This window comes from Cornus florida, unplaced genomic scaffold (assembly GCF_030987335.1).
Source record: "Cornus florida cultivar Cherokee Brave unplaced genomic scaffold, ASM3098733v1 CherokeeBrave_3.0.0_Hap2_Chr02, whole genome shotgun sequence".
Classification (NCBI taxonomy): domain Eukaryota; kingdom Viridiplantae; phylum Streptophyta; class Magnoliopsida; order Cornales; family Cornaceae; genus Cornus; species Cornus florida.
In genome coordinates, this window is record NW_026775572.1 from 60,430,288 (window position 1) to 60,502,376 (window position 72,089).

General features: G+C 37.1%; 1 protein-coding gene and 1 pseudogene across 1 annotated transcript; both read left to right on the forward strand.

Annotated features, from left to right (window-relative positions):
• Positions 1-17,271: 17,271 nt before the first annotated feature.
• On the forward strand, positions 17,272-17,819 carry LOC132296299 (uncharacterized). Its single transcript, XM_059794509.1, has 2 exons — positions 17,272-17,587; positions 17,803-17,819. Exons 1-2 carry the CDS (start codon positions 17,272-17,274, stop codon positions 17,817-17,819), a joined length of 333 nt encoding a protein of 110 aa, XP_059650492.1.
• Positions 17,820-39,883: 22,064 nt separating this feature from the next.
• Positions 39,884-39,980, forward strand: LOC132297866 (small nucleolar RNA R71; annotated as a pseudogene).
• Positions 39,981-72,089: the final 32,109 nt, after the last annotated feature.

The window sequence follows — 72,089 nt, forward strand, 5'->3', positions numbered from 1 at the left end:
ATCCGATAACATAATTAATATAATTATTTTGTTACCTTTGATTATTTCCGGCTTGATCACAATAAAGTATTTGTTTGACAAAAATATTAATTTACTAAATAAATATACAAAAAACATTTTGTCTAAAACATACAAAGGCCTTCGAATTTAATTTGTGATCAACCATAATCAATACAAAATAAATACAAGTAACACTGATACAAATATTGAGAATATAACCCTCTAACTATCAATTACATAACTACTCAAAGTGCCGATCTATGGATCCCGAAGTATCCGCCGAACAAATCAAAGTAATTATTAATTAATAGAAGAGTCTATACTTCTCTTATGTTTGAGAGTCAAATACCGTGACGGTGATAGAGAGCAATTGCATATGACGGCTCTCGCAATATATCTCAACCTATTATAGACTCAATTCAAGTTTTAGTTAATTAAAGGCCGAATTGCAAAAAAACCCCTCTCGACTTTCATTCGTTTGCAAAACACCTCCCTTATGAATATCTTTAGCAATTAATCCCCCTCAACTGTCATGAAGAGGTCATTTTAACTAACCTCTGTTAGAGTGATTGTGCAAGAAAAAATTTTGAACAAAAATACCCTTAACATGAAACATCCGTTTGAGTAATTGTGTGATAAAATTTTCGAATGAAATTGCCCTTAAAATCAAAATAATACATTAGTATTACTAAAGTACCCACCATTCAGTTTTTCTTTTTCTTTTTTTAATTGTATAAAAAAAAAAAAAAAAAAATCGGACGAAATTGCCTTTAAAATCAAAACAATACATTAGTATTACTAAAGTACCCACCACTCACTTTTTCTTTTTCTTTTTTAATTGTATAAAAAAAAATTCGGACAACATTGCCCTTAAAATCAAAACAATATATTAGTATTGCTAAAGTACTCACTACTTACTTTTTCTTTTTCTTTTTTTTAATTGCATAAAACACTAAAACGAGGTCTCCGATTTTGAAATGTGGCCTTTGATTTTTTCTTTCGAAATGTTCTTGCATTTGGAATATATATAGTAATATGGTATTTATTTATCAAATGTCAACTTAAATTGATTTTGGTTAAAAAAAAAAAAACCTTCAATTGATTTTTTATAAAATAAGATAAAGAAAGAGATATGAATGAGACATCCAAAAATATCAGTACCAAGATTTTTTATAAAATTTAAAAAGTAGAAATTTATCAAATTATGTGGCAAAATCATCTCATAATTAGGAGAAAGTACCTTTTTTAATTTTTTGTGTGTGAGTAGCATATCACAATTTAATTAAAAAGTATTGGAATTAAGATTTATGATCTTGAAATAAATCAAATTTTATGTCTTAATAAACACTTTTTCTGCAGAATAAATAAATAATTAAAGATAGTCCAAACAAATATTTGTTATTTAAGTGAAATATCTTATGACTATAAAAAAATAAAAATAAATAAAAACAAGTGTGAAATATGTTTTGGGGGGTGGGGGAGAGGGGTTTTGTTTTGATATTATGGTGGACGTCACTGGATTTTTTTTTTTTTTTTGTATGCTATATCCATAATTTTTTAGAATCTTATAAATTTCTACTTTTAAATTTTGTAAAAAATCATGGTACAAGTTTTTTTTTCCTTCACCAAAATCAATTTAAGTTGACATTTGATAAATAACTACCATATTACTATATATATTTCAAATGCAAGAACATTTCAAAATAAAAAGTCAAAGGCCTCATTTCATAGTAATAGGCATTGGTTTAGTGTTTTATGTAGTTAAAAAAATAATAATAAAGTGAGTGGTGGGTACCTTAGTGATACTAATGTATTGTTTTGATTTTAAAGGTAATTTCATCCGAAAATTTTATCATACAATCATTCTAACATAGGTTAGTTAAAATGACCCCCTCATGATAGTTGAGGGGGGTTAATTGTTAAAAATATTCATAAGGGGTGTTTTTTGCAAACGGGTGAAAGTTGAGGGGGGATTTTTGCAATTTGCCCTTAATTAAATGTCCATCCATAATTACCGACTATGAACAATTTATGATTACTATTTAAATTCATGTATCGATCGCCATCACATACATTTATAAATATCTCTTGTAATAAAATGGACACTATCAATTTTATAATGAATCGAAACATAATACATTAAATTCACCAATTATATAAATCATAAATATTTCAGACATGTAAGGAATATATATCACTATAATCCAAATAAAAATTTGTTATGTCACGATATATAAATCCTAACAGTGTGTGTGAGAGAGAGAATCAATAATAGCTCGCTAAATAAAAAAGGAGGTATATCAAGGTGCATTTAGTCATATACATACATATATATATATATATATATATATATATATATATATATATATATATATTATCTTCAAAATAGAAAGGCTGACGACTAGTCACATGATGTTAGGTCAATTGTGACTCGTAGTATTGAGAAAGACAAACAATTTGGCTCTTTGCCATGAAGGGTAGCTTCTTGACTTAAACGGCTTTATTGGTCCAAACAATGCTTAGTGGGGGTGTTTTCAAGGGGTGACTCCTTTTTGTATCTTTGTGGGTATATTTTTCTTTTCCGAGATTTTCAATGTTAATTAGTCGGTATAAGTATATAAAAGTCATTTGAGATTGGGCTAAGTTTAGCATATTGCAATGGTTGTTGTGGTTAGTAGGAACCACAAGTAACGGTTTGCGGTGTATAATGAGAATTTGGGTGAGTTCTCTAAGGTTGTTACTTAAGAGGTCTCTCTCACTTTAATTTGAAGGTGACTAGGAAATAGGTGTTAAGAGACAAGAGGACAGAGGACTCATGAAGGGGACATGCACTAATGGCCAAAATGGTCCAAGTCTCAAATGGGAATTAGTCAGGAATTGGAATTGGAATTGTCAAAACAAGAGAGACAATCCAATGCTATCTTTTAAATTCTAGTGGTATATAATGTGGGTTTGAAATTGTCGCAGGGTTATGATATTTTGTTTGAATTTGAACAATTCTAACATCATGTGATGAAGTTTACAACCCCACTCATTAAAAATTCTTTTTGCATTGCGAAAATCGATTATAAATCATTATTCTTGATCAAATCGTAAAATTGTAGTACAAAATTTATAGTTTTAAATGGTATATGGAGATTATTGGTGGATGTGTGAGTACATGCGGCAAATTAGGTATTTGTTTGGTGCCATAACTTGCTTACAACAAGTCGTCTTTGTTTTTTTGGGGCTCAATATGCTCGCTTCAAGCGTTCTATGGACAATCCGAGCACAATAAAAGGGCTTTAATGTGTTGCCAAAACTCAACCAAATTCGAAAGGTTTCAAGCCTTTTGGACCCTTTATAACTGGGCCAAATAGTATTTGGTCTTTCCGGTAATTACAGATTCGGCTTGAACATTGGCCCATTACTCATCCAATACCAAAAAGAGGTCCAGGCTGGGCATTCAACTTTCTTATTTCATTTTTTTAATTTTTTACCATTGATGGGATTGATAACAAGAAACTCGACTTTTTGTCCGTTACTTTATCATCGACTTTTTATTTTTCCACTCAGTCCAACTAATCAGTGAAAAAACTAAGAACACTTTGTTGTTTAACAATAAGTTTCCAAACACTTTAACCAACAACAAAAAAAAAAAAAAAAACATATAAGTTTCCAAACACAAACAATGGCTATTATGATTATATTTAAAATGAATAGTGATTTAGCATCATATTCGGCACTTATTGAATTCAAATAATGTGAGAGGAGTAGTGAATCCCATTACATTATATAGTAAGGTACATCACTAAATTCATATAAATTAAATTTAATAATTATTGAATTTGGTCCTCAATTCATTATTCATTACAAATATAGGGGAAGTCACCGGACGGAGGGATTTCATGCCTAGGGCATAAGCCCCCCCTTGGGTATTTTTTTCTTCCTTATATTCTATATATGTTTTTATAAATATGTACAAAATGCTCCCCCGCCAATTTACAAAATTATTAGTTATCCCACCCTAAAAATATCAAACTCTCTCCCTATAGAGTCCGTTTGGCATAACTTTTGCTTCTACTTATACATAGAAGAAAAAGAGAAGCAGAAGCTATCACTTTCATCTGGCTTTTGTGTTAGTGTTTGAAAATTGTATTTTAAAATAACTTTTAATGTCGGAAGAGTTTTTCTGTCTGTTTAGCAAAACATTTGGTGAAATATCTTATACTACTTGAAGACACCAGAAATGATCCGGGCTTGGTAAGATTCATATTGCTAAGAATGGGTTGGGTGTGGATAGCCAGGATGGAGCAAGTCCACGCTGAATGGGCCCAGATCCAAAAAAGTCATTACGGAAGCCCATATTATGAAGAAAGAAGTCGAGCCCAGACGAAAAAGAATAAGTTAGGACCAGCCCAGGGGTGGTTATAACCGTCTATAAATAGAGGGAATTGAGAGGGAAAAGAGATTAAAAAATCATTGGGAGTATAAAGTTTATCTCTCTACAATTGGGGAAAATTCTTTGTACTTTCAATTGGCGCCGTCTGTGGAAAGGACAGAGAGGATTGATTGGTGTTGATCCAGATCGAGTCGAATCAAAGCACTCTGTGAAGAAGACGATTAACCTCTGAAAGCTGAATCAAAATTGACGGAAATACGATCTGTCTTGATGAATCTAGGTTCCAGTTGATTTCGAGAGGTTGGCGTTCGATCCACGCAGATTTGATCTGTGCTTGATCCGGCGAGCTGCACAGTTGTGATTCGTTGAGATTGCTGATCCGGCCAGAAGTGAATAGAGTTCAGCAAGTTTGAGTCCCGATCTGGTGTGTATGCGTTAGCAAAGCTCCAATCTGATCAGGAAATCTGCAGTTGATGACTTTGCTCCGATCAGGAATGATGATCAAAGAGGAGAGCTCAAATCCTTTGGAGAATGGCCAGCAAACGAAGCTCGATGAGTTGATGAACATGATCGACGCCTTGAGGAAAGAGAATGCAGAATTGCGCACTAGAATGGAGCGTCGTGAGGCTCCTACAATTCCGAGGCCACCTCCGAAAGGAGAGGGTGTCTTACCGTCCCATGCCGTTCGTCAAGGTGATCCAGAAGGTGTTAATCGCGTTGATCCACGTCGTGATGAAGTTATAATAGACAATCTACCTCCGAATGTCTGTCAAGTAAAGGATCGAGAAGGATCCATTCGTTTGGAGCCACATCGCGAATGGATCATTAGAGAGGAAGCGCCGGCGTTTGATCATCGGGTTGTATCACCGTGGCAAAGTGAGTTTGCAGAGGATAGATCGTTTGATCCACCCTATCGACCTTCAATGGCAACATTTGATTACCGTAGTTCAGAAAAGGAGATCCGTCGATCGGGGAGTTCCGTCACGATTTTCAAGGGAGAACGAAGCATTGCGCTCATCAACAAGGATGGTTGTATCTCCGTTCATTGATGAAATTCTGAACGCGCCGAGTCCGAGGAAGTTTTCCATATTGATCTTCATTCTGTTTGATGGAACAACCGACCCGGTCGACCACATCTACCACATTCAGTTGAAAATGGCTCAGAATACTAACAACGATCCTTTGATGTGCAAGTGCTTCCCCACAAGTTTGGCTGGACCAGTCCACAATTGGTTCAAGAATCTGGCTCAGGGCTCAATCGCTAGTTTCCAGGACTTGTGTGACAAGTTCATAAGCCAGTACTATGGGAATAAACGCCCGGCTAAGGATATATCAAGCCTTTTCACAATGAGGCAGCATGAAGATGAAAGACTCGAAGCTTTCCTCACCTGGTTCAACCTTGTTAAAAGCATGGTAATGGAATGTCATCCATCCACAGCGGTCCAAGCATTTAAACTTGCAATGAACTGGGGGACACCATTCCACACAAGCTTGGTGGCCAACACGCCAAAGACCATGGACTAGCTGAACGAGATAGCTGACGATTTTGTTCATCTTGAAGAAAAAGAGGCAGCTAATTCAAGGAAGATGTCAATTATTTTGACAAACGAGAAGTCCAAAGCCAAGATCCAGCAAAAACAAGCTAAGTCGTAACGTCAGACCTCCTGGAAGGCAGAGAAAAGGTCCAGGGAGGAGGAGTTGGTTACTCCACTCAGAGTCACTGTGGCAAGGCTATATCAAGAGAACAAAGATAAGTTTCGCCCTCCTTTACCAATCCGACAACCTCTTGAACAGAGGGATCAAACTAAACATTGTGCTTTCCATACTGATTTTGGACATCAGACTAACGAATGCAAGAACCTAAGGAGGCAAGTGGAGATGCTGATCGCAAAGGGGGAATTTACGGGTTACGTTCAAGGTCCGGCGTAAGAGCAGAACCGACTGGCTGAACAAATCAAAAGAAATCAAAGGTCGAACCACCACAGCACTAGGCCTGTTCGGATTATAAATGCAATTCATGGCTGACTTGAACAGACAATGGAGTCAGAGGAGTTTCTCAGAACGCGATTATGCCAGGCCCAGTTGAAAAGAAGGATTGGCAGCTTACATGCTTTATACCAGCAGAACGCCTCTGCACAGATAAAGTTTGACAGACTTGCTACGCATTCAGGTTCTTCATGAAGATCCACTGGTCGTCAATCTAACAGTTATAGAATGCTTGGTACAAAGAGTTCTGATTGATCCAGGAAGTAGTGCAAACGTCATGCCAAGAGTGACCTTCGACCAGCTTGAGATCGAACCCGAGAAACTTAAACCCACAGGAAATCCATTGCTACGATTTGATGGGAAACTGGTGGAGCCCATTGGAATGGTGGAATTAACAGTACAAGCTGCTGAGAGAGTTTTAACTGAGAGTTTTGTGGTCGTGGAAATTCATCCATCCTACAACCTCTTGATGGGAAGAGGGTGGATTCACAGAGTTTAAGGTGTCCCATTAACCCTGCATCAAGTGATGCGATGTTTGGGTCCAGATGGAACCAAGGTGATTGACATTCATGGGGACCAGGTTGCAGCTAAAGAATGTTATTCGGTGACTTTGAAATCTACTGCAAAAGGGAAAAATCCCATCCGTTCTGCCAGTCCAAGATAGCAATTACAGGAACCTCCACCCAGCAAAGGTGGGGAGGAGGAACTGCCAGTTCTGACCACAGAACCTCTTCTTGATGTGCAGATCGACCATAAGAGGCCAGATCGAACAACGAGGGTGGGATCCAGACTTACTGAAGAGGAAAAACTAGGGTTGATTGACTTCTTCACTCAGAATGCAGATGTATTCGCATGGAGCCATTCAGATATGCCAGGGATTAATCCTTCTGTGTCATGTCAGTCCCTTAATGTAGATCCGAATGCAAAACCTGTGAGGCAGAAGCAGAGAAGATTTGCTCCAGAACGTAATCGGATCATAGCTGAGGAGGTTGATCGCTTGCTCGAGGCAAGATTCATTAGAGAAGTTCAGTACCCGGCCTGGCTCTCCAATGTTGTTGTTGTGCAGAAAAAGAATGGGAAATGGAGAGTATGTATTGACTTCACTAATCTGAACAAAGCTTGCCCAAAGGATAGCTTCTTATTGCCAAGGATTAATCAAATGATGGATGCCACCATAAGGTACGTGAGGTTAACCTTCCTAGATGCTTATTCCGGTTATAATCAAATCCCCATGAACCCAATTGATGAAGAGAAAACTTCTTTTGTTACTAAACGAAGGACCTACTACTACAAAGTCATGTCGTTCGGATTAAAGAATGCTGGCACTACTTATCAGAGGCTGATTAGCAAGATTTTCAAAAGCCAAATAGGGAAAACTGTAGAAGCTTACATTGATGATATGGTGGTCAAGAGTAAGAGGAAGGATGATCACTTAGCGTACTTACAGGATGTGTTCGATGTGTTGAGGAAATACGGGATGAAGCTTAATCCGGCCAAATGCTCATTCGGTGTGAGCTCTGGTCAATTCTTGGGACATGTGGTCAATCATAGAGGAATTGAGGCTAGCCCAGCCCAGGTAGAAGCTCTGATCAGAAATGCAGAACCAAAGATAATTAAGAAGGTGCAAGCACTCACAGGTCGAATAGCCGCACTAAGCCGATTCATTTCTAAGCTCTCGGACCATTGTAAACCATTCTTTGTTACAATTCGAGGCCATGGAAGGCAAGCCTGAGGGGGATGAGCAATGACAAGATTACATGCACAACCCTCCAGTTCTATCTGCTCCCGAGCCAAATGAGAAGCTCTTTCTGTATCTTGGGGTATCCAGCATTGTGACTAGTGCCGTTCTGATCCGTAACAAAGACAGAAAGCAGTTCCCAGTGTTTTATGTCAACAGAACAATGGTCGAGCCAGAAAGAAGGTATTCAAAGGTCGAATAGATGATCTTGTCATTGGTTAACGCGAAAGGAAGCTCAGGCATTATTTCAAATCCCATCCGATTGTCGTCTTAACAACCTTTCCTATAAGGATGATCTTGTACAAGCTAGACCTATCAGGAAGAATGACAAAATGGGCCATTGAGTTGAGCTCGTTTGATATTACATACGAACGCAGAACGGCAATTAAAGGTCAAGCGGTAGCTGATTTCCTACTTGAATGTGACGCTGAAGACTTGGTGGAGGATTGTAGTTGTTCATTATGAAAGGTCTTTGTATATGGCTCTTCAAATCAAATGGGGGCAGGGATTAGAATCCAATTGCAAACACCAGAGGGCACCACGCTGAGCCAAGCGATCAGACTTGAGTTAATGCAACCAACAATGAGGCTGAATACGAGGCATTATTAGCTGGGCTGAAGTTGGCTAAAGAGTTGAAGATCAAGAATCTAATTGCTTATAGCGATTCACAGCTAATCATTCGACAAGTAACTGGAGAATACGGAACCAAAGACAAGACTATGGAAGCATACCAAACAGCGGTTCTGCGTGAGGCAAAAGACTTCGATCAGATCAAGTTCATTCAATTGCCGAAGGAGTATAATAAAGATGCCAATCGTTTGGCTTGTAGTGCATCCAGTTCTGGAGAAACTCTGGCTAGAGTCATCCCGGTTGACGTGTTGATCCAGCCATCCATTTTTGACGAGCAGCCCGATCTGAGTGCTCAGCAAGTTAATGTTATACCATATGAGCTGAGCTGGATTAATCCAATAATGGCTTTCATACGTGATGGTGTGCTACCCGAACAGAAAAATGAAGCAAGAAAAATCAGGTCCAACGCCGCCAAATATGCTATTATGCATGATCAGTTATACAGACGGTCCTTTTCAGGTCCATACTTGAAGTGTGTTACCCCGCAGAGGCTAGACAGATAATACAAACCATTCATGAAGGGGTATGCGGAAACCATTTAGGAGGAATATCTTTGGCACACAAAGCAATGACACAAGGGTACTTTTGGCCAAACATGGCACGGGATGCAGAAGAATTCTCTAGAAGATGCGATAAATGCCAAAGTTTCGGACCATTAATACACCAACCACCTGAAGACCTGCACGTAATGGCCACGCCATGGCCTTTGGCGCAGTGGGGGATGGATGTGGTTGGTCCTCTGCCGACCGCAAGATCGCAGAACAAGTACGTTCTGCTAATAACTAATTACTTCACCAAGTGGGTGGAGGCAGAGCCATACCCTAGTGTCACCCAAACTCAAGTAAGACGCTTCATCTGGAATAATATTATCTATCGTTTTGGTGTACCAAGGTCGATCGTCATGGATAATGGAACCAATCTCGATAACAAGCAAGTGAAGGAGCTACTAGAAGAATATGGAATTAATCAGAAGTTAGCAGCAGTCAGTCATCCCCAGGCTAATGGTCAAGCTAAGATCACAAACAGGACAATATTTTCTTGCATCAAGAAGAAACTGGAAAATGAAAAAGGAAAATGGTTAGATGAGCTTCCGAATGTCTTGTGGGCTACAAAACCACCCTAAGACGGTCGACCAGGGAGAGCCCATTCGCTATGGCATATAGAACCGAGGCAGTGATACCAGTCGAACACTTAGTTCCAACCATTAGAAGCTTGGCGTGGAATCAAGAGCAGAATGATAGGATGCTAAGGTTTAATCTTGATCTGTTGGAGGAGAAAAGGGATGCAGCTGTAATAAGGCTTGCTTCTTATCAACAGACGCTCGTAGATAGCCATAACAAGAGGATGAAGCACAGAGATTTCGCCCTTGGCGATCTAGTTCTGAAAAGGAAGGTAGGGATAGTCAAAAAGATGTTTTCCCCATGGGAAGGTCCATACAGAATTGCAGAAGTCATAGGAAAGGGGGCATACGTCCTAGAGACCATGGCAGGAAGGTTAGTTAGTAAGCCATGGAATGCTACGTCTTTGAAAAAGTACTACCAGTAGAGGTAGGTTTAATTTCAAACAATATGCTCATTTTGAATTGTATACTTGCAAGTGTACAAAATCTTCAAGTTTTATGAAAGATGTTTACTTTGCTTAAAAGTTAATTGACATCCTTCCCACTTAGCAAAGTCAGTGGCAGCTGGCACTATGAGCCGAACGCCAAACACTTGCTCAAAATAAACTAAATGCCGAGTGGCAAGTGGCGTTCTAACCGAGTGCCAAGCATTCAGCAAAGTTAATGCCAGTTGGCACTATAAGCCGAACGCCAAACACTTACTCAAAATAAACTAAATGCCGAGTGGCAAGTGGCGTTCTAGCCGAGCGCCAGGCATTCAGCAAAGTTAGGGGCAGCTGGCACTATGAGCCGAACGACAAACACTTGCTCAAAATAAACTAAATGCTGAGTGGCAAGTGGGGTTCTAGCTGAGCGCCAGGCATTCAGCAAAGTTAGTGGCAGCTGGCACTATGAGCCGAATACCAAACACTTGCTCAAAATAAACTAAATGCCGAGTGGCAAGTGACATTCTAGCCGAGCGCCAGGCATTTAGCAAAGTTAGTGGCAGCTGACACTATGAGCTGAACATCAAACACTTGCTCAAAAATGAATCAATGCTGAGTTGCAAGAGGCATTCAAGCCGAACGCCAGACACTTAACAAATGTCAGTAGCAGTAGGCACTACAAGCCGAATGCCAAACACTTATGAAAAATGTTTGAAAGGTTGAAAATTGAAAAATTGAAGAATGAAAGTTTTGCTGAAAGTAAGTCTTATTATTCCCTATTCTTTCATTACAAAATAACCTTGAAGTACATGACTTGGTGTTTTGAGGATACATGAAGGTACATCCTTAAAAAAAAAAAAAAAAAAAAAAAAAAAAAAAAAAAAAAAACCTTATGCAAACGGTTGCAGAATGCTAGTCTCATGGTCTTCTCCAGGCTGTGACTCGTTGTTCTCCCCATCATTACCCTCTGGCCCATAGTGGTCTTTTCTATTCTCAGCTGCACCATTATCCTTGGAAGGAGAGTCAAGGTGAATCACCCCCTCAGCCAGCATGAGTCTGTCAAAGGCAATTGAAGTGGAGGGCATGATAGTAATAATTGGAGGAATGTTCAGAGGATGGAAGGGTGGAACAACTCCTGAGGCTGCAACCTCTCTGCACTTGATAAAGATGTTCTCAGCAGGGTCGCAGAGTGGATTCTAGTAGTTGTTTGGTGGATGGATATCCAAAGAGGTGTCCAACTCATCCGGACCAGCACAAGAGCTAGATTCACCTTCAGGGGGAGAACGGTCAATAAAACCGTCTCTATACCCTTCAGCGTACCGAAGGGCACTGGTTCTGGTGAAGTGGGCAAGGAGAGCTCTCATACCCCCTTCAATTTTGCCAATCATATTTAGCAAAGAAAAACGTTCACTTAAGAGCTTTTCCTTTGAGTTGGCACGAGACAACCGGTCAGCAATAAGTAAATGCTGAAGGTCTCCCTTCTTAGCCTTCAATTAATCTCTTTCAGTCAGTGCAACGCTCTTCTTAATCTTCAAAACTTCAACTTCATCCTGAAGAGAGTCCTGTTCAGCCTTAAGGGTATCCCGTTCAGCTTTCAGGGCATCCCTTTCATTTTTAGATCGTCTTTCTCTATTTTTAAGGCGGTAACCCCTTTCTCTGACTCGCTCAGCTTAGACTCAAGCTCAACAACTTTGACCTCAAGGCGGCTTTCCGCTTCAACAAATCTTTTAAGGCCTGCAGAGAGAGATTTGAGCTTCTTGTTCAAAATCTCAATGGTCTTCTGAAAGGTAAACATCCCGAATAGAGTCTGCACAGAGGTATGGAGATTCTGGTCAGTCCAGCCAATAAAAAGTTAAAAGTAGAAAAGAAACATATCTCAATAAGAAGAAAAGATACCTCCATGGCAACTGCTGGGAACCACTGAAACATCTCACCAAAGGACAACTTGTTTTGAATCTCAAGATCCTTAGGAGTCCAGATACCCTTATAGAAGGAAAAGGAAGTGAGGGGGTCCTTGTACATAGAATCTGTAGGGCTAATGGTCGAGCCATCTTCACGGCTAAGTAAAGGTCCCCATGGAAGAACGGATGGTGTTGGACCAGAGGTTCTGGCAGACTCACCCTCTGGAATGAAAAACCAAGCTGGGGGAAAAGGTTCAGTAATCCTGAAAGAAGCCATCCTGGTCCTCCGGGCAGGTGGGACGTCACTCTGGTCACGACCGCCCTCAGGCATTGGCCTTTTTCCCAAACTTTTCTCTGACAGACCAACACTAACCGGCCCTCCATTGCTCTGAGAACCTCCAGCATCCTAAGTGCTCTCCAAAGAAGTGTCAGACAGAATATTTGAAGGCACAATGATGGGAGCAGCAGGATGGGCTTCAGCGGAATGATCCACAACAAGGTTCTTAGCATGGGTGAGCACAGATGGCCCAACAGCAGAATGATCTGTGACTGGAGTCACAACTGGAGCAGTCATGACTTGTTCTGGGGCAGAGACAGTAGAGGTGGATGATGTGGTGACAGGCGTAGAGGAAGATATGGTAACAGGAGCAGTAGAAGGGATGGGAGCAGAGCGATTCCTCCTGCTGAAAGATGGAATCTGAATGCTCTCCATTGTAGACCCTAGGAGAAAGATGTCAGAGAGATCGTCAGAAGTAAGTAAGTCTGTAGCTGAAGGGACGTTGTTCAGCACACTTTCTTGTAAGACATCTAGCCTGGCCCTGCAAACGCTATAAACCAGTTTGTCATGAGGAATTTGAAGGCATCTATAAAGAAAAGTACAAAAATGGGGAAGGCAATTTTCACAATGGCATTCAATGGGATGTGTTTTCAGTTTTTTATAACTAGAAACAGAGCATACTCCAAAGGAGGAAGGGATAGAGAAAGATTGACTGAACGGAGTCCGCCAATTCCCACTAACCCCAATCAAGTTTTGTTTCCAACCTTTCTCAAACGAGTTCTTATCTATGCAAATCGACCGTTTGTCAATAGGAAAGAAGTGATAGTACAGATCACTTTGTTTGATTTTGTTAATTCTGTAGCAGAGGAGAAGGTCGATGATGTCAAGGTTGAGACCCCTATCACGGTTCAAGAGTAGAAGGACTAAAATTACCCTAAAGAAGTTAGGGTTAACCTGCAGAGGGAAGAGCCCCAATTTGCTGAAAACGTAACAAAAGAATGGGTGTAAGGGGAACCTAATGACGTTTAAAATGGATGGCAGAAAATAAAACCTTCCCAGGAAGGCGACTTTCACCAGATCTCCCATCTAAGTTTGTTGGGTAGATCCTAAGAGAAACATCATTGGGAATGTTGTTCTTGAAGCGAATGGCGTTCAGACTTGGGGGAGCCATGGAGAAGAGGAGGAATCTATGGTAGTAAAGTTTTCTTTTTCAAAAAAGGTAGTAAAAAAAAAACTGACCTTGAGAGTTTGTGAAGTACACAGCAACAGCACAATAGCCAAAGACGCGAAGGAAAAATTCGTCGGAGAAATTGAAGAAAGATCGCTGGAAAGTGTAGGAATGTGACGGACGAAACTCAGGAGGATGACAACGGAGAATAAAAGTAGGATATGTTAAAAGAAGATAAAGGTTGAGAGGATTAGGGTTTTTAAAGAGAAGAAATGGAGGCAACACAGAATTCAAAAGGTTAAGGCAAAAGCGGCACAGCAGATCTCGAAGTCTGGGTCCTTATGCTAGCAATTCGATTCCTCGTGTCATCGCTCCGAGCCGTCAGACCAAGATTGTGTCTTTTCAATAATCTCACCCTAATTAATGAAGGGAGAGATTATTGGGGGCAGATGAAGACACCAGAAATGATTTGGGCTTGGTATGATTCATATTGCTAAGAACGGGTTGGGTGTGGATAGCCAGGATGGAGCAAGTCTCCGCTGAATGGGCCCAGATCCAAGAAGTCATTGCGGAAGCCCAGTTATGAAGAAAGAAGTCGAGCCCAGACGAAAGAGAATAAATTAGGACCAGCCCAGGGGTGGTTATAACCGTTTATAAATGGAGGGAATTAAGAGGGAAAAGCGGTTAAAAAATCATTGGGAGTATAAAGTTTCTCTCTCCACAATTGGAGAAAATTCTTTGTACTTTCACTACTCCCTTGTTTTTTTTTTTTCGTTTATATTTCTTTTTTTAAGCACATCCACGTAAGCATTTAATATAATCAAATTTAATCCAATATGTGATATATAAAACAGTACGTTAGGCTAAAAAAAAAAAAAAAAACTCATCAATTTCATTTCGTCACTAATACAACAAAATAAGATGTTTATCAAAAAATCAACTCCGCAACCATTCTATCTCAATGAGTCAAATAAATTGTTTTACTTAAAATTCCAAGTCACAATAGCCTCTTGAATGAAATTTGTGATGGAACAAAATCTGTCACATATTTATCTTGAATCTCATGCATGAACGGTAAACACATCATTTGTAATAACATGAATAATAAACAAATAATTTAATTTTTTTTTTTTTTTTTTTTCACATTGTTAAGGATATAAAATGAGCTAAATGACAAACTGAATTCTATTAAAAGGGTTTCGCTTTTATATGCAAGTTCACCTATTATCCTAATTTAATTTATGGAAGGAAAAAAAAATGGGGAGATTTGTTTTCTTTATTTGGATCTACTATGAACATATTTGATAATTCGCTATTAATTCAATAAAAAAAAATATTAAAACTCATCCTCTTGAAAAAATTAGAATCACAAAACGGACATTTAATTTGAAAGGAGGGTAATATTTTTTAACGTCTTGAAAAAGTTCAAGCTCCTGAATTTCTAACTTCTTGCCATCTATCCTTTTCTTGGGTTCATCATTTAACATTTATAGTAGTACTATTTTCTTAAAAGGAATACATACCAAAATGTTTGCTCTATCGACCACATTCTGCACACACATTTGGAGGTTTAGTGACAAAACTTAGTGAAATTCAACCATAATACAAAATTGGCACCAAAAGTCACTAAAATATATTATACATAAACACTGATTTATATGCATATACATCATTTTTTTTTTATAAACATATTTGTACATTTGTTCTTGAATTTAATATGTGTATTATTAACCTCGTAACATTACTTTTATATTTTCTTTTTCTTTTTTTAATTAGGAATTTTATTTAATCATTCTTTATTTTTATACAATTTTGCTTTTTGGAGTCGGATCATGTAATGTCTTATCTTCATGAGTCAGATATTGCGGGTAAAAAAAAAACACAAAACACAATTAGATTACAAGTTTATCCATTTACCTACCACTTAGATATATTTATTGTATACTACACATTTCCATATTATTATTTCTTACTTGGAAAATGATAATTTTGACGACGCTTTGATACAGATAGAAAAACCTACTTTAACGTGGTAATACACGAATGATTGTTCTAAATCTCTCTCATCGCATATTAAATGTACTACATTTTTTAGACAAAAATACCCTTTTAGTTTCTCTCGTTTTCTTCGCCATATATATATATACACCTTTTCTCCTTTGCATATTTGACATTCCTCCATTTTTATTTTTTATTTTTTTGCGGTCAATAAAAAAGTTTCAGTCAACCAAATTTGTTTCTCTCTATTCTCTTCAACTACAATTTTATATGTTTTTCATCACCAAGAAAAAAATAAATAAATAAAAGAAAATAGAACATTTTGAAGATGTGTTTTATGGATTTTAACAAAATTTATGGTAGTAGGTTTTAATTGAATTTAAGGGAGGAAATAAGGATGAAAGTACTTATTATGAAAATATGTTTCGGCAATCAATCTTTTCTGGAAAACATTAATGGCGTTGTGTGATTTGAAGATATTATGAAATTTGTTAAAGAAGGTGAAGATTGATTGAGTTGGAGAAGGTGAGGATTGCTCTAAGATGAGTTTCGATAGAAAGAGGAAAGATGGTAATTGGTTGGGGGAAAGAAAAGGGTGAGATTAGAAATAAGAGGATATGTTAGTCCTAAAAGTTTTATGTATTTAATGTGCCCTACAAAAGGAATGTCATATCATTAGTCGGTTATGAATCGAGGTAAATAAGTCGGGTGAAATAGCAATACTCTTCTTGATTACTTATTCATAGCTCGATCACCTGCTCACAACCTTCTCCGATATATAGATGCTATTGTATTGTTTATAATGCAATTTAATATACAATTCTTCTATTTCTAACATGATATCTGAGTCTTTTGATTAATAGTAAACAATCTTATCAATTTATCATAGTCACGACCAAAGTTGGTATAATCAACCCCCTCCTCGACAGCAATCAACCTTCAAACTTACACTTCCGTTATGCGCGACCAGCTTCCAATACGCTCTGCAAATCATTGCGCCGCGCTTCAACTAGCTGGATCGTCAAATCTCTATCATTGCGCCGCCAGGTGTCATCAGTGGTAATCAATGTGCCTCAGTGTGCCATAACGTGTCAACTCACTCCACTTCCATGGGCCTTAAGTGATCTTCATGCTCCACCACCGCTTTGATGATCCCGTCTCCAAACTCGACCCTAACTTCCCACTCACATAACTTTAACGCATAATTAATATGATACGCAGATTACACAAATAAATACACAGATTACAAAAATATAAAAAGGCAGTAGGGTAATAATAATATTCATAATAAAATGAAGTAATGGAACAGATAATTAACTATTGAATTCTGACATCACATACGTTTAAGAAGACTTTTCTCATGAATGAGAGCATCCACACCTGTAAAGAAAGCTACTTTAACGGATGATAAAATGCTGATCACATGCTTTTGCACTGTGGTAACTTTCAACGTAAAATATTTCACACAACTTTTCAACTGCAAGGTGCATGCATGCAAAGTGTCCATTCCATTACTGACCTAAAAAACTCTTCTATATAAACCCATGCAACTGATCAAAACAATACACTATCCAGAGAGAAAATCAATAGATTTTATATATACATATATATATATCATACATACAGTACAGAGAGCTAGAGAGAGAGATGGCAATGTTCATGAAAGTTTTGGCTATCTTTGTGATTGCTGGAACTATAGTTCTGGACAACAGCAACAGCATGGTGTTGGGACAGTGTCATGGTGACATGCAGGGACTGGTAGAGCAATGCTCCAGATTTGTGCAGAAGCCTGGGCCGACCGTTGATCCGTCCAAGGCATGTTGCGAGGTGGTGCAGACACTAGACTTCCCTTGCGTGTGCAAGAACATCACCCAGGATGTGGAGAATATTATTAGCATGGAAAAAGCAGTGTATGTCGTGGGCTTCTGTGGCAAACCACTCCCTCATGGATCCAAATGTGGCAGTAAGAAAACACATTCTCTCTTCACTTAATTCTAAGTTTGGTTTGTTAGAATCAGTATATAAGAGTGTGTGTGTGTGGGGCAGTAAGAAAACACATTCTCTCTTCTCTTCGCTTAATTTTAAGTGTGTGTGTTGTGTGTGTGTGTGTGTGTTGTTTCACAATTTAGTACAGTATATATATAACTCTTTTGGTTGTAATTTGCTGTCTATGTGCAGGTTACACAGTTCCATGAGTTAAAAGAAGAGAGGGTATATTCCATATATGTAATGCAAAGTTGTATCTGAAACTACTATATATGATCAATAAAGTGGAATAGCTTCAGGCCTTAGGCTATATATATCTCCTAATCTAAAGTATTATGTACTGATCTACTATGGTATGGAATTCTTCTGTTTCTTCTCTCTATTTATTTCTTATTTTCCCCTCCCCTCAGGTTAAATTTACTTTAGCATATGAGATATAACTTTATCTATTACATCAACATGAATTACAAATGTCCTTGCTGGCTTTTGTAATCCAGAATATATGGTAAGCAGTCTTAAAATCCAAACAACCTATAATATATCAATGCAACATTAGCTAAGTTAGCAGAACATCATTCATGCTATAGTATGGCAATGTGAGAGGATTGTATAAAAATTGCTTGAATTTCCGAGAAAAAAAAAATGTGAGGGGATCAAGAAATTCAAGAAATCTATATGATAATTGCTAGACATAATGAATTTTTTTTTTTTTTTTTTTTTTTTTTTTTTTTTTTTTTTTTCGGATCAAGAAACCCTTTACCATGCCCATGCCAGAAATGAAATCATGGATGGATGAAATTAACAATTACATACTTTGCAACTTTATCAATTTAAGCATACATATTTTTCAACGTCGTCATCATCATCATCATGTATATGTGTATAATTTCAAGAAAACAAATCATCACATGGCATGCTCTTTAAACAACTTGCAACCAAACATACATATATACAACCAACATCATCTTTGAACATATTTTCATCACATAAACACATACTCAACATCTTCACTTCAAGATTTATCATTATAAGCATGTTTAAGCAAGAAATTAAGTAAGAAAACTCAACAAAAGTCAAAACTTAATGATTTAGACACCCCTACCTCAAAATGCACCTAAAAGCATCACGGCAGGAAAGTCAACGCCGGTCAACTCCGGTCAATGAAAAACTATTCGTTGGGGTTGTAGCTGATGCCAAGGAGATCATATTGTCCCAAAGAAGCGACTCCAAAATCCGATTCGAAATAGACCAAAACCTCCCTTGAAGTTCTAGATCTAAAACTTTCAAAAATTCCAAAAATATTCAATACTCAACTATAAATTGAACTCTTAGACTGTGTAGTAGATAGTAACGAGGGAGCATTTTTCGTCAAGGAACCGAGCCAGGAAACCAACCTAATCGGCTGGAAAATGGAAGAAAAGTTTTGAAGCTTTAAAAGAAATAAAAATATAAAGTTTTGGGAGAGAGAGATATAGAGATGCCGTCTGGGAGAGGGAGAGATAGCAGAAGAATTAGGAGAATTTTATAATTTTGGTCATATATATCCAACCCGATCGGCCGTAAAATGGAAGAAAATTTTTGAAGCTTAAAAAAAAATTAAATATATATTTTCTTAAACACCCAAGAATTGATGAAAATAATAAACTTACAAGGACAAAATATTAATAACAGAAAGTAAATCACCAAAATACAGAAAGATAAAAGACAGAATAGACAGAATATAATATTTGAAACTTGAAACTTACAACTTTGATAACTTGGTAATCTTTTATTGCAAACTTGTTCTGAGCGGAGCTCCTTGGAGAATAAAAATTAAAAATTACAATTTGATTGAATAATTGAAATGAAACTGAGAGACAGAGTTTAAACTTTGCATCTGAACTTTGTTCTAGTTTGCCCTGGAATAGCTTGAGAAGCTACTATTTATAGGACTACGGGGAGCCTTGGATTCCTTCAAAATGAGGTGAGTGCAAGTTGCTGCTGCTCACTACCATGTGCACTGGACGAAGTGATTGAAAGGTTGCTTCTCACTACCATGTGCACTGAAAGGAAAACTATTGCTTGCCATGCACATTGAAAGTAGCCTTGGATTCCTTTTTTGATAATGTGATTTGAAACTGTTGTCTGCCATGAGCACCAAAAGGAGTTAGAAGGCTGGCATTGGAGAACTGGAATCTAAATTTTTTACTGTGGAACGTACTTTTGCCTTATTTAATTATTTATTTATTTGTTGTAGCCATGTCTTCGCATAAACCGATCAAATTTCTTGTACCACTGTCTCAGGGCTTGTTTCAAACCGTACAAGCTTTTCTTCAACTTACACACAAGTTTCTCCATTCCTTTTACTGAGAAACCCTCCGGTTGCGGTTGCTACTTGTAAATCTCCTCCTCTAGGTCTACGTGGAGAAAAGCAGTTTTGACATCTAACTGCTCTAGGTGCAAACCCTCTGCTGCAACAATGATGAGAACTAACCGAATGATAGTTAGTTTCATAACCGGTGAAAAAATGTCGGTGTAGTCAATCCCTTCCTTCTGCTGAAAGCCTTTGACCACCAATCTTACCTTGTATCACTTGTTGTGAAGAAATTTCTTTTTTGTTGGTGACTTGGCAAGTTCCCATGTTTTGTTAGAGATAAGGGACTCTATATCATCTTCCATTGCAAGCTCTCACTTGTTAGCATCTTCAACCTGACATGCACGCTTCGGCATAGCATTTAGGCTCACCACTATCTGTGAGCAACATATAATCCAAATACTTTCGATTTGGAATAGGTTCTCGTGGGGACATTCAAAGGTTGGGTATTGGGGTTGGACTTCGCGATGTACTCTGATCAATGAGTTCCTACTATGAACTCTCATCTATCTGATCATCATCATCTTTTGAATCATCATCCAACTTAACATAATCAGGGCTACTCTATACAGGACTAGTTGACTGTGCGGTATCTCTATCCTTGTACATTACCTTCTCATTAAAAATCACATCTCTACTTCTGATAATTTTTTTGTTCTAGTAATCTCATAGTCGATAACCAAGTTCATCTCCACCATAACCAATGAAGATGCATTTTAGTGACTTGGGGTCGAGCTTTCCCCTAGCATGGTCACTAATATGCGCATATGCTATATAGCTAAAAACTTTCAACCACGAAAGATTTACCTCATTGCCGCTCCATACCTCATCTGGTATCCGAAGCTCTAATGGAACCAACGGTCCACGATTAATCAGGTAGGTTACTGTGTTGACTGCTTCTGCCCAGAACTAGATATAATGTTTGGTATAGGGTGGACACCATGCCTCCCAAGACAAGAAAAAATTCCTAAGTTGCAGATATAAAACTCCACAAAACCAAAGATGCTTATGCATAATCATCCTTTTCCCAAACTCCCCTTAAATTAAGCTGGTACGACAAAGTCCAACTTGAAGAAGCAGCAAATTCAATAAAACACTCTCTTATAGATACCAACCAATTTTCAGCCCTTTCAAAAATACCCCAACATGTCATTGACACATGTCTAGTTCAATATGATCCCATCCAATCTTACTTACAGTCCCAACAGCCAGTTTTTCCTCCTTTACAAAAAGATACCAACCAACAAATTTTCAGCCCTTTCAAAAATACCCCAACATGTCATTGACACATGTCCAGTTAAATATGATCCCATCCAATCTTATTTACAGTCTCAACAACCAATTTTTCCTCCTTTACAAAAAAATGTAATACCCCGATATTTTAAAGGATTTTTAATTGGGATTAATTAGTTTTATTTTATTTTTAAATGATTTGTTTGATTGAATTGAGGTTAATTGCTTTTATTGTATTTTTAAATAATTTTTTTTATTTAATTGAGTGCTTAGATTAATTGTCTTATTTTAATTAAATTATATTTAGTGATTGATATGATGATTGTTTTGTGTGTGTTTGATTATTGATTGAATTATTAGTGTGTTAATTTTATTAGTATAGTGCGACTTGGTTGTAATTTATTGTTTTGTTTATGTGCTTAGTGTAATTAGTTATTTTAATTTAAGTGTTCATTTAATTATTTGATCTATTTAAATTAATTGGTTTGGGCTTAAGAGGAGTTTAATCAAATGATATGGTCTTGGGCTTGGATGAAGCCATGTTAGGTTAATTAATAAAGGCCCATGGTTATGTGATTATTTAAATTATCATTTTTGTATAATTATAAATATATATATATACAATTATATATATATAAATATAATTAATTAATAAGTATTATGGAAGGACATATATATATATGATATAATTAACCAATGGGTTAGTTATGGAAGGTATATATATGTATATGTAATATAATATATGTTTATATATATATTATTTGAAGATTATTATTTTATTTGAGAGTCTTAGTTGGAATATGATTTGGATTTTAATGTGTATAAATATACACATAAGGCTTTAAGGTTAAAAGTTTACACGTTACAAAAATAAGAGAGAGAGAGAGAGAAAAGGAAAAGGCCGACAAAGAGGATCTCGGGATTGGAAGAGATATTCAAAACTTGAAGTGTCGGTTTCGTTTCGAAACCTTCAGGTGAGTTCTTCTCTAACTTTCCTTTTAGAACTCATAAGAATTTTACCTTGATTATCAAGGCTTTAAATTTAATTTATTAATTTAAATCATGGTTAGAACGATTTTAATCAAAGGTATTAAGTTAATTTTGTTTGATTAAATTAAGATTAAATCGTAGTACTAAAAGCATGATTTATTATTATTTTATTTTTTAGAATTGTTGGATTTTAATTATAAATATAGGTTATATATATTTAAATCAACTGTTATGCTTGATCTGTGACCCAATAAGGTTATTTAGGGTTTATACAATTTTTGAAAATTTTCTATAATTTTCTAGAATTTTCTACTATTCTTCTATAATTTTTAGGAATTTGTTAGATTTAATTTCATATATTTATTTGGTAATTATATATATATATATATAAAGTTATATATATTTGTATAACGCTTTGGTAGAAATCGACGCCTCATTAAGGGATGTGATCCTGTGTGGCCCGGCATACCAACTTTCAGTGCGCCTATATCAGGACCATATAATGTCCTGATTTATCAGAGTAGGATTCTGTGTTTGCATGTGCATAGGAGTAGGGTAAATATGCAGATCTGGCCCTTGGTTTATTTTAGTATAAATGAGTTGATCCAGTGTAGTGGAGATGCATGGAAATTAAGTGCGCATTAGATCTGGACCATGTAGTAGGTCTAGTCAACCAAATAATAATCCGGTGTGGTGCGGCACATGAAAAACATGGTATGCACTCAAATAATGGCTGATGGATTAAATGATGAGGAGCGGATGATCCAGCATATCACGGCGCATGAAGATCTGGTGTGCGCATGCATCTGGACCATTGACTTGTTTTAATCAACATAGAAATGATTCGGTGTGGTCGCGCTCACAATAGCGATTGAGCTCAATCTATTATTTTGCATGGTTGTGACATATAATTTAAACAGTCATAACTTAGTCATCTTAAATCGAAATTGGGTCATTCTTGAGCTCAAATTTAAGGATTTTTCATCCTCTTTCCAATGGTACCAATTTCATTATCAGATTTCCATCATACTAAAAGATATATACATTTTAGTAAGAATGTGTCGAAAAATTATTTAAACCGATATGGAGTATTTATAGGAAACCATTTATGTCGATATTTAATAACATTTATTTTGTGTAAATATCCTTAATTAATAGTTTGGTGATGGAAGGAGTTATATATATATATATATATGTGTGTGTGTGTGTGTGCATATAATTTAATTAATTTATGTTTAGGATGGAAGAAAATATAGGTATATATATATATATTGATTAATATGTATATATATATATGATTTAAATAATCAAGTATTATTAAGGAAGATGTTATATATAATAAAAGTGTATTTGAATATATCATTTAAGATTATTATTATTATTATTCTTATTTGGTATATAATATGGTTAATTTAATCATGATAGACTGGTTATTAAATAAAGTGATATGCTTATAATTTACATAAGATGTCTATGTATGAATTAACTATCGTTGAGTCTAAAATTGGTGCATAGTTGAATTGTAGGCATGAATGAGTTGCCATAGGCGTAAATATATTGTCTAAGTATTTGTATGAATAAAATACATACATAGAAAACATGGATGAGTTGCTAATTAAATATATAAGATTTGCCAATGTATAAATAAATATACTTATGGAGTCATGGTTGAATTGCCAACGTATAAATAAAAATACTTAAGGAGGCATGATTGAATTGCCAATATATAAATAAATATATTTATAATGGCATGGTTGATTTGTCAAAGTGTAATTAAATTGCTACGTGTTAGATCTATGGTTACTGTATGTATAGATTGGATTATGATTAAATATTCTTAAATTAGAATAATCTAGTACTTACTAGTTAGAATATTAATATTGGTGGAGATATGGATGATTTGTCAAAACTTAGGTTTTGGTTATGTGATTTAAATAATTAAAATCGTTATCGGGTTTTGAGATTAACTATAATATTCCTTTTATTATAAGCAACTGACTAGGATAGGATTAAGGTTAAATGAGTTTTTTTTTTAAAAGAAATGATAAATTGGTTTAGGTATGATTATTATTTTAATCATTATTTAATAGGTTTGAAATTTTAATAAATCTATTAATGGATGTACATACCGTAGTATATATAATTATTATATATATGTATATCATGCTATATTAAAGTTAAAACTTTATTAGGTTTAGTTTTGATGAGAGATGATCTGCTTATTGATTTTCAGAGGCCTGGTAGAGAGAGTTTGCTCGTAGGGTTTAACATGCGATTTATTTTTCAGGTTATTAGAAATTCCAAGTCTCAAAGTTGAGGATCTACAACTGGTGGACTTATCCATTCTTTCAGTTTATTCCAAAGTAGGATAATAGACTTATTTAATTTATAATTGACTGGATTATTAAATATTGTTTTAAAGGTCCTTATATTACGGGATTCCCGAGTTGTAAATTTTAGAGAATTATTAATGGAACTTTTATTTAATAGATTTCCTTTAGTGAGTTATTTATTCTTTTTATTTCTTTTTGCACACTGTGTTTATTTGAAATACTTTAATTGTTTTGATATCCCTTAATTTTGTGCGCAGATTTGATCAACCCGTGTTCCGAAATTGGGGGGTATTATAGTTGGTATCAGAGTTAGGTTCAAGTGTCCCTAGGGTGATAGGCGTATATTTATGGACTTATCATTCTCAAATTCACTCCATATCAAGATAAAATACCTACAATCATTTAACTAAAAATGTCTAATGGCAAGTAGGGTCGAACCACGCATTCAAGTGAGTTTTTGTTTTCGAACAAGAGATTTAAAAACATTGATTTTGAGATTTGTCACGAACTATGGAAATAAAATTACAACTCGAAAACAAAACATGCAAATTGAACTAAATTGCTTGAAATTAAATGAGAATGAAACTTCTGAAAATAACTTGTATTAAATTAAACAAAGCTTTAAAGAAAATTACACAAGGAAATAATGTCTCAAAAACTACAACTATCTATAACTTTCTCACTCTATCTAGCTCTATCTCTAACTATCTAACTCTGCCTCCGAAGTGTGCAATTTATAGCCAAATGAAGCAACCCACTTGTAGGCTGTGACGATTGCCTTTCCTAAACTGCTTCTTCATTTCCTCACGCCACCTTTCTGCTACTTACTTCATTGACCATTTCACATTTTCTTCTTTTCTTTTCTTCTTTCTCTCTCCTCCTTTTCTAACTCATCATCATTCTCTTTTTTCTTTTTTTTTTCGTCTTTCTCTCTCCTCCTTTCTCTTGTTTCACGTGCACACACTTTTCTTCATTCTTTTCTTCTTTCTTCTTTTTTCTTTTCTTTTCTTCTTATTCATACATTAATACCTACAAAACACAAAACAAACATATAAGAATATTTAAATAATATAAAAGTCTAATTAAAAGCTTATTTTGGTGCATAAAATAATAAATTTTGTATACTTATCAAACTACCCCCAAACAAGCTTTTGCTAATCCTTTAGCAAAGAAAGACAAAAATAAATAAGTTCACAAAAAATATTACTTTTATTAACAAAAAGATGTGTCACTTTCGCAGGCTACTTTCGATTGCATTTACCATATGCAATAAGGCCTTAAACCACTAGGTTACCCTTAGTGGACGAGTTATAGCCTCGTGAGGGTTTTCAGTGAAGGTACCCACAAACTTCCAAAGAATTTTCCTGCATATCTACAAAATGAAAAGTTTCAGAGATGAAAATATCAAGTTCTTTATATACAATGAGCTATTAAGGTGTTATAAAAACAAATATTTCAAGAAAGTTCACCCATAAACAACCTAGAAGTAGATAGTGTGTGTGTGCGAAGTCAACAATTCCCAAGTCTTTAGAAAACTATGTTTTGACTTCAAATCTCATATTAAATATCTTTCTAAAAGAACATCTCTCGAGGATTTGGCAAACTATATCTCTCAAATGTATATGAGTAGGAACTCTGTTTCCAAAGTAAAATCAAGTTTACATACTAATTATTTGAAGGACCGATACATATAATAGAAGAGTCTCATGATAGGAATGTTGATCACTTTTGAGAGAATGTCGAGTTAACCACCATAACACCTTCTCATTTACTATGCACTATCATACCTTTTCTAAAAACATTATTAAGCTCAATTCATACATAAATGTTTCTGAGAATGAGGGGTTTTCAAAATATTTGAAAGGGACACTATAAACTTCTTCTTATTTTTCTTTTTCTCTTTTTTTTCATTTATTTATTTATTTATTTATTTTTGAAGAGGATATGAATGACTTCTTGATCCCTTTTTCTTTTACAGACAGTCATCCCTAATATTTCTCAAAAAAATAACAAGATTACGAAAGGCAATGAAGGTATGATAATACATAGTAAACTAGAAGACTTATGTTTCTCTTAACTCGATGTGATTTCATTCTCAATGATCTACCAAGATGAAGAATTACGAGACTAATAATAAATTGTTATCGTGCTATCTAAGAAATTTGAGCCATCTTGTGACTCAGAGTTAATGTAAAGCTCTCTAAAAAGATGAAAGACACGAAAGTTCATATAGTTTTAAGTCTCCAGTAATAGATCTAGATTCTTGGGAGATTATTCACTTCTTTCTTTCAAGCTGAAACTTTGTGCAAAAATATTTCTACTTCTGAATTCTCATAGTGTAATGTCTATCGTTATATCACCTTAGTAACAAGCTTAATCTCAATCTAGAATAATGACATCTCTTATCTTTCACAAAGTAGAAAAGCAGGAAGGTTTTTTTTTTTTTTTTTTTTTTTTTTTTTTTTTTTTTGTGAAAAGATTTTCAAAAGAGGTACATGTTTTGATAAATCTGTCTTACGCCCAAACAAAATAAAACACTGTCCCTAGTGTTTGAAAAATAGAGCACTGAAAAGTGGTGAATGAAATATACAATGTACCACTGGAGATAAAAAGAAAAATTGGAACGAATTACCTCAATTGATTTGGTGCTTCTGAAGTACAATCCCTGCAGATAGTCATTGCAAAAGAGAGACTAAGTGTTCTGAAATTATGACAGATTGTACCCCCAAACAAAATATAAGCATAGCTAAAGAAATAGAAACAAGGAATTGGGTTGCCTCCCAGGAACGCTAAGTTTAACATCTTCAGCTAGAGGCAAGGGGGATAGTACCCCCACAGAGATCAATCCGAATGGACAGGATCGATGAGGAGAATGTCCTCAATTTCATGAGACTTGAACTCAAGGAAAGGCTTTAAGCGATGAGCATTAACTTTAAACAATTCCCTAGTCGTGGGGTCATATACCTCAATTACACCGTGACTTGCCACATGTTTGACAAAGTATGGGCCGGACCAACGTGACCATAACTTCTCGGGAAACAATTGAAGATGGGAGTTATACAAAAGAACCTTTTGTCCGGGGGAGAAATCCTTTCGAAGATTGTGCTTGTCATGTTCCAACTTTCATTTTGGAACTCTCATAGGCATCATTTCGAATTTCTTCCAACTCATCAAGCTGGAGTTTCCTATGTTTACTGGCTTTATCAGAGTCAAAATTCATGGCCTTAATGGCCCAATAAACACGGTGTTCTAGCTCTACAAGCAAGTGACAGGCTTTGCCATAAACCAAACGGTACGGGGACAATCCTATAGGGGTCTTGTAAGCAGTCCAGTATGCCCACAAAGCATCCTGAAGCCGGAGGGTCCAGTCTTTCCGTGTAGGATTAACTATTTTTTCCTATATTTGCTTAATTTCCCTATTAGATACCTCAGTCTGACCATTAGTTTGTGGGTGGTGATATGATGGGGCCACTTTATGAGTGATACCATATTTAGACAATAAACTTCCAAAGACTTGATTGCAAAAATGTGAACCATTTTCACTTATAATGGCTCGAGGTGTACCAAATCTAGGTAAAATTAAGTCTTTGAAGAAACGCACCATAACTCGATGGTCGGCTATCTTGGTGGCTAAAGCTTCTACCCATTTAGACACGTAATCAACAGCCAGAAGGATGTAAAGACATCCATATGAGGAAGGATAGGGTCCCATAAAATCAATACCCCAAACATCAAAAATTTCAACAACTAGAATGGGTTGTTGGGGCCATTCATTACGCTCGGTAATCTTACCTAACAATTGGCATCTACGACAAGCCAAACAGTAGGTGTGGGTATCCTTGAAAAGGGTGGGCCAATAAAATCCCGACTGCAAGATTTTTGTAGTGGTTCTTTTAGAGCTAAAGTGGCCACCACAAGTCTAATCATGACAGAAGGAAATGACAGATTCCTGGTCTATCTCAGGGAGACACATACGGATGATTTGATCAGGAAAATATTTGAACAAGTAGGGGTCATCCCAAAAATATTCCTTAACCTTAGCTAGGAATTTATCTCTCTCCTGTTTGGACCAAGTTGAAGGAATTTGACCTGTCACAATGTAATTGACAATATTAGCATACTATGGGGCATGAGTTATTGCAAATAATTGTTCATCTGGAAAAGCATCCAAGATTGGAATGGATTCAGTAGTAGACTCAACAACAAAACGGGACAAATGATCGGCCACCACATTATCGGAGCCTTTCTTATCATAAATCTCATGGTCAAACTCTTGAAAAAGTAGGATCCAACGGATCAACCGAGGTTTGGCATCTGCTTTGGACAAAAGATGTCTTAATGCAGCATGATCGGTATAGATAATGACTTTGGAACTGATCAAATAGGAGCGAAATTTGTTAAAAGAAAACACGACGGCTAACAACTCTTTCTCCGTGGTGGAATAGTTGGTTTGGGCATCATTCAGGGTTTTGCTAGCATAATAGATAACATGTCGTGCTTTCTCAACCTTTTAACCTAAGATAGCTCCTACTGTATAATCAGACGCATCACACATGATCTCAAAGGGTAAGTTCCAATCTGGCGAACGGATGATGGGTGCAGTGGTGAGAGCTGACTTTAATTGTTCAAAAGCAGAGTGACAGACATCGGTAAACTCAAAGGGTATATCCTTCCCTAACAGATGGGTGAGAGGTCTTGCTATCTTACTGAAATATTTAATGAAACGACGGTAAAAACCGGCATGACCTAAGAAAGCTCTAATATCCCGAACAGTTTTGGGAATAGGTAAACTCGAGATAAGGTCAACTTTAGATTGATCTACCTCAATTCCTGCAGCAGAGATATTATGATCGAGGACAATTCCTTTTTTAACCATGAAATGACACTTTTCCCAGTTAAGAACCAAGTTGGTGTCACGACAACGCTGAAGAATAAGAGTAAGATGGTGAAGGCATTGCTCAAATGATGAACCAAAAACAGAGAAGTCGTCCATGAAGATTTTAAGAAACTTTTCAACTATGTCACTGAAAATACTCATCATACATCGCTGAAATGTAGCAGATGCATTGCATAAACCAAAAGGCATACGACGAAAAGCAAATGTGCCAAATGGATAGGTGAAAGTGATCTTATCTTGGTTATCAACGTGAATAGGGATTTGATTATACCCAGAGTAACCATCTAAGAAGCAATAGAATGATTGACAAGCTAATCTTTCTAACATTTGATCAATAAAAGGCAGAGGAAAATGATCATTTCGAGTGACAGTATTGAACTTTCGATAATCAATGCAAACTTGCCATCCAGTTTGGACACAAGTAGGAACCAATTCATTATGGCTATTGGATACGACGGTGATGCCTGATTTTTTAGGGACAACATGAATGGGGCTTACCCACTGAAAATTAGAAATGGGATAGATGATACCGGTATCAAGAAGTTTGATAATTTCAGCACGAAAAACTTTCTTTAAATTAGGGTTAAGTTTCTTTTGGGGCTGCCTATAGGTTTTTGCATCATTATCTAAATTAATACGATGTTGAACCACTAAAGGACTAATGTCGCGAATATCATCAATGGACCACCTTATGGCTGCACGATTTTCCCTAAGAACCTTAAGAAGTTGGGTTTCCTGATTGGTAGTCAAGTCTGAAGCAATTACCATGGGAAAAGTGTCAGACTCACCTAGGTAAGAGTACTTTAACGTCTCAGGTAGAGGCTTTAGTTCAACCTTGGGTGGCTTCTTCTTATTTTCGAGAGCAGTGGCAGCGAGAATAGATAATGGTTCAAACCTAATTTTCGGTAGTTCAAAGATTGGAGTGGAATCGTGTAAAGTATTAACCTCACCAATATAACTATCCGTATCAAACTCATCATAAAAATGTGTTAGACACTGTTGGAGTGTGACGAGGCCACTTGTATACGTCAAAATAATGTAGTTAATGTGCGGTTCAAGAAAAGCATTTTAGTTCAAATTTAAATTTATAAAAACCACTACCACCACTACTACTAACGTAGTAAAAGTGAGTAGGGACCATCCCAAGGGATTATACGTGTTGGAATTTAACTTTGACTCTAATGTATCACAAGATTGCCAAGAGATTTAATGAGATGATTAAACTACTTCAATTAATGAAAATGCAATTAAAATAAACTAAGTTGAGTTAGGGATTTAAGAGATATAAAGAGAGGTCTTAGGGTGTTGGAATCACCACTAAGCTTATGTAATTAACCACTTGCTTTGCATTAATAGGGAATACATTGTTGTGAACAAAATGCGACTACCAATTGCAATATTAGGCATGGACCAACAAAATTATGTATGAATTGTCTGCCCAACTAACAAATAAACTAAGTATAGCACAACCCATCAATTCTAAGCATGACCCATCAAATTAGTAACAATTGTAGTACACATCAATCTAGAGCATCATGGAATTTGCAATAATAAGCCATGGAATATCAAACTAAGTATAGATTGTCTACCTACCTACAAGTATGAATTAAATTGTAGAACAACCCATCAAGCATAAGAATAATCCATCAAATTGATCTATAAACCCATTGAATGAAAACCCATGCTTAGCCATTACTAAATCTTTAATTAATCACACATAGACATGCAACTAATACAGAGAATCTAGTGTAGAGATCAATTCCCCAAATAATCATACATAATACAACATGAAATCAAATAGAGAATCAATTGAAAGAATTAATCCATATGAATCATGTAAGAAATAATTCATAATTTAATCACACATAGACATATAAATAAACTAGAGAATTAATAGGAAGAATTAAATCATAGAAATCATAGAAATATACCAAGATTCATTAAATTCACAAAGCTAGAACACTAATCACAACAATATATATAAATCCCCAAAAATAGAAGTACAAGGGTTTAAATTACACAAGACTTAGGGCTCATCCAAGCCCTAAGTGTAGATCTAGCCAATCATGGAGGAGGTAGATGTGGTCACGAAACCCTCAAGGGTAAGCTCCAAACATGGCTCCATCCTCTTCTTCTTTTTCTTTGAAGCTCTAGAGAGAGAGAGAGAGAGAGTGGATCTAAAGATGGATCTTGAGATGTGCCTCCACTTCCCTCTTTTCTTTTAACCATAATCTCTAACTTTATAGAGAGAGAAAACTAAAGAGAATATAGAAATTACAATCTAAAATATGAATCTCTCAACAAAAATGGTTGAATCCCTCTTATATACAAGGCTTTGAGAGCTCAAATATGTGAGAACTCGGCCCTAGAATCTTCCCTTACAAGCTCTGCCCGAGTTGGTTCGAAATGAGATTCAGATCTGCTTTTTAATAACTTTCACGAACAGTTCAATTGATTAGAGAAAAGTTCGATCGATCAGAGTTCGATCGATCTCACTTTTCTTCAATCGGTCTCACGACCGATCTCACTTGGCAACTTTCAGCATCAGCCTCTTTTTTGCTCCAAATCAGCCTCATTTTGCTCCAAATTCTCACTAACACTTAGTTTGACTCCAAAAAGGCCTTAAGAAACCATTTTTAGCTCGTTTTAACATAATTGACCTGAAATAGACAAAAACACAAATAAGTACTAAAACGGGCAAATAAAGATAGATGAATGGACTAAAATACCCTTGCTTAAAGGGTTTAAATGTGCACTTTTCAGGCTCATCACACCCCCAAACTTAAATATTGCTAGTCCCTAGTAATGAACTACGAAGTAAAGGAATGAAATGAACAACTAAACAACTATGAACTAAAAAGCAATAAATGGATAACGCCACTTTTGTAGGGAACACGATTACATTTAGCATAAGCAACAAGCCTTTTAAACCCCTATGTTACCGATAGTGGATGAGTGACGTCTCGTGAGGGTTTCCAAAAATGATACTCACAAACATTAAGCTCATTCTTACAAAAGAGGCACCAATATTCCAAACAAGCATTGGGAGAAAACTACCTCAAGTATGCAATTTTTCAACAATTTCCAAGCAATCTCCCAAAATTTCAACATCAAGCAAACAAATATGGTCCTCCACACATCAAGAAAATGAGCATGCAAATCAAAACAAGTCTAGAGTCCTTTTAGAGTAGACCGGTATCAAGTATGTTGTTATCTAAGCCAACTAAAGAAATGATCACATCCTTACCCTCAAACTAGCACACAAATCTAGTACCGATCATCAAGACAAAGAGTGGACCTTTTATTAAAGCTTTATTGATCTAGGTGCGCTTATTCTTTTCACTCATTTTTTTTTTAATTTATTCCTAAAGATCAAAGATGGAAGTATGGTGCAATATGTTGATCTATTAAGTTTTCTAGTGATCCATGAGGTCGAGCATTAGGTCAATAACTCCTAAACCAGATGGCTTTAGGGCATTAGGTGTTTAAGCACCCCTAAGGACTTATAAGCTTAAATCAACTATGCTAAAAATCAAAACAACCTCCACCTAATCATTTCCCACTTCTCACTTTTTGGAGAAGTCCTCACTTTTTTATTACTTTTGTAACAACCTTTTTTTTTTTTTTTTTTGTCAAGTTATTAACCTAGAGTTTGGGCCCTCTAACATTCGGCGCTAGAAATTCAGTGCTTGATGAGGCTAGAATCCCGGCTACTTAGTGGAAAGGGTTTGTTATCCACCTTTATCAAAAATGAAAGCTTTCAATGCATTACTAGCTCAATTGAGATATAATCAATTCAATAATCAACAAAGCATATACCCCACAAATGAATGCTAGTGTGCGCCTGTACTAGTGTAGAATCCTAGAATGAATCTCAAAACAATCACAAAATCAGGATGATGTGGACCACAAATGCAAGCAAGATATCAATTTTTTGAAAAATTTACTCCTAAATGGCATCCATAAGGCATACAAGTAGTATTGGACTCTCAAGTCAAGTAATTTTTAAATTCTAAGCAATATAGCCATCAAAAGATCAAAATCATCGCTAATATCAATCTCAAATCTCAATCATGCATTTAAAGTTCAACTTTAATTAGAATGCAACAAGACACCTTACCCCCAAACTTAAACCGCACATTGTCCTCAATGTGCAATGAGAACAATAGAAAAGATGGAAAAAGTATACCCATTAGTATGAAGCCCAGTAGTGATCCATTGGGAAAGAGTGCACTCCAAAACTTGGAATCAATAACCTACTTGAATAACCACACTAGCAAACTCACATCAAATATCAAATGGGATAAGATAAGTAAATCAAGCATTCTAAGGCAATATATCACAAGATGAAAGAGAGATATAAGATCAAGCCCAAGATAAATCATAAAGTATGCATGACTACATAAAAGGGCACAATAGTGAATTTTTATTATTTTTATATTTTTCTTTTTAGGAAAGCAAGTATATACAAAATGCAAGAAAAATAAAGAATAAAATGCATGAACAAAATGCAAAAAGAAAAATAAATAACACAAAATGCAATGAAAGAATATGTACAATGCAAGAAATGAAAAACAAAAAGTAAGAAATGATGCAAGAAAAAAAAAAAATGAAAATGAAAATAAAAACTCATTTTTTTTTTTTTTTTTTTTTTTTTTTTTTTTTTTTTTTTTTTATAACATAACAAGTATATACATACATAATAAAATGCAAAGAAATGAAAATGTAATGAAATAAAGAATGCAATGTTTTTATTTTTTATTTTTTTTTTTCAACATTCAAAGAGAAAAGTAACTAAATAAAATAAAAGAAAATAACAAAAGTAAAATAAAATAAAATAAAAATAGAAAGAAGAAAAAGTCAAAGGGGCAAAGCTGTGATCGATCTAAACTCGATTGATTGAAGACGTAAAAACCTGCAGACAAGCTCAATCGATACACAGAGAGGTGAAAAATACAGAGCTCCAAAAAAATTTCTAGGTATGGAATGAAGATCGATCTGAGAAAAATCTCGATCGATCTGAGAAAAATCTCGATCGATCTTGGAACACTCAGATCGATCTGAAATGAAATTCGCTCGATACACATAGAGCTGATTTCTGTAGAGAATTGACTACAGGGAGGTTCGATCGATCGAAGGGACACTTGTGATCGATCGAACTAGCACCAAATGCCTAATTTTGAGATAAAAGTGCAGAAAATCCTATGTTAAGCCCCAATGATGGTAACAAGAATAACGATTGAAAAATGGATGGAAGAATGTACACAAGAATAAAAAATAAAAAGAAATAAGAGAGGAATAGAGTTTTGAAACTCTATGAATACTAGTGTTTAACATCTCTAGCAAGACGTTGGTTCGACTCACTAGTCGAACGTATCAAAAACCGGATATGAGACATCCTTATTGACCCTCTTTTCCATTTTCTCATTTAATGCCTCACTTACAACAATGAAATCATCGTCCAAAAGCATGACTTGAAAAGAAATGAAAGAGAGGATATTGTTCCTTTTATCCACGGTCTTGAAAACAAAATCAATCATGGTTGGTCTTGCCTCATTTTTGTGCTCTTGAAGTGTATTTAAAGAATCACTTCCTATGTGACTTGGCAAGTCAATGTCTTTCAAAGACTCATTTGGAATATCAAGAAACACCTTCTCTTCATCTTTTTTCTCTTCCTCAAAAATCACCATCTGCTCACCTTCTAATTTAACTAAGGAGTCCATTAAAGAGTTCACTTCATTTTTGGAACTTTCAAGGTCAAAACCAAAATTTTTATACATTTCAAAAGGGCATGTCTCAAGAGGGTCTTTGGAGATAATAGAAAGAAGGTCCTCTTCAACAAGTTCCTCCTCCTCTTCTCCTACCTCAAGTGTGGTCACCGTCTCCTCACTCTCTAAAGTAGCAATGGTAGAGATAAAATCATAATCAAAACAAAGAAAGTCCTTATTAATCATATTATGCTCTAATGGATTAGCCACTACTCGCTTGCCACTTCTTCCTCTATACAAGATAGAGTGCTAGGCATTAGCTCACTTGTCTCATCCTCCTCTTCACTCTCATCATCCTCATCTATATACATTGAAGTTCTTGCCATTTTTTCATTTGCCTCTTTTTCTTCCTTTTGATGAGAAAGAGTACTTACAATTTGCTCAACTTGAGCTCTTAACTTAGGTAACATTTGAGAATGAGAATTAATAAGTGAAGTTTGTGAAATATGCACATCAAGTAAAGCTAACACTTTTTCTTCAAATCCGGGTGAGTACCTAGAAGGTGGTGGATTTGGTTCTTCATAAAATGGTGGGGGAGGGTAATTGTCACAAGGAGGATAATGAGAATAGTTAATTCCATAATAAGATGATGCATGTTGAAATGAATTGGACTCAACCTCATAAGGATTAAAATATGGTGGAGGGACATAAGGTGAAGGGAAGTAATTTTCCCCCAAACTTGAATCAAACAATGGCACCATCTACATTCAAAATCCAAATGCAACAAATAATGGCCTCCACACGGGGCAATGCTTGGACAAAGATTTAAGCAATATAATGAGCCTTAACAAGGGCTATCATAAGCATACAAAGAAGTGAAATAATTAAACTATGAGATTTTCAAGAAATGCTTACAAAGGTCCTTAAGCAACTTCAACTCCAAACTTAGCTTTAAGCTCCAATAATTGCTTCAAGTTCTAAAGATTTCCTTCCTTGTAGTCAAGTACCTAATTGAACAAATAATATCAAGAGTAAGAAAAGAATATACCATGGAAAATAAAATAAAAATAGAAACAATCAAATGAACACTATTGTCTAATTTAATTCTAACAAAACCGTTAATCCCCGGCAATGGCGCCAAAATTTGACGAGGCCGCTTGTATACGTCAAAATAATGTAGTAAATGTGCGGTTCAAGAAAAGCCTTTTAGTTCAAATTCAAATTTAAAAAAACCACTACCACCACTACTACTAACATAGCAAGAGTGAGTAAGGATCGTCCCAAGGGATTATAAGTGTTGGAATTTAACTTTGACTCTAATGTATCACAAGATTGCAAAGAGATTTGAAGAGATGATTAAACTACTCCAATTAATGAAAATGCAATTAAAATAAACTCAGTTGAGTTAGGGATTTAAGAGATATGAAGAGAGGTTTTAGGGTGTTGGAATCACCACTAAGCTTATGTAATTACCACTTGCTTTCCATTAATGGGGAATACATTGTTGTGAACAAAATACGACTACCAATTGCAATATTAGGCATGGACCGACAAATTCATGGATGAATTGTCTGCCTAACCAATAAATAAACTAAGTGTAGCACAACCCATCAATTCTAAGCATGACCCATCAAATTAGTAACAATTGTAGTACACATCAATCTAGAGCATCATGAAATTTGCAATAATAAGCCATGGAATATCAAACTAAGTATAGATTGTCTACCTACCTACAAGCATGAATTAAATTGTAGAACAACCCATCAAGCATAAGAATAATCCATCAAATTAATCTACAAAACCATTCAATGAAAACCCATGCTTAGCTATCACTAAATCCTTAATTAATCACATATAGACATGCAACCAACATAGAGAATCTAGTGTAGAGATCAATTCCCCAAATAATCACACATAATACAACATGTAATCAAATAGAGAATCAATAGAAAGAATTAATCCATATAAATCATGTAAGAAATAATTCATAATTTAATCACACATAGACATGTAAATAAACTAGAGAATTAATAGCAAGAATTAAATCATAGAAATCATATAAATATACCAAGATTTATTAAATTCATAAGGCTAGAATACTAATCACAACAATATATATAAATCCCTAAAAATAGAAATACAAGGGTTTAGATTACACAAGACTTAGGGCTCATCCAAGCCCTAAGTGTAGATTTAGCCAATCATGGAGGAGGTAGATGTGGTCACGAAACCCTCAAGGGTAAGCTCCAAACATGGCTCCATCTTCTTCTTCTTCTTCTTTGAAGCTCTAGAGAGAGAGAGAGAATGGATCTAGAGATGGATCTTGAGATGTGCCTCCACTTCCCTCTTTTCTTTTAACCATAATCTTTAACTTTATAGAGAGAGAAAACTAAAGAGAATATAGAAATTACAATCTAAAATATGAATTTCTCAACAAAAATGGTTGAATCCCTCTTATATACAAGGCTTTGAGAGCTCAAATATGTGAGAACTCGGCCCTAGAATCTTCCCTTACAAGCTCTGCCCGAGTTGGTTCGAAATGAGATTCAGATCTGTTTTTTAATAACTTTCGCAAATAGTTCGATCGATTAGAGAAAATTTCAATCGATCAGAGTTCGATCGATCTCACTTTTCTTTGATCGATCTCATGATCGATCTCACTTGGTAGCTTTCAGCATCAGCCTCCTTTTGCTCCAAATTCTCACTAACACTTAGTTTGATTCCAAAAAGGCCTTAAGAAACCATTTTTAGCTCGTTTTAACATTATTGACCTAAAATAGACTAAAAAATAAATAAGTACTAAAATGGGTAAATAAAGATAGATGAATGGACTAAAATACCCTCGCTTAAGGGGTTTAAATGCGCACTTTTCAACGCTCATCAAAGTGGATCCTTAAGGTAAGAGTTCTCAAAGGTGTGAGCGGCTAATGACTCAATGAGACAAATTTCTTCAATGGAATCTGAGTCAGGGGGTTGCTTCATCAAATTAAACACATTGATTTCTAATTTCATGTTTCCAAAGGTTAAAGTCATACTACCATTTCGACAATTGATCACAGCATTAGTGGTAGCTGAATGGTCGACCTAAAATGATAGGAATTTGCGTACCTTGGGTAGGTTGGGTATCTAGAACAATGAAATCAACTGGGTAATAGAAATCAGCTATTTTCTCTATCACATCTTCAATTATACCCTGTGGAATTTTGATAGAACGATCAGTTAATTAGATCTTAACATCAGTTTTCTTCAAATTATTCAAGCCTAGTTCCAAATAAACTGAATATAGTAACAAATTCACACTAGCACCAAGATCCAACAAAGCATGGTCAGCAAACTTTTCTCCAATCCTATAAATGACAGTTAGACTCCCAAGGTCTTTATGTTTAACTACGGCTTGATTTTGTAGGAAAGAAGAACAATTTTGGGCTATGAAAACTTCTTTTGGGATGTTGGTTTTCCTTTTGACTAAATCTTTGATGAACTCTGCATAAGAATGAACTTGTTTAATAGCAGTGAGAAGTGGAATATTGATATGAAGATTGTGAAAAATATCTAAGATCCCACTGTATTGTGACTCCTTCTTATTGTTGACTAGTAGAGAAGGAAATGGGGCGGGGGGAACATAAGATTGAAGATAGATTGGATCAGATTCGGAACCTTGGTCCTCTTTGGTGTTGGGTGGGTCTGATACACTAGACTTGGATGGTGCACTTGTAGCTTGGGTGGGTAGCTCAACTTGATTATCGATTTTCTTCCCTAACCGAAGGGTTAAGATGGAATTCACTTGATTATTTGATTGGTCAGTGGGAGGAGAAGTTCCAATGTGATTCACTTCTTTGCCTCTTGGATTAATTTTAGGTTGGCTAGGCAAGGTACCCTTTTGTCTTTCTGACAGTGCAGAAGTGAGTTGAGTCAACTGACTGTGGATAGATTGCTGAAATTGGAGTTGACTCTAAGTTAAGAGGTCAAAGTGACTCTCTAAATTTTGAATTCTTTGATCTGATTGCTTGCTAGATTGATCAAGATTAAGGGCAAGCATTTTCAGAGTGTCCTCATAATTGGTAGCACGGTGGTGCTGTGGGACATGAGCAATATAATTGCTCATTGGATCAATTTCAAGTTCTCTATTTTGATTGAATTGATTGTTCCTAGGAAAATATCCTGGAGGGACAAGAGGACCTTAAGGTTGTGCTGGCCTATTGGGATTACCTTGGAAATCGGGAGGACCACCTAAGTTTTGTGGAGGCAAATTTTGTCGCCACGAAAAATTTAGATGGTTTCTTGTATCGGGATGATAAGTCTAACTAAAGGAATTAGCCATTGGTTTCTTATAGGTATTAAAGGCACAAACTTGTATATCTGAAGGTTCAGATGTATAGTAGATTGGGCAAGCCTTAGTGGATCAGATGAACTTGAACAGACATTGCATTTTGCAGTTGTTGATATGAGAGCAAAGGCATCAAATTTTTTATTCAAATCTTTGACTCCTTTTGCTAGACTTTGCATCACTGATTTGAATTCAGGTTCGGGTTTGATCTCAAAAGGATTGGAAGTTCTTTTGGAGGGATCATTCCTAGAGAATTCGTTATCACAAGGGTTCCAATTCCAACTTTGGGCATTCTCAGCAAGTTCTTCTAAAAAAGCATAACCTTCTTCAGGAGTTTGGGATTTGAACTTTCCTTGGTGCATTGACTCAATCATGGTTCGATTAGTAAGAGAAAGCCCTTTATAGAAAGAATAAACCAATTGTGCTTTCTCAAAGCCATGATGTGGGCATTTGAGAAGCAAATCATGAAAACGCTCCCAAGTTTGATGGAATTGTTCTTCATTTTTCCCTTTGAAAGTGCTTCTGGCATCTCTCATTAACTCAGTTTTTTTGCATTGGATAAAACTTGTTCATGAATTTTTTAACAAGTTCATCCCATGTTCTAATGGAGTTTGGAGGAAGAGAGTTAAACCATGACGAAGCTTATAATCTAAGGACAGGGGAAAAGATGCAATTTGACACCCTCATCATCTAAATGCTGATTTTTGAAAGTACTGCAAATGGTTATGAACTTCTCTAAATGGACATAAGGTTATTCACTTTCAAATCCATGGAATTTAGACAACATATTGATGATATGGGCTCTAATCTCAAATTGAGGCCCGATTGGAGGAAAAACAATACAATTGGGTGGATTGGCCGTGATAGGGGCAAAATAGTCATTCAAAGTTCTAGGAGCAGGTGGGACAACCGGTTGTTCTGGTGGAACTGGTGGAACAAGTGGTGGAACTGGTGGTTCAAGTGGTGGATCCATTGGAGAATAATTAGATGTGGAAGAAAGTAAGGATACTTTCTCCAAAACAAAGATTGAAGGATCACTGGAACAACGGATTAATCGTTTGTTAACTCTTAACCAGTTGGGCATACAAAACGGACACCAAAAAGCACACGATTTTTCTTTTTTTTTTTTTGTTTTTTTTTTTTTTGAGGGAAAGCCCTTGAGAATTAGTTCTTAAAAATGGGCTAGACACTGGAGTGCACACACAAACCACACAAATATTTTTGGCTTTTTAATCTTGAGCTTAAATTCGAGGATGATGATTTTTTTATTTTTTTATTTTTTTCTGAAGTAATTAAAGCTATTATAAAAAAAACTCCTACTCTCTTCTAGAATAATTAGAGACTTACCAATTAAGGCCTTCCAACAAAACAAGCAGGGAAGTTTCCAGGAAGTGTGGGGAGGACGAGGCCTGCTTAATGACGATACACCCACACCCTTAGACAAAACTTTCCTTAGACATTGTCAAGTTGGAAAGTACTCACTGGAGTGACCAAAAATTAATTTTGTCCAAGAGGATCCTATGAGCTATGTGAAAAACCCTATGGCCAATGTCTACTTGATTTTAAAATTAAATTAAATTTGGCTCGGGTTTGACAAATGCAAGGATTTAATGATTTGTGCGCCACGAAAAACGAGTGATGAAATCCCGAACGTATCTTGTTTGGGTTTTGCCCTTAAGTATCTTATGCAAATGCTAATTAAAAGATGCACAAATAAGACAATCAACAAAATAAAAATAAAAAGGGAGTGAGTGTGTGATTTTTTTTATTTTTTTATTTTTTATTTTAAGATAAAGAAATACAAAAATAAAATAAAATATAAGAAATTATGAACCTAAGGTTATGTCTAAGTTATTCTAACCTAAAATTCGCATGCAAAAGTTAATCACTTAAAAAAAAAAAAAAAAAAAAACTAATTTTTTCTAATCTAAAAAAAATAAAACCGCTAACAGAAGATTCGCGGTATAAAAATTTGAGGTACTTACTTGGAAGACAAAGCATCGTTTGTTGTTTTCTCCACGTACACTCTAATGAGAATATCCAAGATTTGAATACTGCAAAATGAGTCCCAATTTGAATCGGCAAATTTTTTTTTTTTTTTTTTTTTTTTTTTTTTTTTTTCAGAATTGGTTTACAATAGAACCAGTTTGTAGAACTGGTTTAGATTCTTGTCCAGGTCTGAACTGGGACAGTGCTACCTTTGTAGCCAAACAGAGAGATATGGGCCTGTAATATAATATATATATATATATATATATATATATTATATTATTATACATACATATATCATATATGTAGCTTGTCAAACCCAAACCCAGAAGAGTTTCAGCGAGGATGAGAGGGGCAGCCGGCGACAGCAAGCTTGGCCAGAGGAGAGATGGCGACGGCAGAATCGGCCATGATGGATAGCGGCGCGGCGATGTTGTACTCGGCTGAACTCGCGGCGGTGAGCTTGGAAGCTTTCGGCGGTATGGATAGCGGCTGTTGGACGTGCGGCCCGGCGAGCTTGGCCAGTAGAGATGGGGTGTGAATGGCTGCTGAAACGGACCAGCGATGAACGCGGCTATGAGCTTGCGGGGCGGCGAGATTGCGCAGCGGTGGACTTGTCTGAACTTGGTTGCGATCTCGGATGAGCTTGGTTGGATTGACGGCGGTTTCAGCTTCGGTCAGCTCTGCTAGATGAGGCCAGTGGTGGAGAGCTCAGCGACGGCAGTGAACATGGTGTTGCACTGTTGCAGCTGATGTGAACATGGTGTTGGAGTGTCAAGGTTGTTAAAATCGGGATTCTACGTAGAATCGTTTTGGGTTCCGTAGAATCGGATCGTGAATCGTAAGATTCTACCAAATTGTGAAAAAACAATTAAAACTAACTTCTTAAACAATAAGATCTATAAAATATAATCAAAATAAGGCCAAAACACACAATATTACATATCTATGAGTCCACAAATCTCAAATCCTAACAATATTACAAAGTCCGAATATAAATAAAAAAGAATGTAGCTCAAAATAACATAGAGTTCTAACTCATCCATCTCTAAAGTTAGAAACTAAAATTACATATCCATAAAGTCATCATTGAACTCTTCATCATCACCATCTTCATCATTAGCATCATCAACGGGATTTAATGGCTCCATGTCTTCATTATCATCAATTGCATAAATTTCCTCAACTATAAAGCATAAAGAAAGAAAGAAAATTAATATAATTTAATAATTTATACAATATTATAATAAAAGTTTAAAGTTTAAGTTCTTACGTGTCCTAGTCATCCTTTTTACTTCATCTTCTTAATCGGTATCATCTTCTTGAACTTTGTCATCAAGAACCCTCAACCATTTAGTTTTTGTTGGAAGAACTGGATCCTCTTTTTTGGTAATCCATTCATCATCGAAAGAAATATCAGAAGAAACAAATTGGTTCTACGATGGCTTGTCTTTTCACGTGCCTCTCCCTCAATTTTATGTTATACATAACAAATACCAAATCATTCAGTTTTTTTTTGTTGCAACCAGTTTTTCCTTTTTGAATGCACCTAAATATATTGCCAATGAGGTTAAAACTTAAAATTAAACAATGACATTATTAAAATTTTGGAACTATGGATTATTCGATAATTTACCATCTCAAAGGCACTCCAGTTCCTTTCACATCCCGAAGAGCTACATGTTAAACTCAATATTCTAATTGCAAACCGCTTTAACTCGGGGCACTCATCACCAAATGAATTCTAATTGCAAACCACTTTAACTTGGGGCACTCAACCTCAGACCACTTGTAATGTTTACAGGACATCCTTTTTTTTTTCTTACTACTATTTAATTAAATAGCTAAATTCAAATTCCTTGGTAAGCTATTCCAGTTCTTCTTCCATATACTTAGTACCAAATAATTATGAAATGATTTTATCAAATTTAATTTATTATTCCCACCTGTTATATAAACCTAATATTATGTATAGTTGAATAGTTCCAATTTTTTATGTGGGTTACAGTCTTTCTTTGTGTGTATTATTTATTCATATATTAGTCTTTCTTTGTAACCGTGAGTGAGAATTCATGTGGGTTTGTGCAAGTGAAAGATAATGGAATTTGAGTAGGAAAAAAAAAATGAAAAGAGAGAGTGAGAGAGAGTTCAGAGTCTTATAAAGATGTGATTTTATTTGTAGCAGGAGAGATGACAACAACTTTTGGATGTCCTTTTACATTGTCGCAGTGGAAGGAACTCAAGACACAATCAATGATTTACAAATATATAATGGCCTCTGTATTTGAATGAAATATGTTACTATTTAATGTTTACAGGACAACCTTTCTGGTGTAGCTATTTAATTACTTATTGCTACTAGTTTCAATTCAAATTTGGTTCTGTAATTTTAACAACAATATCAGATAGATCAAAATATTATTTGGCTTCAAAATTTGTAAAAATTAATGCAGTATTTGTGATTCCGCTGGCTAAAATTTCATGAAATTAAAGGGTGTCAAGGCTGATAAGATTTTCTGGATGAAGATTTGGAGAAGAATTAGAGAATAGCAATCAATAATCACCTACTCACTATATCCATGATTCCATACTAAAAAAAAAAAAGAGGGAGAAAAATAATTCTTAGTATAGAACATACCTGACTGAGCCGTCGAACCTGCTGCTGTATGGAATGGATTCGATCTGCTCTATAGAGGCCTCTGCACTGCCGCCTCCTCTCAGTCCTCACTCCTCACTCTTGAGTCTTGACTTCCCGTTTCTAAGTCTATAATAGAGTAGGGTTTTCTGTTTTGGTTTTGTTACTTTATATTTTATAATTTATAAAATAAATAATAAAACATATAATTTGGTAAGTTCTGGGCCAGACCTGCCCAAACAACTAATACAATTAAGGCCCAAAGACCAAATATTATAAAGGCCCACCCAAAGGCCCCAAACACCTATTTTAGTAGAATCAGTAGAATCGTATAGAATCGTGCGATTCTACCAACGATTCTACCGATTCTACCCCCGATTCTATCGATTGAGCGATTCTGTTGCGATTTGAGTCGATTTTGAGTTCTGAGTCGTAGAATCGTGCGATTCTACGACTTAGAATCACGATTTTGATAACTATGTGGAGTGCACAACGACGAAGTGGGTTGGGGACACAAGGTAGAGTATAGCTGTAAGCAAGAGAAAAAGATGTCTGGCAGTGAAAAGGACGGATCAACCGTGATGGGGAACAACAAGGATGACAGTGAAGCAAACTGGGTTTGCTTATTGATTTTTTTTTTCTTTTTTTTTTTTTTTTTTTTGTTCTTCTTCACATCAAAGAAGTTGACTTTTCAAATATATATAAATGAACAATGAGTATTTAGTACCACAAAACCAAACGAAACAGTGAATTTTTTTTTTGAAAATCAACTAACAAAGCACTGGGCACTGTAAGTAAACAACAACAGTGGAACGCAAAATTTTTTTTTTCTTTCTTAAACCAAGCATTGAAGAAAATCAGAATGTTTTTTTTTTAGTGATGGATACAAAACAAAAAACTGAAAACAAATATTAGTAAAACTAAAATGAAAAGAGAGGAAGATAGAAAATAAATGGTCCAAAAATTAAAACTTAACTTTGAAGCGGTAACGGCGCCATTTGATAGGCGTGTATTATGGATTTATCGTTGTCAAATACACTCCATATCAAGATAAAATACCTACAATCATTTAACTAAAAATGTCTAATGGCAAGTAGGGTCAAACCACGCATTCAAGTGAGTTTTTGTTTTCGAACAAGAGATTTAAAAACATTGATTTTGAGATTTGTCACGAACTATGGAAATAAAATTACAACTAGAAAACAAAACATGCAAATGGAACTAACTTGCTTGAAATTGAATGAGAATAAAACTTGTGAAAATAACTTATATTAAATTAAACAAAGCTTTAAAGAAAATTACATAAGGAAATAATGTCTCAAAAACTACAACTATCTATAACTTTCTCACTCTATCTAGCTCTATCTCTAGCTATCTAACTCTGCCTCCGAAGTGTGCAATTTATAGCCAAATGAAGCAACCCACTTGTAGGCTGTGATGATGGCTTTTCCCAAACTGCTTCTTCATTTCCTCAAGCCACCTTTCTGCTACTTACTTCACTGACCATTTCACATTTTCTTCTTTCTCTCTCCTCCATTTCTAACTCATTTTCATTCTCTTTTTTCTTTTCTTTTCTTTTTTCTCTCTCCTCCTTTCTCTTGCTTCACGTGCACGCATTTTTCTTCCTTCTTTTTTCTTTTCTTTTCTTCTTATTCATACATTAATACCTACAAAACACAAAACAAGCATATAAGAATATTTAAATAATATAAAAGTCTAATTAAAAGCTTATTTTGGTGCATAAAATAATAGGTTTTGTGTACTTATCAAAGGGCATCTTTCATTGTGTGACTTCCGCATTGTGTACTCTTAAAAATCCCAAAAATTGAACCTATCATCAGCATTACACAAGCCCAAACAAGTCTACATTCTCCATAATAATAATCCCATCCTCCACTGATAATGAATTCAAAAGAAAAAGCGAGAAGAGAATGCTTACCCACTTTGGAAGATAAAAACTCCCTTTTACTTAATAAGGGATGAATTGGAGGATAAGAGAGAGATGGAGGAGGGAAGGATGATGGGTTGAAATGAATGGAATGGATGGAGATGGGTGAGATTGGTAGGAGAGCGAGAGGTCTTGAGGGTTGAAGAGGTTTGGGGCGAGGGTTGAGAGAGAAAGGAAAAGATATAAAAAAGCAATGGGCTTTCAAGCCCATTTAAAAATGAGTTGCGACGGGTGGCGGGTGCTCGCGGGGCTCTGGCGGGCTCCCGCAGGATTTTTCAAAAACTGCATTGTGCAGCTGATTGCAGCTTTCAAGGGCCTGGATGAAATCGAAGGCAACTTAAACATGACTGAGAGCGCTTGGAGATCCTAGCAAGTGTATAGAACCGCCGAAACTGGATTCGGAGCTCAATTACACAAGCGAGAGTCAAGAAATCCGAATGTCATTTGAATTTTTGGATTAGACGAGACAAATGCCTGAATGACCTTGAATTTTCCAGAAATGGTACGGAAACCGGAAAACGACGAAGAAAACCGAATACGACCATGGAATGCAAGATAAGACAATTCCGGAAAAGTGCATATTTTGGTTAAACTTAACGAATCCCTAGAAAATTCGTGGCAATAGGCACTTGGAAGAGGGAAGCTCAGAAGATGGAAGAATTGATTCCCACAAGTGCTAAATTTCATGTCGATAGCTAGACGAACCGAGATCAGGATTTCGCATTAGTCTTCATAGATCGGGTCCGTCAATAGGACTTTCTCAACTTTTCGGATCGGGACTATGCCATCCACATAAGGCTTAAGCCGTTAGCCATTAACCTTTGAAAGAGATCCATCAGTAGGATCTTGGAGTTCAATTGCAGTATAAGGAAAGATGGCAGTGATGACATATGGACCATCCCACCGTGAACGGAGTTTACCAGGAAAAAGTTTCAATTAAGAATTGAAAATCCAAACTTTTTATCCAGGGGCAAAAGACTTGTTGACAATGTGCTTGTCATGAAAAGCTTTAATCTTTACCTTATAGATTTTGGCGCTTTCATACGCATCATTTCGAATTTCCTCAAGCTCATTGAGTTGCAATCGGCGAGTAAAGTCAGCTTGTTTGAGATCAAAGTTGAGCCTTTTTATGGCCCAATAAGTACGGTGCTCTAGTTCAACTAGGAGATGACAAGCTTTGCCAAAGACAAGTCAATATGGAGACATGCCAATGGGTGTCTTATACGTTGTCCGATAAGCCCAAAGCGCATCGTTTAGTCTCAAAGACTAATCTTTCCGGTCCGGTTGAACCATTTTTTCAGGATATGCTTGATTTCCCGATTAGATACTTCCACTTGACCACTCGTTTGAGGGTTGTAAGGTGTGGCAACCTCATGAATGACGGAGTATTTGGAAAGGACAGATTTAATGTAGCGATTTCGGAAATGAGATCCTCCATCACTGATGATGGCCCGGGGCATACCAAAATGGCTGAAAATGTTCGATTGAATGAACTTGATAACTACTTTATGATCATTGGTTTTGGTAGCCTTGGCCTCAACCCATTTAGACACATAATCCACCGCTAGAAGAATATACTCATAGCCATAAGAGGATGGAAAAGGTCCCATGAAGTCAATCCCCCCACAAATAAAAAATTTCTATGATTAAGATGGGAGTGAGGGGTGTCATGTCTCTTCTAGACATGGAACCAAGCTTTTGGAAACGCTCATAAGATTTACAGAAATTGTAAGCATCCCGAAACAGAGAAGGCCAATAGAATCCGCTTTGAAGGACTTTGTCAGTGGTCTTTTTGGCACTGAAGTGACCCCCACAAGCAAGGGTGTGGCAGAAATTTAAGACCCTTGTGAATTCATTTTCAGCAATGCATCTCCGGATGATTTGATCCGGGCAATACTTAAACAATTCTGGATCTTCCCGAAAGAAATACTTAACTTGGGAGAAGAACCGGTTTTTTTCGTGTTTGGACCATTGGGATGGAATTTTTCCTACCATAAGGTAGTTGACAATATCCGCTAACCAAGGAAGATTTGAATGAAAAATCTAAAACAGTTGTTCATCCGGAAAGGAATCACGAACTGCAGCAAAATCAGAAGATTTCTCAATAAGCAGACGAGAGAGATGGTATGCGACAACATTGTCTGTCCCTTTTTTGTCCCAGATCTCAATGTTAAACTCTTAAAGTAAGAGTATCCATCGAATTAGGTGGGGTTTGGTCTCTTTTTTAGCTAGCAAAATGCCTAAGAGCGGTATGGTCTGAAAAAACGATGACCTTGGACCTAAGAAGATAAGAACGGAATTTGTCCAAGGCGTACACCACGGCTAGCAATTATTTTTCAGTGGTAGTGTAATTCAACTAAGCATCAGAGAGAGTCTTGCTAGCATAATAGATGGCATACGGAAGCTTGTCCACACACTGGCCCAAAACCGCACCTAATGCATAATCGGATGCATCACATATGATCTCAAATAGAAGAGACCAGTTAGGCGGTTTCATGATTGGGGCTGATGAGAGAAGAGTATGAAGTTTCTTGAAGGCTTCCAAACAGGCTTCATCAAAATTGAACGGAACGTCCTTGGCAAGAAGATTACACAAGGGCCGAGAGATTTTGCTAAAATCTTTGATGAAGCGATGATAGAAGCCGGCATGCCCAAGGAAGGAACGAATTTGTCGGACATAATTTGGAGGAGAGAGATTAGAGATCAGTTCAACTTTGGCTTTATCAACCTCGATTCCCCTTTTTGAAATGACTCTTTTCCCAACTTAGAATTAGATTTGTCTCCATGCATCTTTGAAGCACAAGGGAGAGTTAGCAGAGACATGAGTCAAAGGAGGATCCAAAGACGAAAAAATTGTCCATGAACACTTCCAAGAACTTCTCAACCATATCGAAAAATATGGACATTATGCACCGTTGGAAAGTTGGCGGTGCATTACATAGCCCAAAGGCATGCGTCTATAGGCAAATATTCCAAAGGGGCATGTGAATGTGGTCTTCTCTTGATCTTGCAGATCAATTTCCACTTGGTTATAGCCGGAATAACCATCAAGAAAACGGTAGTAGCTTTGACCGGCTAGCCTCTTTAGGATTTGATCAATGAATGGGAGTGGAAAATGATCTTTCTTAGTGGTAGAATTTAGTTTCCGGTAGTCAATGCACACACGCCACCCGGTGGTGGTGCGTTGTGGTAGAAGCTCTCCAGCTGAATTTTCAACAACGGTGAGGCCGGATTTTTTCAGGACAACGAGTGGGGCTTACCCACTTGCTATCAGTGATGGGGTAGATGATTCCCGCATCTAGTAGCTTGATCACTTCTTTCATAACCACTTCCTTCATGTTAGGATTCAACCAGTGCTGCACCTCTCTAGAAGGTTTAGCGTCATCCTCCATATGAATGTGATGCATACAAATAGAAGGGTCGATTCCTTTCAAATCAGCCACTGCCCAGCCAATAGCTCCTTTATGCTCTTGTAGCACCACTAAGAGGCTGTTTTCTTGGTCCTTTAAAAGGTCCGATGCAATGATGACTAGAATCGTTTGATTTGCACCAAGAAACACATACTTAAGGTGGGCCGGGAGCGGCTTTAACTCAAGTTATGGTGGAGATTTCAAGGAAGGGACCGGAGGAGTAGAGGAAAGTTGAGGAAGTAGCTCTTTTGGTACCTTCCAAGGAAGAAAGTCCATGATAGCACCAATGTCAAGTAAAGAATTCACCTCTTGGATGGATTGGTCAATGTCAAAGTTTGCAAAGTCAAAGTGAGACATGCAAGTGTCAAGAGGATCCTTGCTTAGAATGAAGGGGAGAGATTCTTCGACCACTTCATCTATCACATCAATAAGAAAACAATCATCCTCGTCGGAACGATGTTGCGTAGCGTAGAAAATATGGAGTTTGACTTGCATGTTTCCAAAGGCGATGTCTATCACCCCGGTTCGGCAATTAATTGAAGCGTTAGCCGTAGCTAAGAAAGGCCTACCGAGGATCACAGGAATATGCTTCTTTGGATCATGGACCGGTTCTGTGTCATGAACCACAAAGTCTACCGGGAAATAGAATTTGTCCACTTTGATTATGACATCTTTAAGAATGCCCCATGGGTGCTTGACCAATCTATCGGCAAGCTGCAAGACCACGGAGGTTGGCTTAAGATCTCCCAACCCAAGTTGTAAGTAGATTGAATATGAATCAAGTTTACACTAGCTCCTAAGTTAAGGAGGGCCCTTTCTATCTTGTTGTCACCAATGACACACGAGATAGTTGGGGCACCCGGATCCTTATACTTTGGAAGAGCACTGTGTTGAATGATTGCACTCACATTTTCAGTTAATCTTACTTTCTTTGGCAAATGATTTTTGGAAGTGCGCTTTTGAGTGCACAAATCTTTAAGAAATTTTGTACAGGGTGGGATTTGCTTGATAGCATCTAAGAGATGCAAGTTAATCTTTACTTGCTTGAAGACTTCCCACATGTCTTGAATCTTACAATTTTTGTTCCCAAAAGGTGTCGACTCTTGGAGACGTTGAGGAAACGGAGCCTTAGGCTCATAAGAAGTCTCCACATTTGGGGCAACAAGCTTGGAATTTTTAGCATTAGACTTTGGAAAATGAGGAGTGAGATTTGGATTAAAAGAGCTGAGAATTGGATTTTTGGGATGAAGGACTTTTTCATTATTTCTTCCATCAACCTTGTTATCCACAACTCGACCACTCCTAAAGGTGGTGATTGCTTGGACTTGTTCATGAGTTGGCCCACTCGGAGGAGGGGTTTCGTCAATCACATGAATCCCTCTAGGATTCTCAAATGGTTGAGCGGGAAGCTTCCCCTTATCTCTTTAAAGAAGTAGGTTTATTGAAGTGGCTATTTGCCCCACTTGAGTCTCAAGTTTAGTAATAAACTGAGTATGAGAATGAACCATTTGGAGAGTGGGTTGCAATGATGTCAAGAGTTGCTTGTTGGATTCCATCATTTGTTTGTTTAGAGATTCCATCATTTGCTTGTTTGCAGCCAAAATCTCATCAGTTGGGAATGCAGGAGATGGAGTAGAGACATTTGGATTATATGAAGGACGGTAACTCAAAGAAGCCTGAAATTGCCTACTTTGAAATTGAAAAGAGGGTTGATTTTGATGCCCTTGATTTTAGAAGTTCGAATTTTGTGGGGCGGATTGCCTCTATGAAAAATTCGGATGATCTCTCCATCCCGGATTATAGGTATTGGAATAGGGATTGTTTTCGGGCTTGGAAAACATCGCATTTGCTTATTCTTAGTTGGGACTAAGAAATTGCTCCGGTGTCGGGCAATCTTTCGAGAGATGGAAAGGACTAGTGCATGCTGAACACACCGCACTTACAGCATTTTAAGACAAAGAAGGGGAGAGATGTGGTGCCATTAATTGATAGAACTTGTGAGCAATGGCATCCACTTGAGAAGATTCTTCCCTCATTATTTTTGGTTGACAAGGATTAGTGTTCTTAGCATTGGTTGAGGTCGGAGCCCTACGAGAATTATGTTGTAATGAATTTTTAGTCAAATTCTCAAGTAAGGTCCATGCCTCATCTGCACTTTTAGACATGAACATCCTTCCATATGATGAGTCAACCATGAATCTATGTGGGTCGGACAACCCAGCATAAAAAGCCTGCACCAATTGCCATTTTGGAATTAAGTGGTGCGAATATTTTTTAAGGAGATCCTGAAGTCTTTACCAAGTCTCATGGAGTTGTTCCCCATTGCTTTGTGAAAAGCTAAGAATGGAACGCCTCATTAGGTTGGCTTTACTCACTGGATAGTACTTTTTTAAGAATTCTTGTTGCAATTGAGCCCATGTAGTGATGGCGTTTGCAGTAATGGAGTTCAACCAATACTTTGCCCTATCTTTTAAGGCAAATGGGAAGAGATGCAAATAGAGAGCATTTTCAGGGAAGCCCCTAAGCTTGATGGTGGAACAGATTTCAAGGAACTCATCAAAATGTTTATAGGGGTCTTCATGTTCCAGGCCATGAAAGGAAGGAAGCATTTGAATTGTACTAGACTTGATCTCATATTGGGCTACAACGATGTTCGGTATCATGATGCAATAGGGAGAGGCATAGGTTGTAGGGATGAAATGGTCCCTAAGGGTTATAGGGACGACATTTGGAATTTCAACCCCATTATTATTAATTCCCTCATTCCCAACGTTTTCCGCATTTTCGGCCATTGTATTAAATTCAATTGGAATTCCTCTTAAATTTTTGGATTCCCTAAGGTTTCTTCTAAGAGTTCTTTTAAGTGAATTTATATCAATTGGAGATTTAAGAGTCGGCAAAGATAACGACTGACGACCAAACATCAACAATGCACAACATAATCAACACCATATTTCATCACCATAACCTCCACAAACGATGTTCCCATTCTCCTCAATTATTAGTTAAGACAGATATTAAATGGCCATGATAAAGGCCAATGCTTGCAATATATATAAACAATAAATAGCCTCGACAAGGGCTACATAACCTAACTATCTCTAATTTTAACCACGTGCAAGATATTAACAATTTTTGAAACTAAAAGCTCGAAAGACTTACCGGGAGTCTTCTAGACTTACAAATTAGCTAGTGTTCCCTCAGCGAGCCTGGAGTCCCTAGAATCTCACAAGAACTTAAAACACAACAATAGTCAAAACCACACATGGAAATATTCACAAAACACAATTTTAACAATCAAACTAAAGAAATCTCTAAAGCCTTCGTTGCAAAACCGTTTACAATCCACGGCAACAGCGCCAAAATTGAGTGGTGGTCAATTAACAATTATAATTCACCCTTTTGCAATAGCACAAATCATTGTAAAATAGGGCTATTGGTCGGGTAAGTCGAACAACTTGGACTGCTAGCTTATGGCAACCAAGGTTTTCTAAAATCACTTTTGGTTTGATAACAGGGGTATAGAGTTTGTTGGATTGTCACTAGAATTAGGAAATTGAAATGTTCATAAAGCAATATATGCAAGGAATTTAAGAGGAAGAAATCTAGGTAGGAAGGTCTAGGGAAGTGAATCCGCTACCTACTCTATTGACATGCTAGTTAAGATTATCTTAGGGGAACAATAAATTTATATGACCATGGAATGCAACAACACAAAGTTGCTACATTACTTTCAAGAAATCCATGAAATTAATAGGCAAGAATAATCTATCAAAGAATTGCATGCTTAAACTACCTAAACTAGGGTGTAGCCTTAGGCATGCTTACTAAGCTAGAGATTATCAAGCCTTCAATCACATGATAGGAGCACATGAAGTTAAGAATCAAGAATAAACCATCAAAGGGAAAACCTAAGCCATGACCTATCAAATTTCTCAACAACATGCCATTAAAACCATTCCACAATCTCATTTTCATTGTCACCATGAAAATGCAAGCATACAACTATGAAAACATACATTCTAAGACAAGATAGTAGATTCAACATGATCATTTATATCAATTTCAGTTCATTACATTAAGTGCAAGCTCTAGATTATGGAAAAATCACATATATACATCATTTTCCCTAAAATAAACTAAGAATAAAACATGCTTACTAGAGAGGGATTCATCACCTCCTTAGATAGGGAGTTAGTTACTCATGGATGCAAGGGAGGAATGAGAAGAAAAGACCTCTAGCTCCATTTTCGTGCTTAGAGCTCCAAGAACACACAAACCCTCACCTTCCAATATTTCCCTCTCAACTTAGCACAAAAATGTGATGATCCCCAAATATAAGCTTCCAACCTCTTATCTTGCCAAAATCCTCCCTCCAACCACCCTAGAAACAATCAGGACCACAAAAATTGCTTAGGGGGACAAAATGCAGCTTGAAATCAGGAGCAGGTGATCTGCAATCTGCAGATCGGCGGATCACTGGATGTTTTGGCGGGCGCCCACGGTGGGGCAGCGGGCGCCCGCGGAGCTTGCGGCGAGGGCCCAAGAGACACTGCGGGGCCCAGCGAATAAAGGCATCTTTCTGGAGTAAATGGCGGGCGCCTGCCGCAGCCCCGCGGGCACTTGCCATTTAGTCCAGAAAGATGCCTTCATCTGCGGGGCCCCACAATGTCGTGTGGACCCCCGCCGCAAGCTCCGCGAGCGCTCACCGCGCCACCGCAAGCGCCGACTAAAACATCCAGTGAGCTTTCTCGGAAATCAAGAACCCACGGACGCTCGCTAGCGCCCCGTGGGCCCTCGCTGATCTGCAGATAGCAGATCACCTGTTCCTGATTTCAAGCTGTATTTTGTCCCCTAAGCAATTTTTGTGGTCCTGATTGTTTCTAGGGTGGTTGGAGCTCGAAATTGAGTGGTTAGAGGGAGGATTTTGGCTAGATAAGAGGTTGAAAGCTTATATTTGGGGGGGATCACACATTTGTGCTAAGTTAGAGAGATAAATAGTGAGTTTGGAGTGTTTGGTGTGTTCTTGAAGCCTTAGGTGCGAAAATAGAGATGGAGGCTTCTTCTTCTCCTTTATTCCTTGCATCTATGGGTAACTAACGCCCTACCTAGGGAGGTGATGAAGCCCTCTCTACCAAGCACGTTCTAGTTTTGATTTTGTTTTGGGGGAAACAATGTATATTTATGACTTTTTCACATTCTAGAGCATTTATTTTGATGTAATGAATTCTAATCTATATAAATGATTATGTTGAAGTTCTTATCTTCTCTTAGATTCTTATTTCTCATGATCATATAGCTTATTTTCCATAGTGACAATGGAATTGAGGTTGTGGAATGGTTTTAATGGCATGATGTTTAGGAAGTTTGATAATTTATAGCTTAGGGCCTTCCTTTGATAGATTATTCTTGATTTCTAATTTCATGTGCTTCTATTATGTGATTAAGGGCTTGATAATCTTTTGCTTAGTGAGCATGTTTAAGGTTGCATTTTAGTTTAGGTAGCCAAAAAAGGCAATGCTTTATTAGGTTATTCTTGCCTATTGATTTCATAAAATTCTTGAAGGTAATGTAACAATTTTATGTTGTTACATTCCATGGTCATATGTATATGTTGTTCTCCCAAATGAATCATTCTCTAGCATGTTAATAAGATAGGTAGTGGATTCACTTCCCTAGTCCTCTCTACATTATCTTTATCTCTTTAATTCCTTGCCAACTGTTTTTTGATGCAAATTTAAATTCCTAATTCTAGTGACAATCCAACAAAATTCTTTATCCCCTTTCATCATTCTAAAAGAGATTTTAGACACCTTGGTTACCATAAACTAGCAATCCCAGTAGTTCGACTTACCCGACCAATAGCCCTATTTTACAATGATTTGTGCTATTGCAAAAGGGTGAATTATAATTGATTATTGACCACCAATCAATTTTTGACGCCGTTGCCGGGGAGTACAAACGGTTTTGCAATCAAGGCTTTAGAGATTTCTTTGGTTTGACTATTAATACTGTGTTTTGTGAATATTTCCTTGTGTTGTTTTGACTATTGTTGTGTTTTAAGTTCTTGTGAGATTCTAAGGACTCCAGGCTCGCTGAGGGAACGCTAGCTAATTTGTAAGTCTAGAGGACTCCCTGTAAGTCTTTCGAGCTTTTAGTTTCAAAAATTGTTAATATCTTGCATGTGGTTAAAATTAGAGATAGTTAGGTTATGTAGCCCTTGTCGAGGCTATTTATTGTTTCTGTATATCGCAAGCATCGGTCCTTGTCGTGGCCATTTATTTTTTGTATTGATAATTGTGGAGAACGGGGAACATCGTATGTGGAGGTTATGGTGATGAATTATTGTGTTGATTATGTTGTGTGTTGTTGATGTTTGGCCGTAGATCACTTTCTTTACCGACACTTGACTCGCCAGTTGACATAAATTCACTTGAAAGGACTCTTAGAAGAAACCTTAGGGAATCTGCTAGCATAAGAGGAATTGAACATGAATTTAATACAATGGATGGTAATGAAGAAAATTTAGGGAATGAGGGAATTAACAATGATAGGGCCAACATTCTAAATATGGTTCCCATGACTCTTCAAGACCACTTCATCCCTACCACTTATGCTTCTCCCTCTTACATAGTGATCCCAAATATTGAGGCCGCCCAATATGAAATCAAATCTAGCATAATTCAAATGCTTCCATCCTTTCATGGCTTTGATAATGAAGATCCCTATTGGCATCTTGATGAGTTCATTGAAATTTGATCTATTATCAAGATGAGGGGTTTCCCTAAGAATGCACTCCATCTGTGTTTATTTTCATTTTCCTTAAAAGATAGGGCAAATTATTGGTTGAACTCCCTTGTTACAAATTCCAGCACTTCATGGGCTCAATTGCAGCAAGAATTTCTAAAGAAATATTATTCGATGAGTAAAACCAACCAAATGAGGCATTCCATTCTTAGCTTCTCTCAAATTGATGGAAAACAACTCCATGAGACTTGGGAAAGACTACAAAACCTCTTTAGGAAATGTCCGCACCATCTAATTCCAAAAAAGGCAATTAGTGCAAGCTTTCTATAATGGTTTGACCGAACCACATAGACTCATGGTTGACTCCTCATGTGGAGGGATGTTCATGTCTAAAAATGCGGATGAGGCTTGGACCTTACTTGAGAATTTGAGCGAAAATCATTACAATATAATTCTTGTAGGGCTCCGACCTCAACCAATGCAAAGAACACCAATACTTGTCAACCAAAAACAATGAGGGAAGAATCATCTTAAGTGGATGCCATAGCTAACAAATTTTATCAATTGATGGCACCACATCTCTCTCCTTCCTTGTCTCAAAATTCTACAAGTATGGTGTGTTCATTATGTGCTAGTCCATTCCATCTCTCAGAAGATTGCCCCACGCCAGAGCAATTTTCTAGTCCCAATCACGAGCAAGCTAATGCTATGTTTTCCAGGCCTGAAAACAATCCATACTCCAATACCTATAATCTGGGGTGGAGAGGTCATCCGAATTTCTCATGGAGGCAACAAGCCCCACAAAATTCACAATTTTAAAACCAAGGGCATCAAAATTAGCCTTCTTCTGAATTTCAAAATAGGCAATTTTAGGCCCCTTCAAGCTACCGTCCACCTTATAATCCAAATGTCTCTACTCAGCCCCCTATGTTTCCAACTGATGAAATTTTGGCTGCAAATAAGCAAATGATGGAATCCTTAAACAAGCAGATGATGGATTCCAATAAGCAACTCTTGATATCTTTGCAGCCCACTCTCTAAATGGTTCATTCTCATACTCAGTCCATAGCTAAACTTGAAAATCAAGTGGGGCAAATAGCTAACTCTATGAACCAACTTCTTCAAAAGGACAAGGGTAAACTTCCTGCTCAACCATTTAAGAATCCTAAAGGGATGCATGTGATTGATGAAGCCCCTCCTTCGACTGGGCCAAGTCATGAACATGTCCAAGCAATCACCACTCTTAGGAGTGGGCGAGTTGTGGACAACAAGGTTGATGAAAGCAAGGATGACAAAATTTCTCCTTCCAAAAATCCAAATCCTAGCTCATCTAATCCAAATTCCACTTCTAAAAATTCCAAGCTTGTCACCCCAAATGTGGAGACGTCTTATGAGCCCAAGTCTCCATTTCCTCAATGTCTCCAAGAGTCGACACATTTTGGGAACTAAAATTGCAAAATTCAAGACATGTGGGAAGTTTTCAAGCAAGTAAAAATCAACTTGTCTCTCTTGGATGCTATTAAGCAAATCCCTCCCCATGCAAAATTTATGAAGGATTTATGCACTCAAAAGCGCACTTCCAAAAATCATTTGCCAAAAAAGGTAAGATTATCTGAAAATGTGAGTACAATCATTCAACACAGTGCTCCTCCAAAATATAAGGATCCGGGCGCCGCAATAATCTCGTGTGTCATTGGCGACAACAAGATAGAGAGGGCCTTCCTTAATTTAGGAGCTAGTGTAAATTTGATTCCATATTCAGTTTACTTACAACTAGGGTTGGGAGATTTAAAGCCAACATCCGTGGTCTTGCAGCTTGCCGACAGATTGGTCAAGCATCCACGGGGCATTCTTGAAGATGTCATCATCAAAGTGGACAAATTCTACTTCCCGGTAGACTTTGTAGTTCTTGACATAGAACCGGTCCATGACCCAAAGAAGTATATTCCCGTGATCCTCGGTAAGCCATTTTTAGCTACGGCTAATGCTTCAATTAATTACTGAACCGGGGTGATGGACATCGCCTTTGGAAATATGCAAGTCAAACTCCACAACGTTCATGCAACTCAACATCCTTCCGATGAGGATGATTGTTTCCTTATTGATGTGATAGATGAAGTGGTTGACGAATCTCTCCCCTTCAGTCTAAGTAAGGATCCTCTTGAAACTTGCATGTCTCACTTTGACTTCTCACGCTTTGATATTGACCAAGCCATTCAAGAAGTAAACTCTTTGTTTAACATTTGTGTTACCATATCTTACATGAAATGAACTTGTGATGTTCTTTTAAATTAAGTCTTGACATGTTCTTCAATATACTTTAATTTGAGAGCATTTGGATGAGTATGAAAATCTAGAGATTTTAATTAATAGGATTAATTAAAATCTATTTAAAGGTTCCATTGGCCTAATTAAGTTTTTAACTTGATATTTGTAATGACTAGGGTTTGTATACTAGCATGTGTTAATTTTGGACCATTTGATGTTATTTAAGAATTTAGGGATTTGATTATCATGATTTGATTAAATTCCATTTTATTGTTCAAATGGCCTAATTAAGCTTTTGAATTAATTTATACAATGGCCATGCTATGTCGTCTAACATGTGTTAATTAGGGGTCATTTGATTGAGATTTGAAACCTAGAGAAATTAATTAAGCTATGTAATTAATTTATGTTTCTATTGCGTTAATGATTTAATCATGTGTTGACATTGATAGTATGTTTAAAGCATGATTTTTCACTTGTAATAGATTTATCAGTTTATGTTTTCAATATTGGATTATATTGTTATAGCGTGTAACGAATAGAACACTAAAGATTTGACATGTGATGTTATTATAACGCATAACGAATCGTGCTCTGAAGATTCGACATTTGTCATCCTATAGTAGTTATGGATTTAGAGCATGTATTATGTGCTTTAAACCTACTTGTGCATAAAGATAGTTTTGTGTACTATTTAATACGTATATAAATTGTTAACTTATCTATTTTGGAGTCACTTGGGACATTGTTACGCTGCGATGGCTAGGGTTTGGCTCTAGTACAGGGACAAGAGTCCTCTAAGTCATTGAGATAGTGCGCACTATAGTGGTCTTCCCAACAGGTTAATGCCCGGAATAACCATTTTGTTCTTGGTTCAGTCCAAGACGTGATGTCCAAGTCTTCCACTATTTGATTTTGCACTTTTAGATTTCTAGTTGATAACCTAGAGAATCTATGTCTTGATATGTGGTATTAGAACTTCTAATTATACTAAATTGCTTTATTTAGTTGTTTTCATACTTTAGATTTCAAGTTGATAACTTTGAGAATCTATGTTTAGTTGTTTTGCATAGCATGCTTCTGTGTCGGTTAAATTGCATAGACATTGTGACTTATGCTTTATTGTTCAAATGTGACTTAGGAATGATCTTATAGATTTATTTGGAACATAGACGTGACCCACTTTGGTTGTTTTCGCATTTTAGATTTCAAGCTGATGACTTTGAGAATCTATATCTTGTTGCCTTGTATAACATGTTCCTATGTTATTGAAATTGAATGAGTGATGTGATTTATGCTAGAAATATTCTAGGGTAGCTTAGGATACTCCCTGAGTCTCACCCTTGACATAAACGTTAGGTGGCATGAGCCCTTTAACATGTTTCACCTTAAGGTGATAAAATTGTAAAATGATAGGTCGATGCATGCTCATTTATTACGAGTAGCTTTATGTTACTCACCCACATAGTGGGGACATTTTTTAGGTACAAGATTCAAGATTGGGAGATTTGCACTTGCCTTGGGTGGTTTGGAGATTTGAAGTTCCTTTTAATGTATTCTTGTTCATATGCAAGTGTTAGTATGTTTGAGTTTTACCTTTAAATGTTGTAACACTTAGTTAGGTTCAATTATATCATTTTTGCCTTATAACATGTAAAGTGTACTTAGATACACTATTTGGGACCTATTTGATATGTATGACATAAGGCCAAGGGCCAAGTATGTTTAATTTTGTGCTTGTATTCATTTGGTATGAAACTTTTGCTTTAAAATACATTTTTACCAACCTTAGGCGTTTGACATGTGAAATCTTTGTAATTGACATGAGTGAGGCCTTGAGCCATTGTAATGCATTCATATATTCATATTACACTTGTGGACATATTCACTTGCTCATACCTTCTTCAATTTCAGCTCTAAACCTTCATTTTTGAACCAATTCATAAGAGGATTCGAGACTTGGGTTAAGTTTCAACATTTTTGGCATATATTAGGTTTTTAGAGCTTTTTGGAGTCATTTTGGTCAACCATTTCATCATTTTGGTCGATCAATAGCCTTTGGGAACTTCAATGAACAGTAAAACATGCATTTCAGTAGCCAAATTCGAGTTTCAGGTCCATTTCGGTCGACCGATGGTTCATTTCGGTCAACTGAAGTGATTTTTCTTCACCTTCAGGATTTTAGGAGAGTTTTTCGTCATTTTGGTCGACCAAAATAGCTATTTCGGTTGACCTAAATAGCTTCCATACACAGCACTCTTCAGTTTTGTTTTAGCACTGTTGTTCCAACTTCAAACGGCCATATCTCCTTTATTTCTAACCCAAATGGGGTGATTTTGAGTCAATTTTCCAATGGTACCTATTTAATTCTCATATTCTAATCACAGTGGGAGTTATTCATGTTTTAGTAAGGTAGGGTCAGTTTTTGCTTAAACCGGGAAAGGGCAATTTATGGGATTCTTGTCCAAAGTTCTTAGAACCTCTTGAAAAGTTATAAAATGATTAGATTAGGTTTTATTTACCTTATTTGACTTGTTTAAAGTCAAGTTTATCTTTTTATTTGAGAATTGACCATTTTACCCTTGGTTAATAGTTTTTGCCCGTTTTGACCTTTATTTCCGCTTTTGCTTTCCTTGAGTTCCGTTATTTCATGGAAGGTTACATTGGTGTCTTAGAAATGGTTTATATCTCTAAATAATTTGGTTTATCTTTTGCTTCTGCATTTCGGATCCGTTATCGGATCAACTTTCGGTTCATCACTGACGCACTGGGTAGAAGAACTTGGGCCGTCACAACTATTGTTTCCTTTATGGTTATTCCGGCTATAACTAAGTGATAATTGATCCTTAAGATCAAGAAAAGACCACATTCACATGTCCCTTTGGAACATTTGCCTATAGATGCATGCCCTTCGGACTATGCAATGCACCGGCAACCTTCCAAATGTACATGATGTCCATTTTTTCTGATATGGTTGAAAAGTTTTGGAAGTGTTCATGGATGATTTTTCCATCTTTGGATCCTCCTTTGACTCATGTCTCCACAATCTATCCCTTGTGCTTCCAAGATGCAAGGAGACAAATCTGATTCTAAGTTGGGAAAAGAGTCATTTCATAGTCCAAGAGGGCATTGCCTTGGGACATGTCATTTCAAAAAGGGGAATCAAGGTTGACAAAGCCAAAGTGGAGTTAATCTCTAACCTTCTTCCTCCAAATTCTGTCCGTCAAATCCGTTCCTTCCTTGGACACGCTGATTTCTATCGTCACTTCATTAAAGATTTTAGCAAAATATCTCGGCCCTTGTGTAATCTTCTTGCCAAAGATGTTCCCTTTAATTTTAATGAAGCCTGCCTGGAGGCATTCATGAAAATTCATACTCTTCCCTCATCTGCCCCAATCATGAAACCGCCTAATTGGTCTCTTCCATTTGAGATTATGTGTGATGCATCCGATTATGCATTAGGTGCTGTTTTGGGCCAGCGTATGGACAAGCTTCCGTATGCTATCTATTATGCTAGCAAGACTCTCTCTGATGCTCAGTTGAATTACATTACCACTGAAAAAGAATTGCTAGTTGTGGTGTACACCTTGGATAAATTCCATTCCTATCTTCTTGGATCTAAGGTCATTGTCTTTTCGGATCATGGCGCTCTTAGGCATTTGCTCGCCAAAAAAGAGACCAAACCCCACCTAATTCGATGGATACTCTTACTCTAAGAGTTTGACATTGAAATCTGGGATAAAAAAGGGATAGACAATGTTATCGCAGACCATCTCTCTCGCCTACTCATTGAGAAATTCTCTGAATTTGCTACAATCCAAGATTCCTTTCCGCATGAGCAACTATTTCAGATTTCCAATTCAAGTCTCCCATGGTTTATAGATATTGTCAACTATCTAGTGGTAGGAAAAATTCTATCTAATTGGTCCAAACAAGAGAAAGACCAGTTCTTTTCCCAAGTAAAAATTTTTTTTTGGGAAGACCCGGAGTTGTTCAAATATTGCCCGGACCAAATTATCCAGAGATGTATCTCAGAGAGTGAATTCACAAGTGCCTTAAACTTCTGTCACACTCTTGCTTGTAGAGGTCACTTCAGTGCCAAAAAGACCGCTGACAAAGTCCTTCAAAGTGGATTCTATTGGCCTTCTCTGTTTCGGGATGCTTACAATTTTTGTAAATTATGTGAGCGTTGCCAAAAGCTTGGATCCATGTCTAGAAGAGACATGATGTGCCTCACTCCAATTTTAATCATAGAAATTTTCGACGTGTGGGGGATTGACTTCATGGGACCATTTCCATCTTCTTATGGCTACGAGTATATCCTTGTAGCGGTCGATTATGTGTCTAAGTGGATTAAGGCCGTGGCTACCAAAACCAATAATCATAAAGTTGTGGTCAAATTTATTCAATCAAATATTTTCAGTCATTTTGGGACACCCCGAGCACTCATTAGTGACAGCGGATTGCACTTTCGAAATCGTTATCTCAAATCCATCCTTGCTAAATACTCTGTTATTCATAAGGTTGCCACACTTTACCACCCTCAAACTAGTGGTCAAGTGGAAGTATCTAATCGGGGAATCAAGCATATCCTAGAAAAAACGGTTCGACCGGACCGCAAAGATTGGTCATTAAGACCAAACGATGCGCTTTGGGCTTATCGGACAGCTTACAAGACGCCCATTAGCATGTTGTTATATCGACTTGTCTTTGGTAAAGCATGTCATCTCCAAGTTGAACTAGAGCACCATGCTTATTGGGCATAAAAAGGCTTAACTTTGATCTCAAATAAGTCGGCTCTACTCGTGCATTGTAACTCAATGAGCTCGAGGAAATTCGAAATGATGCATATAAAAAGGCCAAAATCTCTACGGCAAAGACCAAAGCATTTCATGACAAGCATATTGTCAACAAATCTTTTGCCCCTGGACAAAAAGTTTAGCTTTTCAATTCTGAGACTCTTTCCTGGTAAACTCCGTTTGTGGTGGGATGCTCCATATATCATCACTTCCGTCTTTCCTTATGGTGTAATTGAACTCCAAGATCCTACCGATGGATCTCTCTCAAAGGTTAATGGCCAACGGCTTAAGCCATATGTGGATGGCATAGTCCCGATCCAAAAAGTTGAGAATGTCCTATTGACGGACCCGATCTATGAAGGCTAATGCGAAATCTTGATCTCGGTTCGTCTAGCTATCGACATAAAATTTAGCACTCATGGGAAGCAATTCTTCCATTCTCCGAGCTTCCCTCTTCCAAGTACTTATTGCCACGAATTTTTCGGGAATTCATTAAGTTTAACCAAAATGTGCATTATTCTAGAATTGTCTCATCTTGCATTCCATGGTCACATTCGGTTTCCTTCGTCATTTTCTGGTTTCTGTACCACTTCTGGAAGTATTTAAGGCCACTCAGGCATTTGTCTCGTCTAATCCAAAAATTCAAATGACATTCGGATCTCTTGACTCTCGCTTGTGCAATTGAGCGCCGAATCCAGTTCCGGCGGTTCTACATACTTGCTAGGATCTCCAAGCGCTTTCAGTCATGTTTAAGTTGCCTTCGATTTCATCCTGGCCCTTGCAGGCTGCAATCAGCTGTACAAGGTAGTTTTTGAAGAGTCCCGCGGGCACTAGCCAGAGCCCTGCGGGCGCCCGCCAAAACAGGCAGAAGGATTTCTAGCATCCGCGGGGCCCTGCCGTTCCTCGCGGGCCCCCGCAAAAATAGGCAGTGTGCTCCCCTAGCTCCGCGGGCGCCCGCCACCCGTCGCAGCTCATTTTTAAATGGGTTTGAAGGCCCATTGCTCTTTTATATCTTTTTCTCTCTCTCTCAACCCTCAAGACCTCTCGCTCTCTTACCAATCTCACCCATCTCCATCCATTCCATTCATCTCAACCCATCATCCTTCCCTCCTCCATCTCTCTCTTACCCTCTAATTCATCCCTCATCAAGCAAAAGGGAGTTTTTATCTTCCAAAGTGGGTAAGCATTTTCTTCTCGCTTTTTCTTTTGAATTCATTATCAGTGGAGGATGGGATTGTCATTGTGGAGAATGTAGACTTGTTTGGGCTTGTGTAGTGTTGATGATAGGTTTAATTTTTGGGATTTTTACATCTCAACATCATTTTGCATCTCTTCCCCAATTTTGTGCACGCCAGGTGTTTGTACAAAGTCCTGACCCAGCTTTCTTCACTTAAATGGCGCCCAAATCATCTTCAAAACGTGCTCACTCATCCGAGAGGCCTTCTAATGTGCCTCCAAACCCAAATTGGGCTGAATGACCAATCATCACCTAAGCAAAATTTAACATTGAAAATGGTTTTGAGCAAAATCAAGAGATGACATGGGCGGTCCGCGAATTGAGGGAGCATGGCGTCGAGTCTTTTTTTAAGCCACGTGCTAGTGCATATTATCCGCGGGTGGTCTGCCTCTTTTACTCCAACCTATTCCATTCCTGTGCGGAACTAGAGACCATCAAGACCACCATTGATGGCGAAGCATTTGAATTCACCCTTGATGACCTAGCCATGGCTTTGGACTACCCATTGGCATCGCTGGTGGATGAGGTGGGACTACCGCTTTATGTTGAAGCTTCGGCCCCATTGTCATTGGCGGACATTATGGGGGAGATTTGCCACAATCAATATACCGGCAATCGAACCACAAGCACCAAAAAGTCATTCTTACCATGCCAGCTGTGGTTTCTAGATTCAGTCCTAGCCAAGAAGGTCCTTCCCGTGCCAGGCCATTCTGAGCTTAAGGGGGATTTTTTGAAAGCCCTCTACGCCGCTAAAACGGAGTATTGGTTTTGCGTCCCACAGCTTGTTTGGGACCAAATTCTCAAAATCTATAATGAATTGATTCTAGTAAGGTCAAGCAGTGCCACCACCTGGGCATTCTTATTTCCATATCTTATCACACGGCTGCATAAAAATGCAAGATTCAGGGCCCCTCGTCATGAGGAGAAAAAGAAGGATGTGTTTGATTTCAACCTTGGGGTCTGGAAGTCGAGCATGGTTCAACTTAAGACGTCCCGTCTGACCCGTATTGGGGGTGAGTTGGATTGGGGTGCGCGGCTCCCCCTGTGGCTCCTGCTCCCCCTGTTCATGATGCCCCCCTGCTCCGACTGCCCCTGTTGTGCCACAGCCGCCTATTATGAACCAAGCTCATTATTAGAATCTCAGTGCTCGCCTTGATGCACTTTACATGCGAGTTGGTAACATTGAGGAGGGGCAGAAGACGTTGCAGACTATGCTCCAGACCTTGATTAATCGCACCCCCGGCAGTACTGGCGCTTCCTCCTTCACTCCGATGATGGAGTGATTTTTATGATTTTAACATTTATTTCCCTTTTTAGTAGTACTTTTTAGACTTCTTTTAGGCCATGTTTGGCATTTGCTTTCCCCTTTTTTTAATTTTAAGCTTATCACTTTTGCTACTTTGCATGGATATTAGTTTTTAAATAAATTGCAGTTATTTTTATTTATTTTTGGATTCATATGATACTTGTTGTGTATAGATGTCTTTTTACAGGTTTTTGACACCAAGTTTGGGGGAATGCTCTTGGAATTCACAATGTGGCTTATTTTTGCTGCTCCACTGAATTTCCTCCTTCGCTTGGTATTATTGTTCTATGTACCCTCTTTTTCATTCCTTTTCATTCTTTGTCTTCTCACATTGAGGACAATGTGACTTTTAAGTTTGGCGGTGCATTGTTGCATTTTTTAGATAACATTTTTGCTTGCATGACTGTAACTTGATGCATGTAAGTTAATAAAACCATTTTGTTGGAAGCAATGATAATGTGATCATGGAACTTGTTGGAGATTGAAGCATGTGTTTAAGACTTTGTGTATAGAGGCAAATGACAATTTTGAAAATAAAGAAAATTTTGAAATGACCATGTTGATCCATATCGGTTTGTGTAAATTCTTCAATTAGATTTTTGTCGAATTTTATACTCTTCTATGTTTCACATTACACAGATGCACACCAGAAACTCAATTGTTGGGCATGCAACCCAATTGACCTTGACCTTGACTCAGTTGATTTGAATTGATGACCCTAATGAATGGGTATCTTTGGCATGATAAAAAAAAAAAAAAAAAGAGTAATTAAGGATAATGGCCAGTTTAAGTTCGTAACCTTGCTAACTCGAGTTATTAAGCCCTTGGAGAGTCTTTACACCTAGCACCCTAAAACCATCTAGTTTGGGAATTGCTGGCCTAACGCTTGCTACATGGGTTAGTTAGAAAGCTTAAGGGACTTAGGCATTGCACGGTCATTCACAAATATAAAAATAAATAAATATGGTTTGTTGGAGTTCGTAGCCTTGCCAATTCAAGTTATTAAGCTCTATGAGTGTCTCTACACTTAGCACCCTAAAGCCATCTGGTTTGGGAGTTGCTGGCCTAACACTTGCTACATGGGTTGGTTAGAAAGCTTAAGGGACTTTGGCATTGCACGACTATGTATGTTAAAAAAAAAAAAAAAAAATAGGAAGAAGAAGAAGAAGAAGAACCAATCTTGAATAAATTCATGCCTTAGAGACCTCATTTAAAATGGAAATTCAATGATTTGAGGACTTGTGTTCCTGTGATTGGAAAAAAAGGGTAAAAGTTGCATACTGAGAATCTGGTTCACTTTCACTGAAATTAGAGTTCATTTTTATTCAAGAAATGACAATTGAAGTGTTTATATAGACTATGATGATTAACGCATAAAAGTTGAAATGTGTTTTGCCCTTTTGTTTATCAAGGCTTCATATATGCAAGGTAGTTTGCTTAATGAATCTGTCTCTAATTTTCTGCGATTCCAAGTTATATTTAAGCTTTGTAGGTATTTTCGCACTTCATGATTGACGCATGTTGTCAGCATTTCATATGTTGTCATTTTTGTTAGGTTTTATATTTTTGGTTTTGCTATGGGACTAGCAAAATGTAAGTTTGGGGGTGTGATAAACGTCGAATGTTGCATATTCAAGCGCCTTTATTTGCATTAGTTAAATCCATTAGTTGATAATAATGTATAGTTTAGCTTTGTTTGTTTGTTTTCATCTACTTTCAGGTTGGTTGCCCCAAATATAGTTAAAAGAGCGGTTTTAATAATCCCTTGAAGGATCAAAGGACGCCGTTGCTGGGGACCATCTTTTGAGCCAAGTTTCTTAAGTCGTCATATGTGTGAAGTTTGCAGCATAGTACTCAGATTGAAGATCGCATTGACAGACCAGCTCAAAGTGGTTCAAGAAAGGAGCTGAATGTGTGGAAGGCAAGCAACCGTAGGTGCCCGCCATTTACTCTAGAAAGATGCATTCATCCGCGGGGCCCCACAATGTCTCACGGGCCCCCTCCGTAAGCTCTGCGAACGCCTGCCGCGCCACCATGGGTGCCCGCCAAAATATCTAATGAGCTTTCTAGGATTTGCAGGCAGCAGATCACCTGCTCCTGATTTCAAGCTGCATTTTGTCCCCTAAGCAATTTCTGTGGTTGAAGGAAGGATTTTGGCTAGATAAGAGGTTGGAAGCTTATATTTGGGGGGGGGGGGGGGATCACACATTTGTGCTAAGTTAGAGAGAGAAATAGTGAGTTTGAAGGGTTTGATGTGTTCTTAAAGACTTAGGTGCGAAAATGGAGATGGAGGCTTCTTCTTCTCCTTCATTCCTTGCATCCATGGATAACTAACTCCCTATCTAGGGAGGTGATGAATCCCTCTCTAGTAAGCATGTTCTAGTTTTGATTTTGTTTTGGGGGAAACAATGTATATTTATGACTTTTTCACATTCTAGAGCATTAATTTTGATGTAATAAATTCTAATCTATATAAATGATTATGTTAAAGTTCTTGTCTTGTCTTAGATTCTAATTTCTCATGATCATATAGCTTGTTTTCTAAAGTGACAATGGAATTGAGGTTGTGGAATGGTTTTAATGTCATGATGTTTAGGAAGTTTGATAATCTATAACTTAGGGCCTTCCTTTGATAGATTATTCTTGATTTCTAATTTCATGTGCTTCTATTATGTGATTAAGGGCTTGATAATCTTTTGCTTAGTGAGCATGTCTAAGGTTGCATTTTAGTTTAGGTAGCCAAAACAGGCAATGCTTTGATAGGTTATTCTTGCCTATTGATTTCATAAAATTCTTGAAGGTAATGTAGCAATTTTATGTTGTTGCATTCCATGGTCATATGTATATGTTGTTGTCCCAAATGAATCATTTTTTAGCATGTTTATAGGATAGGTAGTGGATTCACTTCCCTAGTCCTCTCTACATTATCTTTATCTCTTTAATTTCTTGCCAACTATTGTTTTATGCAAATTTAAATTCCTAATTCTAATGACAATCCAACAAAAATCTTTACCCCATTTCATTATTCTAAAAGAGATTTTAGACACCTTGGTTGCCATAAACTAGCAATCCCAGTAGTTCGACTTACCCAACCAATAACCCTATTTTACAATGATTTGTGCTATTGCAAAATGGTGAATTATAATTGATAATTGACCACTGATCAAATATTCGGCATTTATCACCATTCATTCCACCACAACAACAAAGCCAAATTCCATTGGGAATGCCTCAACCAATCTTTGCTCCACAACCTCCTATAGTTCAAGCTAACCATGGTGTTCGAGTAACACCACTAGTTGTAAATCCTCCTCTTGCTTTAAGAGACCATTATGTGCCTAATGAATATAATGCACCTACTTGCATTCAATTACCTCCATTTAGAGCACATCACTATGAAATCAAACCACAAACCATTCAAATGCTTCCCAACTATCATGGACTTCCAAGTGAAGAACCCTATAAGTATTTGGATGAGTTTCTTGAAGTGTGTTCCACCGTGAAATACACGAACATGCCAGAAGAAGTGTTAAGACTCAAACTTTTTACTTTTACCCTCAAAGACAAGCCAAAATATTGGTTTAACAATCTTAGGCCTTTTTCGATAACTTCTTAGGCCGAAATGCAACAAGAGTTCTTGAAGAAGTATTACCCAATTTCGAAGACCAATGCTATGAGAACTTCCATTCGTTAATTTTCTCAAGGGGATGGGGAAATGTTTCATGAGGCATGGGAAAGATTCAATGACTTGCTTAGGTAGTGCCCACATCATGACATACATAAGTGGCAATTAGTTCAATATTTCTTTGAAAGTTTACCGGATAACCACAAGGGTATGGTTGATGCATTTATTGGTGGTTCTTATCTTGATAAGCATGAAAATGATGTGTGGCAATTGTATGAAAGTATGAGTGAAAATTCCATGCATAGATCTATGTCTTCTAAAAATGGTAGAAAGCTAAGTGGAAGGAAGAATGTTGGCTTGTATCAAGTTGACAACTCCAATGATATAGCCGTTGAGATGAAATCATTATCTCAAAGGTTTGATCAATTTTTTGTCCAACCAAATTTTGGTGAATCAAATGCCTTCCTCTCCTAATCATGTTCATCATCGTGCATCTAATGAATCATGTATAGCTTGTTCTAGTGTGTTACATTCTACTTCCAATTGTCTCCATGGACATGTCCAAAACGAGCATCATGAACAAGTCAATGCAGCATTTGTTAACCAAAGGAATAATCCTTATGGCAATCATTATAATCGAGATTGGAGGAACCATCCGAATTTCTTTTGGAAAAGCCAAGAGGAAGGGTCAAACCCTCCCCAAGGTGATTTGCAAGGAAAGTATGTTCCGCCTCTAATGCAAAGCCAAGGTTCCCAAGGTTTTAGATCATCATCATTCCAATCACATGGAAACCAATTCTCTAATTCTCATTTTCCAAATCTATCTTATTCTCAAGGAAATTCTAGGAGTCCCGCTTTTGAAGAGAAAGTTTTAACCACTTTAGGCACTCTAGAGGCGAACACTCAATTGCTTCATTCTCATTCTCAATCCATTGCTAAGCTAGCAAGTAGGGCAAATAGCTAGTACTTTAAATGCTAGAGAGAAAAAGGAAAATGCCTTTGAATGCCCCACCAAAGCAACAATGTGTTGTGGAGACTCATTCCTTATCGGAAGGTCCCACAATTGAGCATGTCAATGTGGTGACAACCTTGAGAAGTAGGAAGGTTGTGGATAACAAAGTAGGTATGTCCAATGAAGAGACTGAACCGGTGCAACCAAAAGTTGACACCCGTTCCGTTTCACATTTTATTCCTCCTTCATTGCATGTGCATGATCATCATGTTGAGAAAACATTGAAAAATAATTTGAAAGATGAATCAAAGTATGATTTGAAAAAGGACTTGAAAAATTCTTGTGTTGATGATGTTTCAAAGAAAGATTTTGAAAAAGCTTTTGAGCCAAGAGCTCCATTTCCAAATGCCTTGAAAGAATCCATTTATCTTGACAAACAAAAGACCAAGACCAATGAAATCATTGAAATGTTTAGGCAAGTGAAGATTAATCTCCCGCTTTTGGATGTAATTAAGCAAATTTCGGCTTATACCAAGTTTTTAAAGATCTTTTCACCTAAAAGAGAAAGAACAAAAGCCAAGCACCAAGAAAAGTGGTCTTGACCGAGTAAATGAGCTCTATTTTGCAACATAACACTCTCCCAAAGTTCAAAGACCCCGGTTCACCTACTACTTCTTGCATCATTGGTGACCATGTCATCAATCGGGCTCTCTTAGACTTAGGAACAAGTGTTAACCTTCTTCCATACTCAGTGTATGTCAAATTGGGCATAGGAGACTTGAAACCGACGTCGGTAGTTTTACAACTTGCCGACCGATCAATCGAAAAGCCCCGGGGTATCATTGAGGATGTTTTGATTAAAATTGATAAGTTCTTTTTCCCGGTCGATTTCATTGTTATTGACATGGAACCGATTCCAAATCCCAAGAGCCAAATTCCCGTTATCCTTTGCCGTCCTTTCTTGGCAACTTCAAATGCTAACATCAATTGTAGGACGGGGATAATGAAAATCTCATTTGGCCATATGAAAGTGAAGTTGAACATCTTTAACCCAACCCCGAATTTAATGGACCAACATGAAGAAGTGTGTGTTGTAGAGGAGTGTGTAAACCATGAATTTGATGAAGTTAAGTCTTTACTTGATGTCGAACATTTCCATGGTTTGTCTACCAACTTGAAAGCACAGAAAGTTGCATTGAAATCAAGTGTTCCAAGGGCATGGAAACCCAAGAGTTGTTTTAACCAAAGACCGTCAATGTCGTTTGAATCAAATCCAATGAGTTCCTTAGGGAGCAATTTGTTGGGTGGGGTTCAAATATCCATTCACCCCGTTAAGGAAAGGTTACGTAACAAGATATTTGATCCGGGCTAAAAGAGCCCAACGTCTTGCTAGAGATGTTAAAGGCTAGTACATGCTTCGTAGGGTTTATAACCCTATTCCTCCATGATTTCTATTTCACATTTCATTTCTTGCATCATCTAGATATGTTTTGGGGTTTATACACATTGATAGGAACTATGATTGAGAATGCATACACTTTTATTTTGAAAATAGGCATTTTGTTCCTGTTCGATTGATCTCAAAAAAAGGTCCGATCGATCGAACACCCATCCCCTGCATCCAATCATCTCTCTGCCCCATCGATCTGAAATTTCCTGTATAAATCAGCTCTCTGTGTATCGATCAAAAATTTCCTTGCATCGATCTGAAAGTTCCTAGAT

What these genes read in the sequence shown, in the direction of transcription:
- LOC132296299 (XM_059794509.1), top strand. Translation starts at nt 17,272, where the DNA reads ATGGCAATGTTCATGAAAGTTTTGGCTATCTTTGTGATTGCTGGAACT.